Source organism: Larimichthys crocea, chromosome XIV (assembly GCF_000972845.2).
Source record: "Larimichthys crocea isolate SSNF chromosome XIV, L_crocea_2.0, whole genome shotgun sequence".
Lineage (NCBI taxonomy): Eukaryota > Metazoa > Chordata > Actinopteri > Sciaenidae > Larimichthys > Larimichthys crocea.
In genome coordinates, this window is record NC_040024.1 from 3,329,791 (window position 1) to 3,401,879 (window position 72,089).

Genomic DNA, 72,089 nt, shown 5'->3' on the forward strand with positions numbered 1-72,089 from the left:
TCCAGGCAGCATAGCATCATTCCCAAGTGCTTCAATTCTGTAGTTATTATACTGGATGTGTTTACAGGCCTGTAGCTATCCTTGAGGACACAAAGGTCATATCCTCAGAGTTTTTTTTTTTTTTTTCGAGGAATCTGGGGATTTTTACTGCAAAAAATAACCCTAACACCTTTACTGTTGGTATGACTCCAGTTGGGATTTATATGTGCATATGTGCACAAGCCAATACTGTCTCATTCCAGTATTATATTATACTGTCAAGAAATCTTTCACATTATAACTCACACTTTATTTACAACAGATCAAATTCAAGATTTAAAATATTTACAAATGACTACTTTCAGGCTAAAAAATAAAACCTGAAAATGAATATGTGGCTCTTATTCTCAGTTCAGTTGAATTTAATTTATATGTATCTCATGACACTGTCCATATAGAGCAGGTCTAGAATGGTGGTAATATTACCAACATGAGCAAGCACTTGGCGACAATGGCGAGGAAAATGTCCTTTCTTAATATTTCTCCACCTAAATTATATTCCTGCCAGCAGGGAAAGATTTGAAGCCGCTTACAGCAACTTAGTATAAATCTTCATGTTACAGGATAAGATATAGAATAAATAGCACAATTAACAAATGCCCCCTTTTCTGTGCTGGATATCGGGGAGAGGTGGCACACTGGGGGACTTGGACCTCAGTATTCCTAAAATCCTGTTTATAGGCCTGATTGTTTGCTGTTTGTTGCAATTTAGCACTTTCTTTGGCATTATATGGCATCACATGGGGTAAAGGAAAAGATTTGTTTCTTTCACATTTAGTACTGTTGGCACCAAACCATAGCAACATGCATCTACATGGACTGACACCTGGATACGGTTCAAAGCCTCTTGGGAACCACAGCCAGTCACAGAGACAGAGGAACAGATAACAATACACAGTGCAGTCTATTCAGAACTATAGACTGCAAAATGCTGGCTGCATGCAGATTCAACTCAGATAAAGGAAAAACACAAAATAAAGTGCTGACCACAGGTGTGAACAAAGCACCATTTTCAAAAACATTTACAAATGGGGGACTCTGCGGATCTTTGGGGAACTTTTTGAAGATCTTACCCCTTCCCATCTACAAAACCCAAGATAAATGGGATCTGTTATCAGTTTAGATGTTGTATAATTGTACAACTGAAGTCCTAACATCAATGCGGGTTTAGACTCTAAGAACTGCAACCTTAAGTTCACAGGCTTCAGGGAATTTATCTGATCATGACGCTCTGAATAGCAAACACATCTTATCATTACCATCGTTCACATTTTGGTTAAGATCCTCTTCATGAAGCTTTAGAGAGTGTGAGAAAGTACTCCACCAATTTTGAAGTTGAAAATATGTTTACAAACTCTATAAAGCTTCGATAAAGGGTATTTTTGTTATCATGATGTGGACCCAGGATTGTTCAGTCAAAATCAGTACATACTTATGAGTAAACCTATGTTATTTAGTATAAATCTAGCAAGGTGAATCAATCAACAGTCATGCGTTGACAAGAATCTTCAGTGTTTAACAGGAAGGATTAAGCCATGAGGCATTTAACAGTCATCAGTGTTTCCTTTCAAACAATTCCTGCTATGCATTCGAGCTTTGTGTTCCAACAATAAAACAGGTTACGTCTTTATTTAAACTGGAACATGATTCCCCTTTAGTCAGTTTTTTGTCGAACTGAAAGTACAAGATCACTTGAGTGGCTAAAATGCTTTTATGGATCATTAACCATGAGTACATGCTGGGTTTCAAGTGAATGGATTTACTGATATTAACAATATTGTACAATAAAGTGTCATCTGCAAACAATGGAACATTCAGCCCATAAACCATGGACTAAACCAATCAAATGAGATTAAAAAGAGATGTAATGATGCCCATATCATTTTTTCTTGTGGCAGTGGTAGACCAGCTACTCTTCTGTTCTGAGCAATATAGTGGCTGTTTCTTGTTAAACAAAGAAAGGTCTACCTTTATAGAGATCCTTTCCATGAATCTAACTATGAGCCTGAAAACAAGAACTTTAGTAGACATACTTTGTTGCTGTACAGTTGCTCCAAAAAATGTTGTCCTCATTAGTCACTTGGAAGCAAAAACACAGGAAAATTGGGTCCAAGTTGAAAAGTACCAAAGTTACCCTTTAACCAAAATGACGTAGTAGTCTAAATTTAATCACAGGCAGGGCACAGGACATGAAACCTGTTTTTAGGTGTTGAAATTTGGCCCTTTGTACATCCATCATCTACCCCAACCTCCTCCCCATGGCTTAATTCCAGGAACAAAAACCATCGCCAGTGATCGTAATCCATTTAATTATCATATTGGAATTATTACATTACATGCAATTACATTTCCTCTGTTTGACAAGCCATCTATTCGTATATAAACTGTTACCAGAACATGCCTTTTCCTCTGCAAGACAAACGGGGTCACAGCATGGTCAGATGTGGTGTTTGGAGGGCTTCTAATTTTGAGATCAGCGCTTAATGAGAGGACGAGAAAACAACCTGCTGGTGAGAACAAGGGGGGGCGGCCCAAGAGACGAGGCGGACGAGAAAAGGATACAAAGGACAGCTTAGAGGACCTCTGATGTCGCCCCAGCACCAGCAGAGTGGCTCACTGAAACTAAAGAGCCTCCGCTGTGTTGCTTTTGTCTGATTCTTGTCAGGCCTGTCCCTCTCCTATAATAATGAGTCCTTTGACAAGTGATTAACTTCATAGTCGCTCTTATTTATTTATTTTTTCTTTTCCACAAGTGTTTGTTTTAATGGCAGGCATCGGTTTATCACCTTTTGAGTAGCTTTTTTAAAAAATTAACAATTAATTTAAAGAAACATTGTGAAAACATGACCACGTGAGTGCTAAAATGCATTCTTTGACGCAGAAGAAACAAGACTAAACTCAATGTCCTATCTTTAATTGGAGAACTTTCAACCAAATCTCACAGAAATATGGAAGATTTGAATGAAACACTACCCTATCTAATACCTCTAATACCACTGGAAGATTTATTGTAATTTGCCATTAGTCTATTAAGATAATAAGCTAACACATGTTTCCGCTTTTCCCTCTCAATGGGAGGATTTAGCTTTTCATCCTGAAATTTGACAAATTTGTCTCCCTTTCTTTTAAGACCTGGCTTTGATCCTCTCAGGTAGGCAGGGGGTACAGTCGTCCCTGAAGGGATGACCGCCCCCTGATGGGAGAATTGTTTTTACCCCAGCTGTGATTTACTTGTACTGCGACATCTAATTCCAAATACTGTTTTGTCAAATCAATGCCTGGACTTTGTCTTATTAAGACCAGCCTGGTTTCCTATACCAAGCAGGGTGCTTTAACCCCCCGATGAGGTAGGCAGGCTAAGGCTGCCCCTCACAACAAAACAACACTCCACTCCACAGCAGCATGACACTTCCTCGACCAGCAAATGAGATGAAAGCTTTAAACCACGAAAATAGTGGTTTGAAAAGCTTCTGAAGCCCTGCTACCCTGCTAGCGTGGAATAAAGATGGGCTGTCCACCCGCAACAAAAGCAGGACACAACAGGGAAAGACATCAAAGTGTGATTTCGTAAAGGAAAAAATACCTCTTTGGTAACGGGTGCACACTGAGAAAAACGCAGGTGAATTTTCAAGTAATAGCATATTGTGGTTAAGTGCAACAGTTTGTTTACGTTTCTAACTTTTCCAAACTGTGATACCCTTTCATTAGAGTGTTAAACAGACTTTCACCTCTTGCAATGATTCACTGCTTCATATCTGCTTGCAGCAACATCGCCACACATGAAAATCTTAGATTAGATCTTAAAATGAGTTCTGATAAATGTAATGGAATTAAATGATATATTGAATAGCTGTATAGTGATTTTGTATATTTTCTGATGACTGATTTCTGCACACTACAGTATAAGGTAAACTAAAGCTGGAAAGGACTGAAACAATATTAAATTAGACTTTTAAAAAAAGCAAAAAATTTTGATTTTGACATCTACAAAGCAAGCCAAAGTGAACCCGCCTCAAATGTGTTGCTAAGAATAAGGCCATCCTGACAACAGCAGAGTTTTTGTTCTCTGTCCACAGGTGGATTTACCTGACTGTGTGCAATATGATCGCTCTTTGATCCAAGTAGAACTACTAAGGAAAGAGGCTTAGGTGAATAAGGTGTGAAATCCTTTAAACAAGGACCTTTTTGTGGTACTTTGAGTATACAGCGTTCCCGAAAGAAACTTTCATTGCATCAGTGAAAGTCAGGACAGAAGAGAGAAAACTCAAGGTCAATCAAATAACAATATATGCATAAATGCATGAATGTATTTAGGCCAATGGCTGAACATTAAAATGATTGAAGTGATCGCATTTCAGCAGAACATAATGTAATATAGTACGTGCACAAACTATTAAGATGTTCAGGTAAGCAACAAAGACATATAATCAAATTAAATATATAGATAGATATTCCAGCATGTATATAAAAAGTGGACCAAAACAAGAGGGAACCTTTAATAATTTGCCATTAAGAGCATGCTAATAAGAGGCCATCACATATGATAATGTTGTGTAAGGAACATTTACTTGTAGTTTATGAAAAAGTCAAACATGACTGAAAGGCATGCAACATACAACATGATCAAATTTGCATTTGGGGAGCGAAGTACCAACATCAGATTATATTAAATCCATTGCTATTTTAATGCTGGATATCAAAGTGAGGAATTTAAACATGCCATGATCTCACTGTGAAAATCTAAAGGTTTAGGATTAAACTGCCTGATGTAATCAGATGGTGCCATGCACATGGATGTTTATTGAATGAGCTGCAGTGAAGTGTGGGAGCACATTCCCCCGGTGTATAGGAGTGTTAGATAACAACAATAAAACAATGCTAATCTTTAATGGGAATCTTTTACTTCAGCATTACTTAACATGCCGCATGGTCGCAGTTTGTTGTATTTCAAGGCAACATTTACATAAGCATACATGTCACCAGTGGTCTCGATCATCTTCTGAATAAATTCCGTCGAACACTGATGAACAGTAATTGCCATCTGTCTCAATATGTGCAATGTCATGACTCGGCCATGAGCATACAAAATGTGATTTTGAGTTTGCAGGCAACACATGCTCAAGAGATTCCAAGTCTCATGAATAATTCACGGACGTGACAATAATGACGGCGGATAAAACTTTGTGTGAGTAATTGCGTAAGTAGACTCATCAGCATTAGAGTGTGTGTGTGTGTGTTTGTGTGTGTGTGTTGAGTAAATCTCAGCATTTTCAACATCAAATGTGGCAAAATTATGCTGATGCACAACGAGAATACTAACAAGCAAATCACTCACAAACACTCCTTTTTTTCTTTCTTTTTTTTTAAGCGCCTGCATATCCAAGCAACAATTGACTCATGGCAGTTTGACACGTATTGTGAGCAGATCTAAAGACGTGAGAAAAGTTGTTCCACATTTATTATCCGTCGGCGAGTTTTAATTCACATTCTCAACTCCCAGCATGCCTGTATTCCTTCCACCTGACTGTGCTCTTTGGTCAGCCCTCTGTGCCTTAAGTGACCATATATTGGGCATCCATTCAGAGGATCTGTTTTCTAGGTGATTGACTCTGAAAAACTTAAGGTCGCAATCCCCAAATGTTTCCCCTGTGTTTGAGTAAGGGTCAGCATTGTTGAGACCCTGGGAGTCCTGCCCGGTTGTATGCCTGTCACGCTGGGATTAAGAGTAGTGGGTGGAGCAGGATTTTAACAGGTGGAGAGATACCTCAGGAGCAGGGTGGACTAGATCTGCCAGAGCTGAGCCAGCCTCCTGTCAGTCTCTAAAACCAAGGACACATAGTTCCCTCAGTGGATTTATACGTTTGCTCAGATATCAAAAAAATAAATATTAGGGCAATACTTAAGTTGGTTAACACTGAAACATAAAGGATTAGCTACGTTAACACCTCTGTGAGGTGATGTTTAGTATGTTCATCATCATGCTAATTAGTACTAAACACAATGTAGCTGAAGCTGATGGGACATTTGTCATTAGTTTCACTTTATAATACAGTCTACAATTTACCATGTTACTTCCTTATATAACTCAGGTACCAATGAAATACTTTTACCAGTTGCTATGGGTACTTAGAGAGACTATAGACACAAAGAAATAACAAGTGTCAGGGTCCTTTATAAAATGTGGTTTTGTCAGATTGACAACTGTTGGAGCAATCTTACCTAATAATAATAATAAGCATTTAGTTTTATTAATCCATGACTATATGGGGTATCAACTACACTATAATCAGGACAAAGAATAAGATGGTAAGCTTTATCTCTTCTGCAGTATGTAAACATTTTAACTGTTCAGTCCTATACGCTGGTGTATTCTATAAATGATTCACAAGTCCATTTTTATTTTAAGATTTGTACCTTTTCTTTGGGCTTCATACCCCCCAAAACTGCATTGCTGTATCCCAGAATGGGTGAGTAGCCTATACTGCAGAACAGATTGAATATATATCTAATATGGTATTCAGTAACCTCTCCATTTGAGTTTCGAGACATATTCTGAAAAGTGACTTTTTTTTACCTTATTGTGTCCCAGCAGTTTTGGTACCACAATACATCATCATTTTCATTTATTTCTGTTTTTTTTCCAATTACTTTTATTTCCCAGAAATAAAATGTGTAAAGTCTAATTAATTTTCCCTTTCCTCTAAAATGGCCAGTTGTTAATACCTTTTCCCCTTAGTCTTGTTTTCACCCACTTAAGTTGCAAAAGGTGCTGATAAGTATTCCAGTGGTACCTGGTTCATACAACAAAATGATTGTGTGAAATGTTACCCTATTTGGCCAGAAACAAAAGTACCTGAAATTAAAATGTTAACCTCATTGTGGCCTCTAGAAAAACAGTTAAGGGATCATCAAAGTTATTTTAAATGTATCCTAATGGGCATATGAATATGGACTTTCATGGCGGTCCATCCAACAGTTGGGCGATAGAAACATTTCACTGAAATCCACACATCTCAAACAGTGGTGTTAGCTGAAAAGTCGGTGGGACACCAAAGTCCAACCATGTCGTACAAACATTTTGTGTCAATCCATTCGCTGTTAAGATATTTCAATCTGACTCAAACACATAGACCATCCCACAGCACAACAAGTCAAAACATGGAAGCCTTTCCCCTTCATCCCCATGATGAACTATCTCTTTAAGTCAGCACTTGCCAGTCAAAATGAATCAGACAACAGATTTACAGACTATTACTCACCTTTACTTGTGTTCTTTAGTGAAGGATGAATGCTACACTGTTACTAACAAGACAAGCCAATTTGTCAGTCAGCATCTTAGTTCATCTTTGGGGTCAGTGACTGGCCAACTTATCAAGTCAGGCCTGGGTAGTTTGCAATGAAAATCATGTTTAACTCGTTTTCTTGGTAGCATTCAATGTAATAAAAGGTAGAATGACATTCATGAATGTATTATTTGTCATGAAATAAAGACAAGATGAGCTTTTACCCTCTCCGGAGGGTAAATTCTGATGCTGCAGCATCACATGGTTGGAAATAAGTCAAAAAAGAAGTCTATAAAATCAAAATAGAAACTGTATAAGAGCAATTAAACTCAAAATTTCAAGGAGAGCAGTATATACGCAGCGTCCATGACCAGTGTTGTACTCCCTAAAGTCAAGCAGCAGAAGGTAGGTGACAATATGCAAATACTACTGGCCCATTTTTGGGTGAGCTATATGCAAGAGTAGCCTTATGTGTCACTGTTTATAACACAAGGCGTTTATCCTTTTCTGGACGGGCTGATTTAAAGAAAGATTTGGGGCATAAATTAAGAGTATAAGCATTTCTCCAGGCAACATGACACCACCGTTAGTGAGCGAGCTGCTGAAGTTTAATCAACAGCAGATAAAGATTATTCAGCGCAACCCATCCAAATGAATTCATGGCCTTAATGAGCTCCCTTCTTCATATTTGAGAAGAAATGAGCAACGCCATGAGCAATGGCAGCGATTCCTTCATGCCTCAATGCGATTGGCTGCAGATAAGGACCACCACCCACATTAGCACGCAGGTAATTATTTGGATTTCTGCGAGCAGGTGGTGATGGAAGCAGGAGTGTCCGTGATCAGACTCCAGAGTATCTCCAGATAAACATCGGGGGCTTTGAGACACACAGACACCAGCCCCTGCAGCACTCACCGGGAGCCCCCATATCTCTACCCCAACCATGCAGCTATTACGCACAGCATGTTGTAAAAAAAAAAAAAATGTGGGATGGCAATATAGGCCAAGGGGCTGGTGAGAATACTTTACTCTGCTCTGGGTTATGCCTTGTACCAGCATGGGAATAAAAGTGGTTCCTGTCAAATGTGACCAACAGCATTGATGGGAGGAAAGGGCAAAATTTAAAGTGTAATATAGGCGGCCTCATTTCTATAGACAGCCGAAATAGGACATGTTAAAACTGGGTTCAGAACTGAAAGCACAGATATATTTGAATGCAGGAGTGACAATAGAGTTTTATTTTTGGACAGAGCATTGATTGTTATTTCCCCATTTGTTGATGCAGGGTGGTAAACAGCCTACAGTGTGTTTTTTCACCCATTCATGGATGGGTAGAGCGATGAAAGTGAATAAAAACAGTGTTGCTGTGGGCAGGAAAATTAGCTAAATGATGCAAAAAATGCCCCCTAAGAGGAGCTACAGAAGCTGGGTGGTAATTCTTGAAACCAAGAGTGACAAACGCGTCCAAACTATTGTAGAAAATATGATCTGTACAGCCTCAAATTTGAGATATTTTGGTCATGTTTAGGATTAATTGTTTAGCCTAGGGTGAGGCTAAAATTACTGGCACAATTTCTCTTTTTTAGTTTATTATAAAAATGTCAAAGTCTACATTTGAATCATGCATGTATGATAAGAAGAGCAGGCTTTGCTTTCGGATACAATTTTTAGTTCCGGGATACTAAAGTATTATGCTGCAATGTGTTTTCGTTAAAATTTCTATAGAGAATTTTGTCGGATCTGTAATTTTTCTCAAGTTTAGACAAAGCCAAAATTAAAAAATAAATAAAAATACAATACTAGGATACAGATAAGCGATATAACTTGCACATAAATTAAACTTGATAACAGCTTGTGATCAGCCTGGCCATTTGAAGAGCTGAAAAAATTGTTGCTGCGACTTGTTGGCAGATGTTGGCAGATGTTGTACATACGTGCCATATCCATCTCCACCTTAATCATCTCATCTCCTCTCTCACTCCCCGTCTCTCTCTCTCTCTCGCTCTCTCTCTGTTGCTGCCTTTGTATGGAGGTTTCAAGTCATCGCAGATAAGGAACGTTTTCACACTGTTAATCAGATCGTCAGGACGATCTGCTCCCCTGCAACATGCATAGTTTGGCATGGTGTTTTCCTATGAGACATTCACCTCAGATCTAATCCCCCCTTAAGCTCTCCACTCCACTGGACTAATGGGATGTGGCAGGCAGCTGTGGATGAGTTACTATGGAAAGATTATGACTATATGATGCAATGTTGGAGAAAGGGAGCTTACTGGCAAAAAACATCCAAAAGAAACATCTCGCTGTTTTACACAAGTCGTATCGCAGCATTATATTCCTGCAGCTGATTTCCATTTTCCATTTCCATTTAAACCTGATTAATCCAAGGAAAGTTTGCTTGTTTGCTTTTTTTTCTCTTCGTCTTTGTCTAAGCGCAGCCTGCTTCATATTCATGCATTTAGGCGAAGTCAAAGAATCAGCGCTTTGCTCAAAGGCACGACTCAACTACAAGGACGCGACGCCGCATAAAATCAATAGACCCTTTGCTGACATCATAAAATTAAGTGCGGAATTATGCGATAATACCTGCGTATTATTGACAGAATGTCGATCAAAAGTTTTGAAACAACAATAAGAACAAAAACTACAGAATATGAGAATAGTTTTATCTTGGTAGCAAAAAAAGGAGAGCTTCAATTACCCAGGGATGTATGAAAATGGCTCCTTCAGGGCACCAGTCCTCCATCTTGCCTGCAGTCATTAATTAGATCTAATCAACACCGCAGGGAAAAGTTACTGTCAAGACTAATTAGCCAAAATGGAGCTTCTGTAATGGGAAACAAATGAACAACAACAGTTAACTGTAGCAGTCTGCTCCATGCTTTATGACTCATTCAGTCTCAGCGGGAGAGATTTTTTGGAGCAGCACCGTTCAGAATTATATTAGCACTTGATTACTGTTTTGAGGGGATGTCTGAATATTAGGCACGGTAGTAGGTTTCGAATGCGAAAATCATGTCGAATAGGCGACGTGTTCTCAGGTTTGTCACTGTGCTGTAGTTAAAAAGCATTTTTTTGTGTTGCATTCTCCGACCCTTTTGCTTGTGCGCTGCACAAACACACAAACACACACACACACTTCTGCCAGGTTGCCTATTGTGAGCACCACGCAAGTTTCCCTCCAACCCCAGGCCTCAGAGGTCATGAGAAATGTTGACTTAATCCTTTTTTTTTTCGTCCCCACACTACTTCTAAGAGTCAAGGCAGGGAGTAAGAAAAAAAAAAAGGAACCTTTGTTTCTCCCACAGCGCCGCGAACAAAAGGGGTTGGGATTGGGAAAAGCGTACACACACACCACCTGCAATTAAGAGCTTAGAGTTCGTCCTCTCAGCACAAAACACTCAGCGAGCAAGGAGAGGAGAGGAAACGTCAAGATTAGGTGGGAAGTACTACGAGGGTATTAGAAAAACTTGTGAGAATGAAGACGTTTGTCACAGAATATTAATTACAGGATGCTGGAGGACAGTCACCTTATACCCCGTGGAAGAGTATTTGATAACTAGTGGCTATTGATGACAATTAAGCACTTTAACGACTTGGGTTGGAGGTTTGCACCACGGTCACACACATCATGAATAAGCCTCTGTTTGTTTGCCCATATGTTGGATTGAGTAATTAACACGTGGACATCTGCTGAGCAAGAGAAGGTGTTAAGTTGTCATGAGAAGCACACAAACACTGATGACATTCAGCCCATTTAATATACAGTCAAATGTCTCGTGCAGAATTGGAAGTGTCGGCCTTTCGCGATGTGTGCCAGAAAGTTGTCTCCGCTGAAACATTTCAGTCACATGAACTTTACAGAAAATGCCAACTTCATTAAAACAAAATTGGGTCAAATGCACTGAGTGCAAATTAAAATCAGCAAAGGGAGATGAGATGATTGTAATTAACATCTCTTCAATCAAGCTGGAGAGTTGGGAATTACAGCTTCATGTTTTACATTTATTGCTCAACTCCAGGGACCTTCTTAGGTGGTACAATAGGGCGCACAGTATCAGCAGACATCCTTATATCATATCAAAAATACATGCTATATGAAAATATATGTATGCAAACGTACAGTATGTAAGGATTGCGGTATACACATATATCCCAGATATCATGTCACCAAATATAATGACCACCAACTATCAAATTCTTTTATATTCAGATATATTATAGATACTGTATATATGTAAAATATATGGTCATACATTTTAAAATATATATGAAAATTGGTCAGTTTTGCAATATTTGAAAGATGTTAGTGGATGTACTAGTCAAACAGGATATCTCAAATTCTTTTTTTTTACATATTTACATATACATATTGATTTTTGAATCATAGTTGGCCACATACTAAATGATTAATTTGGTACAGATCTAGATTCAGCTGCAGATCACTGGCTGTATAAAGAATGGACAGCTTATGCATGATGTCAGTCGCAGGTTTCTAAAGAGCCAGAATATGTGGCACTGGCCATTCACCATGTTGGTAATCCTGCCTCTTTGTGCCTTCCGGCTAATGAAAAAATCGGCAAAGATGTGGATAATCAGTGGACCTGAGTCAGGCCAAATGGGTGCTTAAACAAACCATCTGTAATGGCATCTGGCAAGCACCATCACTGTTAATTCTGCATAACTTCGAATCTTAATTGAATTTGAATAGGTTGAGAGTTTTTTTTTGTACCAGGCTGTAAACATGTTTATTTCTGCTTTGAAGTTGGACATTTTGACATTGCGGCTTATGGAAACTGACTCGTTCTGTAACCAGCCTCAAGTGGACGTTTGAGGAACTGCAGTTTTTTGTGCTATTTTTTAAAAAAATGAACTACCTTACCAACCTGTATGGAGGAAAATACAACACATGCTTGTCATGTTATCACTTTGAATGAAGATCAAAATGTTGAGCATCATTTTTTATATAGTTTCTAGTGATATAATAGCACATTTAGATTAGTAAGTAGCCAGTAGCTCAATGAAAACCTTGTTTAAAGCATCATGCAATGAAGTCTTTCTAACCTCCAACAAAGCTTTTTGTTTAGATAAAGATGCAGCATCTAGCTGAGCTGCTGCTGAAGCAGTGGTGGTTTATGTGGACGGCAGTACTGCCTCCACATTCCTCTACTCCACACCTATAGATTCACTCGGCTTCATTACTGGAGATAATTACAAAACTCAGCACTGCGTCTTATTTGATGAGGTCAGTTGGTTTCCAGCTGAGAGACGTAATAACCACCAGTCTTTACTGTATTTATCTACAAAGCTCATGTTGGGAAATAGTCTTATTTTATTTTGCTGCTCTGTAACTCTGGTCCATTGTGAACTGTGATAATTAGCTGATGCTTCAGGAACAGGGTATCAAAAAATAGATAAGAATGATTTTTCCTGTTAGTGCCCTGCTTTTTGTTTTCTTGTCACATTGTTTTATTCATTTTTTTCAGTATCACATTTTTTCGGTGCTCCACTGGCCTCTCCTCTAGCACCACCAACAGGCCAAAATATGGCCAATTAAACATCAAAATTGAAGTCATATTCCCCAAAGGATGAACCTGCTCTTAATGATTTTATAGTGACTTTCATATCAGTGCAACATGGCTCACAAACACATCTGACAAGATCAACAAACACTGTGTTTTTTAACAAGTTGTGGTGTAACGCTGTCAGTCATTTCTTTCTCTGAGTACATGCACATAAGTTTGTTTCAGTGGTCTGCTCCGGGTGTGCCAGTACATGGCGCCTTGTCCCGGATCATTAATAAACCTACACCTGAGCCATGCTGGTAGCCCTGGAGGAACTGAGGTCTTGTGGTGGGTGGCAGCGCCAGTCCCAGCAGAGTCTCTAGGATGTAGACTAAGTCAGGCGTGTAATCCTTCTCTCAGAGCTGGAACGCACCGTCGATGCAGGAAAATAAATATGGAAGGGTGAACCGCTGAAGGAGGGAGATAGGGGAGAAGCTATTACCAAGAAGAGAGCCAACAATTAAGATGAGGATTTGTTTTAAATTATTTCACAATTTTGTGGATTTTTTTCTTTTTAAAAACATGGAATGGAAGGAGTTATTTTTTTATTTTTAAAAAAGGCTGTAAAACATTCTAATCATCAAACTCTGCTTCACTCCGGCTTCATTGCGATGCTCCTCCAAAAGCCAAAGCTCTCTACCAAATGGACCCGCACAAATTCCTTCATTTGACTGCATAAATCATCGTATTCATACATGCAGGATTTTAAGTTCCTACTTCAATTTGAGAAGATGTATTAACACCACTCACATTCTGCCTTGCACTCGCTGGCACTCGCAAAGTGCTTTAGGTCACTCTTTCCTAATTCGAATCAATTATCTCATTTCCTCTCTCTGAAACAGTGTTTCTCATTCAGCATAATGTACCAGCTATTTGTCAACTCGCTGTGTCATGCACTCGCCTCTTCGCTATTCGCGTCCACTCTTGTCAGGGTGACTGAATGCTAGCTTTCTCTACTGTCTGAGGCTCATTTGAAATTCAAATATTGCCTCATTGCTGAGCCTCAATAATATTGACTTTCACTTACTCTCCAGAGGCACCGGGGATATATTTAGGGCAGGACTGTGTCTTTTTCTTACAGTATGTCTTACAGCATCTGGGGCTTTTTCAGGACTGCAATCAGTTGCTGCAGGTCATGCTAAGTTTTGTCTGGCTTGACGGCAGTGGAAATCTCCATCAAACTCCATCCGAACCTGATAGAAATCTAAGATTAAATCGTTGTTTTTAAATCAGCAAAACTTAAATCTGAAAGTCTAAAAGTCTATAAAGTTTGTCCCAAAACCCCCTTAAAGGTTTAACCCAAATCTCAACTCTTATTTTTTTACAGTATGAACATTAGGAAAGTGATACGCACACTGCAGCTACGTCCGTGGTCCACTAGATGGAGTACTACATCACTGAAAAGGTCTGATATGAACTCTTGTTGGTTCTATTTTTTTCCTTATCTGACTTTCATATAATAATAATTTATAACTGTGTGGCAACGATGTATTCATGGAAAGGCTGTTCATTCACCAAATTTAAACTGCAGTAACAAATATATGTGCCGGAAATGTCACTGTCACTCTTAAATAATCTGCTAATTATTATCCAGATTAGCTGTTTAAATGTTTGTCCTACAAAATAGAGAGAAATGCACTATTTCCCAGAGGCCCTAGGGGATTTCTGTAAATCACTTTTATTGTCTGAGTGACAGAGAAGTTGAAACTATCAAATGTGTTGTGTTTTTACATGAAGAATGACTTTAAGGCTCTGAAAATCTATTTTCTCAATCAGTTTCTTATTATGAGCAAAAACATGAAAACAACATATTCTGCAAAAACTATTTTGGTCATTGCTCGTGAGAGATTTATGTGAATTCATTTGTCACACTGGGTGCGGCTCAACTGTCATGAACTTCAGTGCACCGGTCAAAGTTTAGTGACATTTGACTGAAAATGTGATGACACTTGTAAATAAGCAGTGTTGTGCATTATGCAGAGCTCTTAAGTGTTTCATTCTTGATAACCTAAGAGTTTTTTTTTCCAAACTTTAACTTTAACTGTGGCTTATTTTGTTATAATATTCAGTTTCATAGAAAAATACAAGGCTTTCACAGGCTTTAAAGGACCAGTGTGTAGGATTTAGTGGCATTCACCTCACCCTATCATTTCTTGAGTAAAGGGCAATATTCACAATTCTGAAATTGATACTTTTGTTACTTTAGGTATATTTATGTGCTAATATTTTTGTACTGTTACTTTAGTTAGGTTTTGAATGCAGTACTTTTTATTGTAGCAGAGTATTTCTGTACTGTGGCAGCAGTAACTGATTTGTGCACTTCTTCCATCACTGCCGGCAGCTGAGCTTTTCTTGTTATGAGGTACGAACACAGGATCACAGTCTCTTTTCACACCTGTGTGTGATGCAGTTTAACATATTCATCAAGGTGATGATAAATAAAGAACACTCTGCAAAGAACACAATGATAATTATCAATTAAAGCAGTGATTAGACTCCTGGTCTATATATATGGTTTCCCACAGGGTTTTTTACCTGATATAAATGTCTACATGTGACACTTGTACACTGGAAGAGTGCCAGATGTGGTGTTAACGTTAATAAGTGTAATTGGGACCACTGGGACAACGTAATATGGGGAAAGAAAAGGATCAATGGACTAATTATATGTTTAAAAACAGAGTCATTAGTTAGATTATGTACAGTGTGACATCAAAGTGTAACATCACAACCCCAGAGACACAGAAAGAGTAACCTGCAGACTGCAACATCGTCACAAGCGACACGGTGAAAGTGGCTGAGGATCGGCGTACATGGGTGTGTTTATTTCTGTTGATAAAAAGCTGATATATAAACCCATAATTACTCTTTATTTGATTACGATATAGTCTGTAAGTAAGATAAACCTTATCAGGTGGTGAGCTCGCGAAGAGTCAAAGTGCAAACTGTCTTTATTGACAGCAGTAAAAGGGATTATAGTACGGGAGACACAGATATAATTAGACATAATATCATCATATCACCTTTTAACGACAAATTACAAAACATCCCATTTATGTTATGTAACTGTAGGTCAATGCTAGATTCTGATAAGGGCCTCTAAGAATACAAAAATCACATGTTAATTTTAAGATGAAGAATATTTATTAATTTTACAGAAGATACTTCACGACACTTTCTATACAGAGCCGCTCATTTATTATTATATTATTTACAGAGACTTAACAATTCCCACCATGAGCAAGCACTTGGTGACAGCGGCAAGGAAAAATATCTGTTATTCTACACTAAGGAGTGTGCATGCTGCGGCTTTAATGATTCAACTTATTTATACCATCCAGCTTCCATAACCACTTGTCCTGACCAGAGAGCTGGAGCTGATCACAGCTGGCACTGCTACATCCTGGAGAAGTCACCAGCTCTTTCCATTTAAAACAGTGCAGTTTCTATCAGTTGGCATTCCCATACTTGTAGTCGAATTCAAACTAAAGCCTGTGTTTACCATCTATATTGCTGGAAACATCACAGTTAATGTTTCTTTGTCTATGTTCCTGAACACCGAGAGCTCATTAATCAGATAAACTGAGCACAGTAATCGGGCTTCCCCCATAGACTTATCCTTCAACCATCTTTAATGGTACATTTTTCAAAGTGCAGTACACTCATCTCATACATCTCATATCTACACTCACCCGTGAATCCTAGTTTCACAATTCCACATGTGTAGCAGCGGTGTAAACTCTAAAATCTATGGCGCTAAAACGTGATGTATGTGTTTCTTTATCTTTCTATAACTTATTAGATTTACCTGTCACATTCCCAACCTGCTCCTCTGCTAATGCTGTTCTATCAAATGTGGAGTGGAAGTGGTTGAGTGTGAACAATGTGTTCAGTATTCTCTCAGCGTCCATAATACTAGTTTTCCCCTCAAGAATGCAGCTACAGTGGCCATGTTGTTTAAGGACACAAGCTGAATGACAAATACTTGTGTTTTAAAGGACAATGCCAATTTTTTTTTCACACGCCTGATACCCTGCAGTACATTTTTCAAACAATACTACAATTCAAGGGATCCATCTGTTTCCATTCATTCATCTATGAAATAAAGATATGAGTGCGTGAAAGTTAGAAAAGTTAAGCCTTGAGCTTGAAAACAGTAATTTGACAAAAACTTTCCCAACTCACTGTCCTCTTACTTTTCCCATACTTTCAACTGTTTCACATGATCTTCAATGGCATCAGGTCAGGAATGTGCTTCCAACCGTAAAGGAATTTTGGGAAATGCTCTCATTCAATTGTTGCGCATTAGATGAGACGATTGACGCCGCTCTCACGTTTGTACAAAAGGACAAAACCTCTTTATCGTCGAGGACCGTGTGATATGGTTAAAAGCTTCATAAAAATGTAAAAGGTTGGCATGGTTTTGTCCGAATTAAAATTGATTTGTGCTCAAACTACTTCACCGTGCAGCGAAGAAGTAACACTGACAAAAAATAACGTAGGTTTGAGGCTTGTGCGCCACACATAATCAAGTTTCAAGACACTGCAAATTGATTTTCTTACTCGTACAGACATGGATGAAAATCACTGGCTGTCTAGAATAGAAATAGTACATCAGCAAAACTGTATACCCGATCAAAATCTGTCAAATATTTTATATACAGTAAGTACTACATGATTTAGGGTGCTACAACTTTGCAACACGTTGCTATGGTCAGTAAACTCTGGAAAGTTTCCAGTCTTAGTACTTTTTTCTTTGTAAGCATTCCAGCTCAAGTTGTCACCGTCAACTAGTCCTTTACAACTTGGTTTTCATGCCAGGCACAAACAGGGCGACAGAGAAGAGATTGAGGAACAGAAAGGGGCTCAGTTGAGTGACTGCCATGGGTAGCCACACAAACAACCCACTCTTTTTTTTCTCTCTCTCTCTCTCATGCAGAACAATGCGACACTGTTCAAACTGTGCCAGATTCACAGAGAGAAGTTGCCCTCCGGTTATTTATGAGTGTGTCCTCGAGGTCGTGCAGCAATCGCCCTACATTTGACACAGTCTTTAAATGGCCACATCAGCAGACAGATAATCAGTGAGATAAAGCAGAGCATCTCCCATGCCAACTCAGGGAGGGTGGCGTGGTGTGAGTGTGTGAGAGTGTGTGTGTGTGTGTGTTGGGGTGGAGGTGGGGGGGCGTTGATAGGGAGAAGGGAGGGGTGTATATAAATGGAGGCCAATGGGCATTCACAATCCCACGGTCTGCTAGTGCTTCATCACCAGCTGCCTTCAACCCAGCAAGCCTGCAGTCATGGCGTTCAACGGAACCTGGAAGGTCGACCGCAACGACAACTATGACAAATTCATGGAGAAAATGGGTGAGTGTGTTAGAGCCGCTATGTGTAGATCATACTGAGTGGGTTACTAAAGTCATGCTGTGCTCCAGCCAATTTTTCCTGCTATGTCTGGCCTTCTAATCTAGTTTATTAGGGCAATGTGTGCAACTGTGTCATGTGTTTTCATACAGTTTGACATTGTGTTACACAGTGCAGTGAGGTGTTGATAGTTTGAAGTGTTTATGGGTCTACCTTTAATAATAGCAGCAGCAGCAGCAGCTAAATTAAGATCTTTTTGTAGACTTGAAAAGCAGGCTACATCACAGCAACAATCCAATCCACGTTTCTGTTTTTGCCTGTTCGACAATTAAGGCATTAATGTCATGAAGCGCAAGCTGGCAGAGCATGACAACCTAAAGGTCACCATCGAACAGACGGGCGACAAGTTTCACATCAAAGAGTCCAGCACCTTCCGGACTAAGGACATTGACTTCACCCTGGGCGTCCAGTTCGATTACACCATGGCTGATGGCACTGAACTCTCAGTGAGTGCCCTCTAAAGTGTTTCGTACATTAATAAACCAACAGCAGCTGGTCCAGGTGCAACAAGAAATGGTTTGCTCTAGGAAAATATGGTTTCTTTTTTAAGATTGATGGATTCATCGCTAATGGGGGAAAGTGTAAACCAAGCCAACGAAAGCTGGAAGCAATGGAAAAGTTCTCCAGTGAATAATTACTCTAGCTGCTGGAATAAGAGTTAACTGAATATGGAAAAAACAAACACATACCGCCAATGATCACAATCACTAACTGTATATTTGTAACCAGGGTATGTGGGAGCTGGAGGGTGACCTGCTGAAAGGCAAATTCACCAGGAAAGACAACAACAAGGTCCTGACCACCACTAGAGCTCTGGTGGGAGGAGAGCTCGTACAGGTCAGTAGGTCCAGGCGCATTTCATCGATAATATGCAATAAGTGCATTTGTTTTGTTTCAATAAATGTTTCCATAACGTAACACGCCTCTCTCTTTAACCCCGTAGAGTTACAACTACGAGGGAGTGGATGCTAAGAGGATTTTCAAGAAGCAGTAACCTGGAGTCTGAAGTTCATGTTTTATTTTTACATAGATGACATGATAGATTTGTGTGTGTTTTTTCTAACAATAAGGCAAGGCAAGTAAAATGTATTCTTATGGGATTCTACTTCATATACCTCAAAAATGTTGATGTTTCCCAGAGTTTTATAAGTGGAATAGTTGCTCAGAGCATTGCACTATAATTACATATGTCAAAATGTCCAGAAAACTAAATATGTACCCAGAAACTAGTGACATAAACACGTTAAGTGGGTTCAGACGAAGATGCTATACTTGAATTTTGCTATACAGGCAGGTAGGTGAATAAAATCAACAAAAAAAAGTACAGTATAAAAGGAAGCTTAGCAAACTGAGGGAGAACATATGTCACCATGTCAATCTAATGTGCCTTAGAAAGAATTTTAACAAGCAGTATCCAAGAAATCACCGATAGATAGTTTAGGTTTTTCTTAGATTTTTGCTCTGACTTTGAGATATTTGCCACCCTGATACAAAAAGAGGATGATTGAATTTGATTTGTGCTTCTCCCTGCATTGAAAAGAAACAAAAGCCATTTAAAATGTTCAACTGCAGCTCATCTCTCCAGAAACAATGTCCCAGTTACCCACGATAACCCACAGAACAAGCTGTCAACAGTTTTCAGAGGGCCTACTTCATTAGTACAACGTGGTTCCAGTGAAAACTGTCCACTTGTTTGTGGATTATCCAAGGTAACGGGTGCATTGTTTCCAGAAATATGTGCTACTGTTGAATTTCTCAAATGGCATTCTCAATGCAACACCTCTATTGTTTTGGGGTGGAGGCAAAAAAATCTCAAATATCTCAAAACTTACTCTTCAGAGATGGACCACGGCTCACCTAAACTTGACTTCAAGTTACTGTTAACTGCCTGAAAACAGCAGCGTTTACTAGACCTCATCATTGTGATGAAAAGCAGCACAACAACGACACCACATGAACACATGGATATTGTAGATGACGTCTTTAGACATGAGTTGATTTGCACTAATGGTTCTTATATCTAGTCTGTAACAATAAAGCTTTTTTTGCGTGTGTGTCACTTGAGTCTAACACTGGTGTTGTTCTTAACACATTTAAAGCACAAAGATCATTTGTGCATCGTATTAAATGCAAGTGACGTTTGATAAATGAGTTATGAAAGTCTCACAAAACTTGCGAGTCATGTCGCCTCCAGGTCTGTGAGTCAAACGCTATCAAGTCATCATGACCGAGCTCAAAGATCACGTCGCCTTGATTACATTTTATGAGTTTCGTAAACTTAGAATCGCTGTCTGGATGAAGGGAAGGATATTGAGTAAATGTCACATTACTGCAGCATTTTAGACTTGAGGCTGCATGGCATGACTGCAGTGTGATCACATGAGGACAGCAGGGTCTTGTGCTGTCATGTGGCTTGGCCTCTAGCTGAGATCTGAACAGCAAGACAGAAAAAACATGCAGGGGAAATGAGATTTTCTCACATGATGGGGTTGTTGAACTGTCGGATAATGACATTCAATGAGTGTAAAAAATGAAAAGGAAGGAAATGTGGTTGCATTGAGCCTCTCTGACCACAAGATGGCAGCCTGTGCCAACTAAAGAGCCTTCAATGGTCGCTTGGTTAAATCTTGGACTATCTAAATGTCCTAATGGGTCCTCGCTGAGTGCTTGATCATCAGTTTGACAATTGAATTAGCTACTGTTCATGATGGGGCTGTAGGCTATATTTAGTACTTATAAAAAGAAGTACTTATACACAGTACTTCTGTGCTATGAAGAGGGCCAGTGCCAGAGCTGGAGCAGAGTACATCATCAAGATACGGGAAGAGTTCACCAGAGATCATTTTTCATGCTATGTATTAGGGTGGATCAATAGTATGGAAGCCCATCTCTGCCAGGAGGGGAAAGAAAATAGATGAAAAGTCTGTTTTAAAATCAAATAACTCATGGTACATCAATATTTTTGACTTATTAAAATTCATTTATGAGATAAAGTCACACTTTTAGCATATTATTATAAGATTTTCACATGTTCTCTTCTTTTTCCTGGCAGAAATATGCTGCCATGAAATGGGTTTGAAATCAATATCACAAGATGTATAACAATATTTTCCATTATCAGTATATACTACAAAATAGAGAACTGGTTTGAGTGCATCACAATGTGATTCCAGTATAACCTCAGAAGATGAATGCCAGTATTGAACTTCTGCCTAGCCATACAGTGGATACAGTCGGATTAACCAGAAAAGCCATTACAAAATTTAAAATCAGACGGAAAATCTCATCCAAGCACAACTGATAATAATAAAAAGTAGAGGTATTACATCCATCTAAACCTGGACACCCTCAGTTGATGTCTAGCATCAATCGATTGCAGCCCCCCACTGAGCCCTGAGTGGCACCTTCTTTCATGGAGGTATAAACCCACTGCTCACAAGGCTAATCTCACAGAGGCAGGGATGCTTTGAACACTGGTTTGCCCCTGAACCCACCATGGGGAGTGAAGTCCTCTGAGACCCCTCAGATGCTGCAAGGCTCGAGGCCTGTGAGCCTGCAGATTTTAGTGCAAAAAAAATAAATAAAAAATGGGTTGGTGGGTGTTGTTTCTCTCTTTTCATCTCCAAAGTTACTTTCTTGCTTTCCATTTGAAATGAGCAAAACTACAACTGTAATCCTGCAGTTAGTACAAATGTGTGTTCAGCCAACATCTTTTTCCTCCTCATTAGTGTGTAGAAATACCCTAATGCTGTCTACACCCAGAGTATAATAATTATAACCAAAATCAGGATGCTAAGCCTTAAAATGAGCCAAACGTCACATTTAAGATTACTTTTCTTCTAAATTAGACCCAAAAAAACCATCTTGTAGAAAATTACTTTACAGATTAGATAAGTATTACCTTCTAGTACTACAAATATTACATATTCCACTACATTTCAGAAGGAAATATTGAACTTTTTACTAATTACTAAAAAAGTTATTATTCATTTCACAATTGTAGTTCCTGTTTACTTCGCACCAAACATTTTCTCAAATACTGAGTACAATTTTGAGCTACTTGTACTTGAGTATTTCCATTTTATGCAGCTTTACACGTTCAGCTTTATACGTACAAAAGATCTGTTTATAGAATATGACACCTTATTATAGATGTAAAGTGCCCAAATGCATATGTAATAGTTCAAATCAGCTCCACCTTGACTTAACCACTGAGTATTGCTTACACCAATGATAACAATCCAATAATATAATAATATAGTACAATAGTGTACTTTTACTTTAACTTCTGATACTGGTTTAATTTTGGTACTGTAGATGAATTCTGTAATGTATTTTCATAACCTTTAGGTAGCGCTGTGGAGCTCCTTATTTTCTTTTCCTTGCTCTCTATGATGTCATCCTCAGTCAAGTTATCATATGACACACACCCTCTTTGTACAGACAGACACATACACACCTCCATAATTATTGGAGCTCAACTCAAATTATTAAAACAACGTTTCTGGAATCAGAAGAGTCGACTGTAGCTACATGGAATCAGTGAGAAACAGGAAAGTAGTGGGAGAGTTAGCCCTCAGTGTTTTGATTGCTGTGAGACTGAGGGAGCAGGGGCCCACCCAAGGGAGATGGGAGCTGGTGGATGAGAGAGGAGGAGGAGGAAAAATAGTGAGAGGTGGACAGAGAAAAGACTGAGAGTGAGGACAGCGCAGGAAAAAAAAAGAAACAATCCTCGCCCTCATCTTCCCCCCCAGCTGTGAAATCAAATTCACTGACTCACTCTGAAGTCGTCAGCTTATCTCGAAGAGTAACGATCACAAAAGACACCAACGGCGCGGTGGGGAGTGTCAGGGCTTTTTTGGTTGGGCAATCTTTCTAAGAAGACACAACCCCCTTTTGGCCAATCACTGTTTAGACAATGACTGTGCAGACCTTTTCAGAGACATACGCAGGCTGTTGAATGATGAGTCACCAGTTAGTCAGTGGTAAAGACTGTATCTGAGCTTTCCCTGAGATGCATGTCACTGCACAGTATTACTGGCCTTCTGAAGTTAGCAGTTTCATTATTGGCAAAAGTATTTCGCTTCACAAATACACAAACCAGATTATTCATCCAAGCTCACTTTCACTTTGGCAACATTAAAGACGTAAGCTACAACAATGATTGGATAATAAAAACTTCCCATTTAAACACAGCCAACCTGGAGTGAGGACCCGGTGGTCACAAGATGATAGTATAGGGTTTTATGGTCTTTTTTATAGTCCAGCCTTGATTAGAAACTGACAGGAAATGTAAGGAGATCATATAAAAAACATCTGGTAATCAGGAGATACCAACATATTTTTGCTGCATAAAATCGTGCTTAGTTTTAGCAATTAATCTAATTATTGGATGGATTGGCATGAAATTTGTGCAGATATTTGTGGTCACCAGAGGATACATCCCAATGATCCCATGACTTGTCAACTAGCACCACTAGCAGGCCAAAGGTTACTTTACTTCACTACACATTTACAGGATGGATTGGTACAAACTTTGGAGCAGACTTTACTAGTTCCTATCCAAAGATAGGAACTAGTAAAGTCTGCTCCAAAGTTTGATCACCTGTCTCTTGTGTCCCCAATACAAGACGGTGGAATTTGTTGTCTCCAACAATATTGGAAAATCTGGTGGAAACATGTAGGTTCTCTACACAATGAATCACAATCAATCAATCAATCAATCAATCAATCAATCAATCAATGCTAACCCACTAAACCAAGATGTTTAGCATGCTAAAAATATCTCCTACACATCAGCATGTTCGCATTAGCTTAAAGTATCCTTGGGTACAGCCTCGAAAGAAACTATATTGGCTTGCAGACTGTTCTCTGGGTTATCTAGAAGACTTTTAACCCATCGAGTCTCCAAAAAAAATATCAAATAAAGCAACAAAAATGGGAAATCATTGGTTTAACTACTCACAATTCCTTAAACTATTACAAAAACCGCTCCTAAAGGGTAACAAGTAGGCATTACTTCATTTTAATGGGGCAAAAGTCAAAGGCTTTGAAAACTAGAGCATTCAATTGACAGACTGAATCCACAGACTGTAACACTGGTGTACAGTATGATAGCATACCACGGTTGCCTATTACAATACGCAGTGGTCAATGTTATACTGCTGTGAGCCAAGCAACACAGTTGACAGGGAAGTGAAAATAAAAAAACGGATGATCTGATGTTCTTGTGATGGTTAAATCAAAAGCAGAGAAGTTTAAGATCTTTCATTTCAATGTTTTTGACCGTTCAGTGCAGAGGAAATCAGGGATCTTTGCCTGGCATGCGGCAGCTGGACGAGGATGAGTGAAAGGCGACTGAAACACCTCTTTAATGGACTTGTCAAAGGGAGTAACACCATTACAAAGTGTTTCCAGTTGGGCGTATGCATGCATGCATCCAGATGATTATGTCTCCATGCCCCCATGCAGGCACATTCAAGTACTTGTATCCCCTACTTTAGTCTGCTCTAACACCCTGTGTAACCCCCTCCAGGCATGGACAAGTGTGTGTCATGTGAGAAGCTGGTGCTTGCCACCTGGTGTGACTGAGCAGACAGAAGAGAGTGGAGACAGCAAAGAGAGAAACTAAATTGGCTGTGGCCTCTGTCTCGGGAGTAACCAGCCCCTGAGTTAGGTGGGCTATTCTTATAGAGGGCAGGAAGAGGTCTTCAGCTCCCATGGTACACAAACCACTTTATAGGATCCCACATCATGTTTTGATGGCCTCCTGGGAGTGTGGGGGAGGTGTTATCCAGTGACAAGTGTGAAAGAGGGAGAGAGCTTTATGCATGTGGATTTCTTTATGGGTAAAAGGCAACCGCAACAAAGTGCCCCAAAACTGACAAAAGGTACCAATTAATAGGTAAAAGAAGAAATGTCCTTTTTTCTCATGCTTATATGATAATGAGATGGGAGTGTCCATGAACGTCCTGTACTAGTATTGGTGTGTATTTGTGTTCAACATTTGTGCGTAGGAGTGTGCATGGGGTCATCTTTGGGAGTATCAAGTGGCTAATTAGTTTCAGTAAAAAACACTGGTGGCAAAACACATCTGAGTACAATCCTTTTCGACTAGAACAACAAAATATCTCCATGATTTTTTGGCACTGTTGACAAATGTTAACTGCAGATGGCTTGGAACAGTGGTTCTTAATCCGGGGATCGGGACAACCGAGAAAATTTCCAGGCACCACCAAATGTTTGTGGAGAAGGAAAGGAAATAATGTGGGAAGCACAGCTCAGTGATGCCTTTAATGACATTCAACACAGTGGACAAGAACTCAACATTACCATAGACTATATACATATGACTGGAGATTGATTGATTGATTATTATTGTTGTTTTAGGCCGAAAGCAGTCACGTGGACTGTTAGCTGTTAAGCTGCTATTATTTCAATCAATATAAAAACACTAATTAGTTGTTGTTCTGTCTGTAGGCAAAGCAAAGATCAGCTTTCATGTGTCATGTGTTATATGACAGTGATCCTTGTCTCAGGCAGACAGCCAGTCGAGAACATTAACCTGATTCATTTGGAGGGGAGGGGGAGTGAGGCTAGTGTTCAATATGTTTAGTTTTAAGCTGTTGTACTCTCCACTTTGAGGCTATTTTAGGTAATACGTGAACTTAAAGCATGCTTCAAGAATCATTACCACAATAACACAAAAAAACGAGAGCCATGACAGCAGGGATGATGTCAATCTTTAATGGCAGATGGCCCGAAATGTCTTCATTTAACAAACCTCTGCAATTCACTGAAATACAGTTTCTCCTTACAGCGGCTACATACATAAAGTACATAAATATCAACAGTACTGTATGCATTAGGAAAAAGGAAGGGGAAAAAAAGAACACACACACACACACACACACACACACACACATGCCATGAACATGCACAGAACACACAAGTACGCACATGGTATACTGAAACGAGATAGGAATCGTTTTCTCATTGACAAAAGGAGGGATCATCATATTCATTTCCAGGAAACTTCTGTACCGTACTGCTGTCAAAAAAAAAAAAAAACACACAAAAAAGATTCATTCATTCAAAGAGCGTTTTTTTTTTTTTCTCTGAATTTCACAGTGAATTATGTAGGTAAAACAGTATTCATATATCAGATACAAACACAAAAAGAAGCTCTAGAAAATTACCAAATGAATATACAATTAAACTTACAATAATACTTACAATGAATTATATGACGGGCATCTTCTAACTTTAAAAACATAATACCCATAAAACACACACGCACGCACACACACACACCTTATAAATACTTGTTCTAATAAATTTGGTGCCACACTTGGCTTAAAAAAATGTCTGTAAAAGCAAAAACTGCTTCAGAAAATCAGTTGATATTATGTGCATATTATTATTATTACTCATTACAAACACTGACTATATGATTCAACCACTCCAATATGATTGTACACACCTGGGCTAAACATGACAGAGATTTGTTTTTCTTAACAGCATTTTAGGTTTTTTGTGTTTTTTCGATTGTCACATCACTGTCAAATGTGACTTAGCCTCATCAGAAAAGGACAAGAATCACGGTTTGTTTTTTTTGTAAGAACGCGACATGAATGAGAATTTTGGGCGTCAAAATGTCACAGAAAACATGATCACTCGATGATATGTCAAACAGCGAGAAGGCGTTATTGCAGGCCCAGAATACACAAGATTACAAAAGATTGTTGTTGTTTTTTTTCTCTCTTTTTTTCTTTTCTTTTACACTCCAATGATTAATAATATGTAAATTCAAAATTTACAAAAGCAGGTTGAATCACGTTGGCTCCCTAAAAATAGACAAAAAGAGACAAATCGCTGAATGTCCTTTCAGATGCTGAGGCTCTTTGGACTGACACCAAAAGAGACATGCAGCAAAAATAATGTCATACTTCATAAGAAATCAGATTGAGGACTACAAAGCAGTCAAAAATGGAATAATTCCACTAGCCTAGATAGCTCTCCAGTGTAAAAAAAAATGCCTTTGGTCTTTTGTTTCTCTATACTGTGCTGCTGTCCTGCTACACAACGGAGTGAATTCCTTATTATAGCTGGTCTCAGTTTGCCATGTTTTGCAGTCTCCCGGGTCACTTTACCTTCAACCGGTGATGGCTTTTTCCTGTCAATGCCTCTCATTGAAGTACCTCAAACTGCAAAATTATGAGCTGGATTCAAGTGTGTTTTTGTCTCGTTCACACTCACTTGCTTAGTTGAAGCTGAAGCGCATCAGACAAAGGACTAATGTGATCTCAGCTTCGTCGGGTGAAGACGCCACACAAAAGACGCACATGAGCAAACCTAAATCCACACAGCATGTAGAAAAGACAAGAGCAAACCGACGAGGACTGCTTTGGTATAGCAGGACGACTTCGCCATTTGACAATGGCACAAAACAGAAAGGGCAAAAAATAGAGAAAAAATAAAATGTATGAAAGTTCCTCACACACTTTAGCACAACATGAACCAATCAAAGAGAACCATTTCAAACATTGTCTTGATTACAAAAATACTTTTTTGTATTTCTTTAAAATATCTAAAAATGTACAGCATTGTTTTTTTTTTCCTTTTCTTTTTTGCAAAGTCATGCTTCAACATGTATTTAATAATCATAATAACATTAATATGAATGATATACAGAATAGTAATAATTATAGTCATATAATAACAATACCCGGCAGCGCTTTAGCCACGCTTCCATACGTCTTGGCCTTGCAAAGATCCTGCATAAAATTGTGTTTGCGCTCCTTTCTGGCGGGCTGTCTTTACACTTGCATATACAGAATGCACAGCAAGAGACTGGCTAACGTTCGACGGGGCGATGCAGTCAACTGGTAAACAAAGGGTGCGCGTGTATGCGTCTTTGTCGTGCACGCCCGGGTACCTTTCATGGAGGTGTCGGAAGGAGGGTGTAGCCAAAGCGCTGCCGGTAAATCTCGAGTGTGTAACAGTATAAAAAAAGAAGAGTTGGAGGGACTTTGGGGAGGGTGAGGGTGCTCGATGTGTGATGGAGGCTGGGGTCTAGTATGTCCTGAGGCCCATGAGGCTGCTGCTGCCTAAGAGAGAGAGAGAGAGAGAGAGGGAGAGAGAAAGAGGGATGCAAAAAAAATAAATAAATAAAAAAGGGGTGAGGTTGCTATGGTCACCGCACACGAACCTTGTACACTAATGAAAACACAGGGGAACGTGTGGAACTGTTGTATGGCACAAACACATTCACAGACCCATAAAATAACACACACACACACATAAAGGTTGATGACGCACACTCAAAATATGTTTCTTGTTTTCTTTCACTTGTCTTTGCGATGCCAAGACCACACATACTCCGATACCACAAATTGATTGTCAAAACATTTTCTGTTGAGCAAAAGTTGAAATATACACAGGTCACTGTGGTTTGATGTGGCTATGTTCGTTTCAGCAGATGTCTTTGGCAGCCTCCAACCAAAAAAAAACAAAAAAAAAACAAACACTGTCACAGCTTTTTATTACAGATCTACACTTTAGACGCTGTGCCAGAAGGGAGAGGAGTACCGCTTTTGGTCGGCGAAGGTGAGATTTACATCTTTTGTCCTCGCCTGTTGGGATCAATGGTCGCGAAGCCCCGCGCCATAAACTCACCGACGGTAACGCTGCTCCGAGTGCTGGAGCCGGGGTCAGTCCTCCTGGTTTCTAATTGGACACTAGAGGCAATCAGCAACGCCCGTCACAGCCGGCCACGGCCACCATCACACATCAGGAACCTGAGGATGCAAAAGGAAAGAAGAGTTTTACCGACGAGCACAAACAGCAATATCATGATTTTTTTGGATCCTACACTTCCCACAATGCAACTCTATCTCCTATTATATGCTCTGTGTCTGGTTAACGCCCACGCTTTTTAAACTTTACAACATCAGTTTGTAACGCAGGCTTTCTGTTAACTGTGTTCTCTCCGAGCCCACGCCAAGATGACTCAGTGATGTTTCTAAAGTATTTTTCTCAGACTCAAATTATACGAGCGTTTTCTTAGGAAGCACAGCTCACACTCTGACTAGTAAACTGATTATGACACGTAAAAGCTGAAGCTGACTACCCGTTTTCACATCTTTGCTACATGTCTCAAGCTCAAAGTCCAGCTGTGACAAACAGGATGTCAACTGACAATAGATTTAAACGCTCATGCCTAACAACCATATCTCCCATGATCCCTCTCCACTCCACTACCCCCAGCAGACTGAAGAGAAAGGTCAACCCCTCAGACCCCTTCACCCTACCCCAGATGTAGCACCAAAAATAGACATCTCTTGGAGACCGTGGTAACTCGGGTTTAGGAGGAGATGGGGGGGGGCAGAATCTCTTTGGAACAATAAACAATTAGCAAACCAAACATGACCTTAAGAGGAAGGAAGGGAGAGACGGACTGTTGCAGGCAAAGAAGGGAGACGGGTTGGGAACTGTTCCCCCGTTCTGAGAACAGTGCGTTTTCTGAAGGGGCACGGGTGGCCTAGCTAATGCCCTGTTGCGCGTTCAATCAAGGATGAGGGAATCGATGCGTTGTACAGCCGCTTGGCTAAGCTGATGCGACGCATACTTCCAGACCACCCTATTTGTTCTGGCTGAGACACCAAGGTTAAAGATTGGGTTGATCATTGAACATGTCTGCGCGGATTAGGAAAAGGTTTAATGATTTGCGGGGCTTAATGTGCTACATCCAGGCACACAATGTGAGATAGGTAAACAAGTGCTGTTTGAGAATGTGGGAGGTGACTCGATTTCTCATGAATGTGTGCATTGTTTCCTTTTTTCTTTCTTTTTTTCCCTTCAGCTAGGCATCATGTAGGAAATGTTCCTGTCTGCGTTATCAGTGATCATTGATCTCTGCAAATGAAGAGTAAGAAGAGACTTATACCCAACATTTGACAGTGCTTTGCTTTAGTTCTCCACCATTTCGCCTCAGTCCATGTTTAACCTTGTTCAATAATCACTAATATTTGATATAAACCATGCTGCCTTATTTTGGAAGGTTTGATGCATTTTCTGTCCATTTAAAAAAGGTCCAGTTTGTAACATTTAAGGAAATCTATTAGCAGAAATGGAATATAATGAGGATCACTATGTTTTTAGTAGTGAAAATAAGAATTGAATTTATGTTTTATATCTACAGGGGGAGCGGTTCCTCACGATGTTGAACCGCCATGTGTCTACAAACTATAGATTAGTTATAAGCCATCATAGCATTGTTATATTGTGAAAAACCCCTTTGGTAGGTGTTTTGCTTTGTAATGATGCTGTTATAAAGTAGTTATATGGTCCAAACAATCAAAGGATCTTGCAAAAAAGGCAATTTATAAATCGCATGTACCTGATTAGAAAGTGCTACATCCTGTTTTTGTTCTTGTTTTTTTAAAAGCTAGCTTCTCATATTTGCTGGTTTTCTGAGACATCTACGTGACAGTAATCAGAATATTTTTTATGGACCGTTCTTCCGGGTTTTGGAAGATCGTGACGTATTTTGAGGTAGCTTTCATTATTCTGACATTTAACAGAATAAAAAGTGAAAGTGGAAAGACTAACTGAAAGTGAAAATAGTTCATTGCAGCCCTTCACACGGTAAATAAAACACATCTCAAATATTGGCCTCAGAAATTTAGTATCAGTTTGTTACATTAGTGATGCAGTACGGTCATGGGTAGCTTCCCAAATCAAATCAAGCTGCACTTAAACTGCATTGCCACGCAATGATAACGGACAGTTGACAAAAATCAATGCAGACTTGTTCATGGAGATGGATTACACAACATAAGTGTGTTTCTAGAGACTGAGAGAACTGATTTTCATGTCATAAGGAAAATAATGTAAAGCAAGAACTGCCTGTAGGAGCAATACAATGAAGAATGTACAGCTTTGTAGCCCAAGTTCAAACACAGTCATTAAAAATGTAACGTATGCTCCATTTATATATTAAAAATGCTCATATGCTCCTTTAAGATTTCTACCTGTGCAGCTTGGCCATGAAAAAGAGCCCCATCTGAAGCCCCTTTAATCCGGAGAAAAGCCTTTAGGCTCTGGCTGTGTTTCTCACATACCAGCAATAGCTGCCAGAGCTGGGTGGTGATGAACACAGCTGCTGACATGTATCTAGCTCCTGAGACCCGGTGCAGAGACGAGGCCACAGTGTAGCTATACTGTATGTGTGTGTGTGTGTATGTGTGTGTGATGTGTCAGTAGGGGGTGAAGGAATAAAGTCCCACTTCCTTATTAGAAGGGGCCCCAGCTGGCCCCCTAGCTCTCCGGTGGGAGTTAGTCCAACATTGCACAGGAACCATTGGTTTTTGTTGGGCTATTGGCCAAAAAAGTCCTCAGGGCAGGCGGCCAGACTACACACACACACACACACACTCACACACAAGCATGTCTTCTCAGATGGAAAATCCGGATTACCTTTCCCTCCAGTTCACTAGGCATTAATGTCCACTATTAGGTTGTCTTTGGATGTAGCTCTGTGGCCAGAGCATGAACGTCAAATATAATTCAGCTTCACAAACATTCAGAAGAATGACCAGCCTTGAGCCTCCAGGGGTATGAAAATAACAAAGAAAACTTAGAATGCAGTGTGTTTTTAAGAAGTCAACAGTGGGTAACTCCCTGCTTCAACGTACACGAAGTGGCAGCGCTGTAAATAAAGTTTTTAAAATGCCACTACCCTTGGCAGACAGGATTGCCAGGTGATTACCAATCCATTCATGACTAAGGACCCCTGAACACTACCTCACTATCAGCTGTTCACACACACACACACACACACATTAAAGTCTCCCACGGTTACACTTCCTGATACACATACTCTAACAGTGAGTGGTCCGTGTCCGTCAGATGCCGAGACAACCACCGATCAGCCGCAAGCCCCTCAGGACTGTGAGGCTGTAAGCTTCTTTGGATTCCCATTGTCAAGGTTTGCTCACCAGACGCCTTCAGCATGAGTAACACTTCATAAACACCGCTTCTTTTTTTTTCTTTTTCGAATGCACATGACCCATCGATAGCAGACGGATTGTACAATAGTGGTGCAACACAGTTCAGCTTCGTCTTCTCTCTTGTAACCACAGTTCAAGTTTATTCTTGTAGTCTTGCAGCTAAAAGTGTTTCATAAGCGCTGTGCTCGGTGGATTACATTGCACAAATAAGTGACCCCCCCCCTTCCTTGCAGTCCACCTCAAGTCTTCTTGGATACTAGAGTGTGTCCATTGAATGGACAAGAGAGGACAAAAAGCTCTGGTACATCTGAAATGTTTGTTTGCAAAGCTGCACAGTCAGGGACAAACAAAGCAGCAAGGCTAACTCCAAACTGACAGTTCACTGTGGGAAGTGACCCACGTTTTTTTTTTTTTTATTATAGTCACAATACAGATACAGTCAGTCATGGGTATCATTAGATTTTTACTATGTAAACATACTTACTTAGGGAAAATGTTTTACAGTGTGATTAAGCTCAATCAAGCAATACACTGCAGACTTTTACATACTGCTCTTGTGCTCGTGTAATTTACACAAAATGTGGAAATGAAACCATAAATTACAGAGTCATCTTGACTTTTAAGGGTCAGTCCACCTAAATTACCCCAAAAAACTTGCTTTTACTGAGTCATATTAGCACGTGGTCTGTGTTTTGGAAAGTGGTGCACATATCCAAATATTCTAAGTGGGAATATTCCTAGTTTCCTGCTTGGCCTACTTCTGAAGGACGGTGAAGAAGAGTGTATCTTACAAGTCTGACAGCAGCAAAAGAAAACAACCGCTTGCTGCCCTCATACTGTACATTATCCCAAAGACAGTGGTTACTTCCATGGCTGGATATTATTTATTTAGAACAGGAGGCAGCCAGAAGAAATTTAGCAAAAAAGGAAAATGTTGAAATTCGAAATGGCAGAACATTTGTGTGGATATGTGCCGTATGTATCTTCTGTCCTAATGTGCATTGCCGGTGTTTTGATAGAAAATAGTTTTTTGGCGATATCTAGTTCTGAATGAATTTGTCTCTCTCTCTCCCCCACAATTCAGTGGAGATGAATGGAATTAGTTAGTGGTGATAAAACAACAGTAACATCTCTTTCCAGAAACAGTGTTCCTGTTATTCTGGGTAATCAGCAGACGTCACAGTGCAGCAGTTTTCATCGGGACGATATCTTTGGGATAAGTGCTGCACACAGTGAAAGTCTGTTGTTTTCAAGGGTTACAAGGTCGCTGCTTCTGGAAAGAGTTTCTGAAAATGTGTTTCTCCATAGAAATCACACAGTTGGACAACTAAAACAAAGAAACTATAAGCATGAAAACATACTAGGGGAAATTTGGATGAACTGAACCTTTTTGTTTGTGTGTGCTTGCCTGTGCGTGGCCTTATAATTGGGCTGCACACTACATAATTGGAGTGTGTTGCATATGTGTGTATCGGCTCCAGTGCCCTATAATTATCACAATATTCTGACTGGATATCTCAGCTTCACTTCAACCTCCACTGTGAGCCGGATGTGGGGCCTGTTGTTGTTTCACCGAGGGGCTAATATCCACTGGGGCAGCCTGACCGGCCAAATGACTTCCTCCTGTTTTGATAGAGGAGTAATTATTTCCCTCAAGCCCCTCCCTCCTCCACTCCCTTCCTCCTTTTACCCCCCAGACAGCGACGAAATCCCCCAAAACATCAAATTACTCCAACAGCTTTTTTAACTCATGCGGTATGTTTCAGTCTCTGGAAAAACGAGTCGACTATGATGCAAGGTTACAAAGAAAAAAAGACAGTACGAGACTAGCACCAATCGACAGCTTGATGAATGTAAGCCTCCATGCTACCATCACCACCCACCCACTCTCCACTGACTCCCCAAGGGGGACGGGAGAACATGTTTCTTCCTGTCCCGAGACATTGAAGGGAGGGTACTGGTGACAGTGTGACTGGCGCCGAGTGCGCACGCACACACACACACACACAAACACACACACATATATGCACAGACACAGTCGGCCAACACAGATATACAGACTAGCAGGGGATTTGTTGTGCTTTGTGGTTTTGTTTTTCTGCAAGCACAACAGCGTTTAGTTTGTCTGAATCACAGAGCGTACCGAGCACATGTGCTGTGCAGCTCACGCACGGTTATAGTTGACCCATGTACTTATCAAAGCACTTATTAGAAGCCACTGTGCACTGTCTGCAGCTCCACTAAAATTCATTCATCTGTTATTTATTATTTTTTAAAAAGCCCCTTGCCAATCATTTTTTAATAAAGATTCATAAAAACGGCCCTTCCGGCAGTACCCAGGTACCTCAGCAGCTCATGGTGCATATTCCACATTTACGACCTTCTGGAGCATCACATCCTCCGTCTCTCTCTGTCCTGTCTTCTTTATAATTCTCCACTGTGTACTTTGTCATAATGCGGAAATGCCAAAAAACTTCTTCTATATTAAAAGCTGTATTTCATCCTGCCAGAGTTCGACAAAATGACAAACACCAACACTATTATGGGACAATATTTGGTGTTTATTATGTTATTAAGTTAAAGCACGTGCACGGTGATAAACTTAGCCCTCACATACAAGTACAATAAATATCAGGCGTCCTTCCAGTAGGCAGATCTGTGGAAGCAGCGAGTTCCCTCTGACGCTCCAAGAAAACTAATGTGCAACTTGAAGGGTGACTGAAATTACAATGTTTTGGTTTTTATGGGCCTGCAAATTTAAAGTGGTTTCCATACAAGCAGCCATTTTCATCCAAAACGCTCTGATAAACCGCCTATAACGCCAAATAGCACTAAGTTATGTCAACTTTGTGGCATAAGTGGCATATTTATTAAAGGTGTAAGTTAAAGTAGATGCATAAAAATGACTTTCACCATTGGCTATGATAATATTATCAAAAGCGTCTATATTAGCATTTTAGTCATATTTGCTGGAATCTACCCTGTCAGGTTTATTAAGACGTTAGCATCGGGACTCGTTGGTTATTCTGTTTGACTCTCTGTCTTTGATGCCGGAGATCAAGCGTCACATCAATGGGAAAAGTCGACCCTCTGTATCCTGTGACCTCGAGTGGTGGAAAAATAACAGCGTTCCCCTTTAAATCGCATCTTTCATCTCTTATGATGATGTGCGAGGAGTGGCTGACCCGCTCAGGGTTTTACACTGCCACGTTTACTTCCCCGAGGTCAATTTATTTTGTGTTAGCGAGTTGTGTGTTCTCATTTGAAGTCAACTAGCAGAAACATGACTAATTAGTTGGTTCGTTTGGCAGCTGGCTGGATGGACGTTCTCCTCACTTGCCACATAGATGGCGTAACACCCGGTGATGCTCCTGACATATGTTTAGGAATATCTCCGCGCTTGTTTAAACAAAGTGTCATAACATTTACCAAAGTATTTTCACGTCCGAGCCCAGCATACACTTCGTTGTAGATCAGTGTGTGTATGCGAGTGTGTGTATGTGTGTTGTTACTCACACATACTTCAGCAGAACTGTCTGGACTTCCATCCCTGAGGAGTTCCATCTGCAGGTGGGAGCCAGCGAATCTAAACACAGATAATCACGACATACGTCAACATGCTCGCACAAATGCATACAGAAAAATATATGACTATATACAATTTATGTTCATACAAAATGTCTGTAATAATCAATGCATTGAATAGCATATATTTGGTAAAAGCCTGTTACCTCGTTACCTGATTTTATTCATGCTCTCACATTTACTTTATTTTTGATCATTTGTCTTTAAAAAGACTTTAGAACTTTACTTTCAAAAGTTTACTATCTCTAATTGTCACACAGTTTTTATATTTCCACATAACTTGCACAATAGTCCTCTTAAATGAAATTAACACGTCACATAACAGAGAGAGGCGTACTATTTTTCTAAGATCTATTGCTTTTTCCCCGTTGATAATATTTACTTGCAATCCAATAACATGACTAGATGATAGCAGCTGTTTAACCAGGAAGCCAGAAAGCTGAGCTCATGTTATCATAAATTTGATTAGATCACTTCGTCTTGTGTGTGTGTGCCATATTTATGCATATTTTTATGTCTCACTTTACTCTCTCGGTGAGAAGAGGCTGTGAAATGATAAATGTAACCCACAACCCACGACTGAAATCACAAAGCAAGATTGTCTTTGTGTGTTCAGCGTACGCTCACATATCCGACACATATGGAAAAATGCCAGCTAGGCAGATTCAACTTGCACTTATTTCAAATTCTGACATCATCCGAGCTTCAGCTTTAGTGTCTTAGCTCAGGGCCTTTATACTTAAATAACCTTCATATCTGCATTACATATGGAAATATACTCTATACGGTCTCTAGCAGAGATAAAAGAAAATTTTGAGCTTAAAATAGAGCAAAGTACTGAGAAATTGTTGGTTCTGAACAAAAATTCAGAAAAGAGCACATCTAACACTGTAATCTTATCTGGGTCAGGCAGCACCAAACGGGCTCCATGAGAAGAATTTCAAGAGATCAATAATAAACTCTTATGTGAACTCACAGTGGAGCTGTGCAGATTAGAGAACCTCAATAAACTGGATCACGGTTGGTTGGAAAAAAAGGGGGGGTTAATTAATGGAGTAGGTGATGGTCAAATGATGATGCAAACCTTTCAAACCACTCACGCTTTCAGCTGTACGGAAGATGCCGCTAAGTAAGATAAATAAAGTGGCATGAGATGAGAGGAAAAAATGCAAACAGATGTGATGTTAAGCCCTGAAAGATATATCCCCATTTTTATAGTTTTCCTTGAATTCTTTAAGTAAAATACGAATAAATATGTTCTGAGTTTGTCAGAACAAAGAAGAAAGTGTTATTAATCTCTATCTTTCAGCTAGTGCAGGGGTTTGCTCAGGGCGGCCTCAGCGTGTCATCGAGTCTCCCTTTAAGGACCGCCCACAAAATCCTGGACTGAAAACTGGTGAAAAACTGTTTTAAGCTCTAACTCCACATTTCAGTAATATATCGTTCAAAGTCTTTTCACATGTTTTCAGCAACTATTTTATAACATATTTAATGTATTTTGAAATAAATGTCAGAATTGCCTTTACGGGGTCTTTAATATGCGCATCGTCTCAGTCAACACAGAAACTTTTTAAAGTTAAGTTTGTTATGTTGATTATTTATCTCTAACCCTATATACTTCAAATAATTAAAAAAAAAAAAAATCCCCCAGAGTCTAAAACGTAGCGAGTAGATACAAAAAGCATTAATTTAATCATGTAGCTATTTGAATTGAGGGAAATAGCTCTTTTATCAGCAAACATGACTATTTTTCAAACCTGTTTCCTGTGTCTCTGCATACAGTTTAAGGGTATGGTGAGCAGCGAGATTAGTTTAGTTCAATTCCTGGATGTTAATGGGATCAGGTAGCAGTTCCTCTCAAGAGAAGGGTAAAACAGCATTACAAGTCAGCAGGAATGGACTGCACCCTGTGAATTAAATATTTATAAAGTCACTAATTTCACCGTCAATAAACAAATTCTGATCCACATCCTGCTTTTATGGAGCACATTCATAGCAGATGAATATGACTATTGGGATTTCACAAAGGGCAGTTTAAGCTATAATGTGATAGTACTTTTTGTAAGAGCTGCTACCTGATCCTGGAGACGAGGCCAAAAGCTTACATGTGTTTGTAAAAAAAAACATTTTCAAATTCTGAAATCCAAACTAGCCCTTTGACTTGAAAACAACCCATTCAACCAGAAGCTAATCAGTATATCTGAAAATCTGCAAATGACAGAGACTGGGTGGTGTGTGCTCTGAGGTGCATCTGTCGGATGGAGCAGAGAGTGATTTCAGGGCTGACAGCAGCAGCTGTTTGTGCGGTGGACTCGGGGAAAAAGGTGACAGGCAGTGGTTGAGGTGGTGGTGATGAGGAGGAGGAGAGAACGGAGGTTGGGGATGGGTTTGCAGGTTACCTGAGCGTGGAGCGAGGAGGGGTAGGTGAAAGCGGGTGGGAGGGCCGGCGACAGCTCCGCCGGGTACAGCGGGTATGACGCCCACACGTCTGGGCTGCTTGGATATAGAGCAGGCACTGTGAGCTCATCTGTGGAAAGAAGAAGAGGAGGAGTGGAGTGAGGAGAGTGGCCAGTGGATAAGTGAGTGGCTAGAGAGACAGGGTGGAGGTGGCGGTTGTATGGGTGGTCGTGGAGGTGCACTATAGGTGAGCATCAGTTATCTGAAGCGGCTTCCTCTCATTTAACTTCTTTGAACCAACTGTTCGCAAACACCCACCCCTCAAACAATCATTGCTTAGCAACCGTAACTAGGCAGGGCAGGCCTGGAAAGTCTTGGATTTCTCAACATGCCAAAGCGGTATGCATTGGGATGCAGTAAGAAGAAGAATACTTGGCAGTTAATTATCAGTTTTGGAGGATGGTGTGGGATTCCAAGGCCAAAACTATAAAAGGTAGCCTACAACCATTAACATGTCCATCTACCATCTTACAGTACAAACCGAGCTGGGTTTCTGCTGTCTGACATGTAAACACACACTGACTTCTCTGCCCCTGTTATCATAAACTGCACGAAGAGAAAGGTTAACAGGCGTAGCAACACTCACTGAGGGGCAGGGCTTAGCAAAGAAATCAAATGTGCCTCCTGAAATCAGGATAAAATGAGAGGAAAACATCTCAGATGTGATGATGTGCTCACTGAGTCGAGTAGAAAGTGAAAAAAAAAAAAGAGCACAGTGCATGAGTGAAGAGACGGGTGAGGATGGTACAGAGGAAAAACAGCAGCTGGATTGAGAACCATTGGATATCCATACAATTTTAAAAAGCAGTGTTTTCCCTGTGCTCCCTGTGTCTCGTGGTTATCATAGCATGATCAGACAAATGGCTGATTCAAGAGTCTCTTATCAGGAAATGACAGCAATTTCTCTCTCCGTGATTACGTCATGGTTTCATTAATCGTTTCCTTCCATTTTCTACCACAGCCCCTAAGTACACACCCATTTTCTAGTGGAAAAAAAAGAAAAAGATCCAAGATAAGAGCAGTTTGGTCATTTAGGAAAAATGTACAACCACAGCTGGCCTATGTTGAACCATCAGTGGCTGAATCCTTAACTCCTTAGAAAAATATTTAACCAAAGAAGGAGGGGTTGGGGTAGAGTACAGAGCTGAATTAGCAAATTCCAACGACGCCTGGAACTCAAAGGTCTTAATTCCAAATAATTACAGCAACGTCTGACAGTGAACATGCACTGTTTATGAATCATTAATCTCACAGGAGCTAGGTGTCATTTAGTGGGAGAAATCTAATGAAGCGAGCCCATGACAGAGGTGCAGAGAATCTGATTTCAAAGAAACACTTTGCACGAATGCTTGGAAAGGATCCATTTTTGGTTACTAAGAGAAATAAATTGAGCCTGTTTTCACTGACTGACAATCAATGATGAACAAAGGCAACACCATTTAAAAAAACCTTTTTAGTGATTAGCAAGCCAAGTCAATCTCACATTTTTCATATAGTATATAAATAACAGCTGAAGCACAACCACTCCTCTAACTAATGACAACAAATCCTAAATGGAAACAGCTGTCCAGTCAGCTCAAACAAGAGAAACAAACAGCCACAGGAAGCAGCAGCACATGCGATAAAAGTAAGACGAGCTCAGGGACTGACCGACGAATGATCACAGTACTCACATGGGTCTCTGCCAATGAACTGTGGCCCGGGGCTCTGCTGGGATGGAGGGGGGTTGGGGGTGCCAACCAGCTTGTTCTTGGCCATCTTGGTGTTGGCCTTGGCGAACTCCAGCCGCAGGGTCTGGGGGATTTCTGGATCAAACCGGACCCCCTGAGATAAAACAAGAAGATGTGTCAGCAAAAATGTTGTTTCCTAGACAGCTTTTATACAGCTATATAATAGTTGGACTAACTGATCAAGAAGCTTGCAGTTGACTATCATTATTATTATTTTGACTAAAGGTTGAAAGGTGTTTTAGTTTTTAAAATGGAATTAAAGTCTTGGTTGTAAAAATGTGTGTCATCATTCAAGAATCGAAGTCTCTATACTCTTTTGACAGTTGTGATACATGGACATTTATAGCACCTCTGAAAAGTTTAAGAAGTATTTTTTGCTTCACCAGTTTAAATTTTCTAGTTTTCTTGTGATTATATTCTCAATGTTTCAACACTGAAGCATGCGTCTCCTGGATAATTTAAGTTTCTTATAGGTAATTATTTCAGCCTTGTTTCTGACATGTCTTGTTTTCAATCAGTTTGGTATGATCATAGTTGCTATGATGAACAGTCACAGGGTTATTCAGAGTTAGGCATTATCTTTAGTTTTCAATCGCTAACTGTGCAAGTTATAAATGCTTCTCGGGAGTTGTAGGTAGCTGAGTTTTATGTACACAGACTTGTACTTTCATGGTTTATTATTAAACCAGGAGAATTCCAATGCTCATTCAGGCCTTGGAAGGGGTCCAAGCGCAAGTACCCTCACATTGTGTGCAGAAACTGAATGTTTCCAGAACCCTACACGCCTGAAATAACTTCTCCCTGATTACAGGACTATAAAAGCGGTCAACAAAACAGTGTGGTAAACACTTATTCAAAATGTCTGCTGATCCTTCCTTAATTTAGCATGTAACTTCTTCATTAGTGCACATTAGTGTAGAGTTTTCACTCAAGTCGACTCCTTAGGAGGCACCACATGTTGACTCCTAACGATGTTACACATTATAACAGCAATACTTTGCTTTAGCAACCATGCCTGAAACAACCTGACACACTTAATTATTTAGTTCACTGCTGAAGCGTTGACGTTATAAATATAAAGAGCTTTGAAACAGTGATGAAGCGGACTAATTTAGATCGCTGATGCATGTCTTCCACTTTCGCATTCTCAGCCGTGTTGTGTGTTGTTCAGATGTCCAATGGGACCTGGCTGAGCTCCGGAATTGTCACTTCATATACTTTTCATCTTTCAGCATTTTACGACTGAATTTATTACTGAATTCTTGGCGGTGAGAGGACGAATTCAGTTGCTTAATCTTTGCAGCCTGCTGTAAACAGCTCACTGTGGATTGTTTTACTGGTACGACTCACGTGATGACGGGTGACACCCACAACTGAAAATCAGAACCTGATGACACAAACTTGGCAAGCACATGATGTCATTTACACCAGAGGCAGAAAAGCCACAAGGCCTTTGCTTTGCTCCCTACTGAACCCTGTAACTGTAATTTAATATCATGACATCAAATCCGCCATTCGCCATGACAAACTGCAAGCATCACCGCTTAAAGCGAGCCAAAAATTCTGGCAAATTCTTGAGATACCAATGCCAAAAGCCTTCTGACATACCGGCGCTCATGAAACGCCAAGTGAAAGGTTGTTTTTCTCTCCTACAGTTTGATCTACATCAAAAACCTCCACGTGTGCAGTAGTCCAAATCATTTTTTCTCCTCAATTACTTTTGCCTGAGGAAAAATAAGGAATGTGACATAAACAAAGGTCTTCTTCATCTAAAAACAAAGCGGCTATTTGTTTGCCTGCTGCGGACGCAACAAGGCCAGGAAGAATTTCGCCGGCAACTATAAGCACCCTCAAATCAACCTCATTTGATTGTTTGTATAAGAGACGTGGGGAAAAACACGGAAGGTCAGATCAATGGAGGAGAAAAGCAGTCAAGAGTAAAGTTCTCTGGAGCAAAGGAGTGAGAAGCTGCGTGGATGGTTTTCCTCGGCTCGTCCCTGCAGGCTCGGGCAAAGCTGAGCTGAAACAAGTGAGGGATGACTCTTCTCATGAAGGGGAGGGAATTAACTAGGATTGCCTTGGCTCAGTGCACTCGCAGCTTCTGCCAGTCGAGGCTGCAGAGGTATAATAAGGTACATAGATATAATGAGGCCTGAGCACATCTGAGTTTGAACCGTGTTGAATCTCTACCTTCAAAAGTTTTTCATCTTCTTTGCACTTGCGCATGCATTGTTTTGCTGCCGACTGTAATTGTCTGCTCAGAGTTTAGTGGAAATACAACAGAGCTAACACAGGAAACAAATCCCCTCCTTCCCTCGTCTTTCCCACATTTCAATATGCAGATAGATGTTTGCAAAAATGTTGGCTTATTTCCATATGACCCGCGGGACGTAGCTTTCCGCTGTAAAAACACAAGAGCGCTGTTCAGTTCTCAGCCCCACCGAGTGATTCTATGGAAACAGTCTGAATATTGTTGCCTCGTAATAAGATGATAATTTTTTATCCTTTCTTCAACTCTCTGCTCTGCCTTTGATGCGCACCAATATCTCAGCATCTGAAAGTCGACAAGACTCTGTGCACACATTGTCACGGTCCCACTTTAGCGGGATGATATAACTGATCTCTTTCTGTGACAAACGGATAAACAACAACTTAAGAAGAAATAGAAAAAGGTGGTGTATATGTAGACAGGTTAAAAAAAACAATGGCAAACTAAAGCTGTGTGAGAGCTGGTGTTCATTACGGTCTATCTATACTTTGTTTCAAGAGAGCTGAATGAAACCCTGTGAGGATGGGCTCTGTTTCATATTTGAGTCTGCCTCATCAAGGCTTCCTACTGAGCTACGTTCTGAAATAAGTAAGATTAAAATTAAACCCTAGATCAGTATCTTCTATTTATATGTGGAAAAAGAGTTAATTTTCCTCCTGACCTTGCAGGAGTGAAGCTTTAAGAGAAAGACTTTATTTACTCGAACAAAAACATTCAGACAGACGGCATTTAGAGCAGCCATGATATGTTTGTCTTTACTACACTTCACTTTTGGCTTTTTGTTCCCCCCCCTCCCGTGTGTGATAGAGAACGCAGGAATGTCTGGATTTCCCCCGATATGAAATCTGCATTCGCACAGAAGGCAGAAGAGATGCGATTCAGAGTCATCACAAGATATACAAGCGCTGAGCTGGTTTGCTGGAGAGGTGCACGGAGAGGGCATGACACTTACGTTCAAGGCATTCTTAGCAGCCTCCGCCTCTGATCGACTGTCAAAGCTGACAAACCCCACTGGCTGGGGAGACAAGAAGACAGAACAAAAGAAAAAGAAAAACATGGTTTAAGGCAGAATACTGAGTCGGCATTTCTGTCTGAGTGACACAGACATGTTGTTCTTTTTTTATTATTATTTTATTTATTTTTTTATATCATGCATGAACCCCCCCACACCACCTTCCCCTTCCTCTCCTTCGTTCTCTCTCTCTCTCTCTCTCTCTGTTTATAAAACTGTGGCGACAGAGAGATTGAGAGGAGAGAGAGAGAGAAGCTGGACGCTTACATTGTACAAGGAGAGTTCATCATTCGGCTCCCCTATGCCCAAATACGGGCAATGTGAGAGCGAGAAAGTGCATGTAAGAGTGAGTGCGAGAGGAGGCAGCTGAAAAAGGAGAAGAGATAGAGAAAGGGAGGTCTTGGGAATGAGTATTTAAGGTTAAAGGTGAGAGGGAAAATGAAAGAAAGTGGGATGGGAGGGAGGTAGAAATACTTTTCAAGACCTCCGTGAACAGACCCGTCAGTGGAAAAACAGAAAAATATGCATTATATTCCTTGTTCACATCTATTACACTGGTGCTTGTTTTATATTCTGGTAACGTCACCGTAGAACCTGTGCCCGCAATAGCAAAAGGTGAGAGGGGAAAAGCAAGAAAAGAAAGAAAAAAAAACACAGGGATGCAGGTTTGGTTGTCAGATTTCTAGCTACTGCCGCACATATGAACAAAGAGCACACATTTCTGAAGAGTATTTGGATGGGGATGTTGGGAGGAGGTGTGGGAGGGTGGTGGTGAGAAGAAAACGAAAAAAGCTCTAAACATGTTGCTCCCATGGGGTTGCACTGCTGCGTGTGATCTGGAAAAGCAGTGTAGGGTTATGGGAATTTTGAACAAGAAGAGAGAAAGGAGGGAGGAGGGAGGAGGGAGGGGAAGAAACATGCAAAAAAAAAAAAAAAAAGAGGGACTAAGTGAAGACGTCAGGAGGAGGAAGCGTAACAGGAATATAAATAGAAAAGGTCTGAGATCTGGCTCTTGCTATATATGGAGATGGCTGTGTTCTCGGACTGGGAGGGGAGAGGGAGATCGATTGATTTACATCACCGTTGTCATTAGTCGAGTGGAGCGACGCTCAAAACAAAGACAAGTCTGGGGAATGTTGCGTAGCACTTTGCGAGACCTGTACATCGGTTGACATTTCCCCCACTCCTCCCCGAGTAAGATGGTAATTATTAAAGTATGAGCAAGGTGGAGAAGTGCAGAGAGAGGCCAAAGTGCACAAAGAGTTTGCTGAGTGTTTCACTTATTTATTAAACACAGCAGAACAAAAAGAGCAAAAACCTGCACAAACCACATTCTCCAGATTATGAAATTTAGACTCCTGCAGGTGAAGTGGAGGCCAACGTAGCCTTTGGCTGAACTATAAAGCACGAGTCACAATTTTTTCAATTTGTCGATAAATCTGTTACATGTCAGTGATGGAAAAAGGTCCTAGATTACATCTGTACGTCACTACAGCTAGGCAAGAAGAGACACCGTGGGGTTTCTAACTCCTCCGACGCGAGGATCACATGTCAAATATTTGTTTTATATCACTGTTAACTGAATGTTTTGGGGTTTTGGACAAAACAAGACATCTAATGATGATCATGGACACATTTCATTGCTTTGGTCCAGACCTTTGAATCCACCCACTCCACAGAAACTACTCGACTGCTAAAAACAGTGATCCAATGAGTGCTGCGTGGGGGACTAACAATTAGCCAATCAACATCATCGGTGGGACTAACACAGTTTTTAAACTGTGCACTGGAACTAAGGAGGAATAATTACAACAATGGCAAGACGCAGCTGTGGGGGCCGTTCTAAATTGATCAAGGTACCAATTACTTTGAAACCCAAACAGTTGGTTCGCACTCCACTCTTAAAACCAGAATGCTGGCACGGCTACGCATCAGTGCAGATTTAAAATGACATGAGATTCAGGCATACCTTGGTGTCTAGTGATTGGTTAGAGAAAAGTGAATCACCCTCCCCCCCTCGGAAATCGGTTAGAGCAGAGGCAATGTCAGAGCGAAGATGGAAATGGAGGGTAACAAGTTGACAGTTTTCTCTGATATCAGGCAACATGTTTCGCCATTTCCTGACATCTGACATTTTATCGACAAATACAGGAAAAGAATTGGCATGTTCATCGATAAGAATACTCGCTGACTGCAGTCCGAGACAACTCAGTGAAGTGCAAGATATTAAAATCTAAAAAGTAAATTACAATAGTTGCTAATTGCCTTTTCGACAGTATGAAACCTCAATGAGGGAAAATCCCAACGATGTACTTGGATTTTACTTGTTCTGAGGAAATCTGACCACCAAAAAAAAAACCTTTCCTTTGTTCTTAGTTTTAGAAGTATTACACTTAGCACATTCAGCCTAAATCGTCCTAAACCCTTCTAATGAGCATGTCACGTCTTTATGGGAAACAGTGTAATGTGGTAATAAGTAGACTGACATGAAGCTAAATTGCTTAACTCTGGATGTGGACACCTGCCAGCTGAGCTCATTTTCAGTCCTGCGGCCCTGGAGGCAAAACTCAACCGTCACTACTGCTCTTGTCAAAACGCTGGCTTTGACACCTTAAAAATTCTTTTCCCGTCTCCTTTCCCATCCCCGCACATCCCACCGGAGTTGACTGTCTGTGACTACAAGCAGACTATCCGACTGCCAAAGGCAAGTTGGTGCAACACTTTCTCCCTCCCCCAGTTTTTTTCCTTTCAGGTACTTCCTTGCTAATCCTTCATAGTCAACAAGCCGATAAGACCACAAAGAGGGGGAAAAAAAGACAAAGGACAGACAAAGAAATTAAAGGTGTTGATGAGCAAGATCTTGGATAATGCAAACAGTGACAATGTGGTGAGAGACTGACACACAGTGTGTCTTGGAGCATACCTGTTTGGAGGTGAGTTTTATCAAGGACCCTTCATAGCCCTAAAAGAAAGAAAGAAACTGTTAGAACAAGACATTTAGGGGTTCTAGTGAGACAAATCTCGCATAATAACACTTGCTTTTAGTAAAAAGCTCTACTGCAAGGTCACCAATGACTAAGCTTGGTTGTTCCATGAGTGAAGGCCATATGGGCTGATTGTGTCTTACCTGATTAATCAAGATTTGCTGCTTTTTCAACACATGACATTTACTCAGAGTACATACCATGGGAATTATCTAAAGGAGAGATTAGATGCATAGCAATTGTCCCATTATTCACTTTAACTGCGTTGCTGTTGCTGCTGCCGCACAGTTAAAGTGCATTATTCTAGGGCGACGGTCCAAAAAAGCTCGCTACATCTGCACGCATTCACCTGACTTAAACTCTAGGACTCTTTGTGCCTGTGACAAAGCGAAGTTTCTGAGGTGAAGCAAATAGCTTTGTTTTTGTATCGCAGGCAGCGTGCCATTTTTCCATGAGACACACACACACACACACACACACACACACATAAGCTTCCCATGGATCAAGATGTGATTGAACCTCAGCTTTAGGAACACAGACACTTGAACCTCGCGGGAGAGTTTCCATTGCCGTTTATTTCATCACCATTAATGGAGGTCCCATTGACTGCTGGAAAGAAAAAGCTGCTAAGAATAGCAGCAGCCCATCCATTTAAAACATACAAACATACCTTAAATGGTCTGAACAGGAGATAGAGCTCCCGTGGCTTGATATCCAGTGGAAGCCCACTGACAAATAGCGTTCGGACCTGAGGAAGACAAGAAAGAGATCATGTATTTTTCATTAACCTCCGCTGGTTATAAATAGCTACCTTGCATACCTGACATTAACAGATGAGGTTATGAGGAAAAGGACACTGAACATGAGTTAAACAGTTCTTCGGGTTGGCTTGACACTCAAAGATAGACTTTTCAAACACTGATAGTGTCTTTCAGCTCTGCAAACACACTCGCACACCCTATCACACGCACCTTCCTACAGTACGTGCATTGTGCTCTCCTGTGTAATCTACGGCCTGCTTGTGTTTTATGGCAATCCTCCCTCGCAGCTCCAGCCTCTGTTTTACATTTGAACTTTTCAACTTCTCGCAAACATTGCTAGGGAATCACAACGTATGTGACAACCAAAGCAACAGTGACTACAGCAAAAAGTATTTGTTGTGGTCCGTGGTGAGTAAGAGAAGGTGGAAAACCACAGGGAGTGTAACATAAGAGTTACTCAAAATGTGCTTTCAGGCAAAGTTGTTGTTGACAGAGAGAGGAAAATGAATGCCGTGTGATCACTCTGCATGCACCGCACTTAAAAGTTAGGTTAGTCGAAAGGTAATTTCAGGCTGGAGCGCCTATATTTTGGTGAGCAAATCTCAATTTACTCCTATTTTGAAGACACTATCTAAAGCCAACATTTTTAACTACATGTGTTGTCTACAAACCTCGGTGTCAACTCTGAGAGATGAAAAGGCACGGAGATTAAAAAAAAAAGGTAGACGACAAGTGAGAGAGAGAGCTGATAGTGGGTGGTTGAGGATGAACTCATCTGATGAACTCTTTATGTGCTGAGAAAAGGGGATACACTTGAAATATATTGCTTTGGAAACCATGGGGAGAATGTACAACAGCTTTACTGTGCAGTAAAATGTGAAGTGTAGTGCAGTTGAGCAACATATTTCCTAAGGCCTGCCACTCAAATGTCGAACAAACTGTCTAATTAGAAGAGCAGATGTGCAAATACAGAATAAAATATCGTACGAGCTAAGAAAAAAAATGTCAGCCGGGTATTAGAATAGAGACTCTGCTGCCCCGGAAGGTTATTCTAAAAGGAAAAAGTAAATAAAACATGTTCATTCAAGTATAAAGCTGGAGCAAACAGCTCATCTGGCCCTGTCAGAGGGCGACACCTAGCAGCACCCCTAGAGCTCACTCATTAACACGTCACCTTGTTTGTTTAATTTGTACAAAAGCAGAGGTGTAAAAATGACACGTTGCAGTGTCAGCTAGCACTATGTGTGTGTGTGCTATCAATCTTCTCGCCGACCTCTCAGCAAATAAATTAAGAGGGGCATTTCCTCAAATTCATGTTCCTATTCCAAGTGGCACCCTGGTTCAGTGCTTAAAATGGCTCAGAGTTTGGGGTTACAGTGCTGTGGGTACTGTGACGGAACACAAGGCACACGCTTGGCAAAGTAAATTGGCCAAGGCTGTCAGCCCTTTTCATTTTTGCATACTCCCAGTGTCACCGCTTAAATAGGACCAACGGCAAACCTTTGCTGCCGTGTCTAAAAAGGCTTGTGTGAACAGCAGTAGTTCCTTTCGACTGATGCAGACACATTAGTGCAACACAAACATAGACATAGCAGAGCTTCAAGACACAGGTGCCGAGACGTCTTGTCACAGCTCATGAATGCAGATCTGGTTACATTTTGGAGATGATAAAACAGGGAAATTTTATTTGTTACATGTAATTGTGGATGCGTCCGTCCTTAATAGATGGTTAAGCACAGGAAAAAGTTGTTAACACTGGCATTTCTTACTATAAACCACAACATGTGTCTTCTACTAACAAAACAGCTTGTTTTCTTAGCATCTAACCTCACTTAAGCTTGGGAAAATCCTCACTTTTTCCAATGAGGTGGTACTAAGATAACTGAGGTGGACATGAAATGATGGATTATATAGATATCTTTTGGACAATTATATTACCTAAACACAGACACTAATCACACGTGGAATTATCACCTAATTAAAGTGGGCTTGGTACAAGAAAATAATTGCTTTAGTGCACAAGAGACATCAAAATCAAACAAGCGCATCAAAGCGACTTCACCGAACACACCCACGTCAATACTGTGATAGAGGATTTGGAGGTGTGATTTAATTATTTATTCAATATTCAGATTCCATTTAAGGCTGAACGTAGAACAAAACTGTAGGTATGCAGTTACACGGAGCACATTCAACGCTCCCAGATTCATTAGATAGTAGATTCACAACTCGGGGGACAAAGGAACTGCTGAACTAACACTACACCTCATTCCCACATGTAACCTGATACGCACTGCTGATGCCAAAGGCAGAGCAACACACAAACAAAGGAGCTTAGCAACTAGAGGGGGGGGGGCAATAGCTGGAGTGGAGTGCCAAACCGGCCATCCAGCCAACAAATCTCACCTCTGCGACTTTCTCACCTTCGTTCTTATCTTATCTTATTTTATCTGAGCTGAACCCTTGCAGGGCCGTCACTGGGTCCCGTCCCTGGCAATTCTGTTTAAACAAACTCTTTCCGAGGGGTCTCCTTGTTTGGAGTTACATGGGAACAAAGAGTCAGAACAGGATGGTATCAATCAGACTTGAGCAAGGGCTAGTCACAGACAGCTGTTGAGGCTGATAAAACTAATAGTGCAGTGGTAAAAAAATAAATAAAAAAAAGCGCAGTGAATGTGCTGAAGCTAAAAAAATCCAAAATGGTGTTGCTGAGGTGAACGGCGAGGAATAGACAACAAAGACTGGCGTCAAGACTGTGGGTTTGAAACGTCTACGCGGGGACTAGTTTCTTTCTACTTTCTTTGACGCTTTCACAGTTTCAATGAACATCTTGTTAAAGCTGCACATGACCACAAAACGACGCCAAGAAAACATCAGAGTCAAAAGATCTAACGTTGGACAGCGCACTCACCCCTTCTGTTCAGATGACAGATTTATATTTCACTTTTAAGTCTCTCTCTTTTACTTTACGTGGATTAAAGTCAAAACTAGACATCAGAATCACTATACAGAAACTTACCGACTATCCAAATAAGGTTATTTTTAACACTACTATCATGCAGACTGCAGCCTTTTATCAAAGTGTACGTGTTGGCGCACATCTGAAGAAGATCCCATCTTTGATTTAACTCCTTTCTTCAGTCATGGGGGTAATAGACACTTGAGAGCTGCATATGCTGCACAAGTTAAGACAAACAACAACGATCCGAACAATGGGACATTCTTGGCCGTGTGTCGAACCTCATTCCTGAGACTTCCTGACGTCAGCTGTTGTGATATATGATCGGATCGCCGTGTGTCCGGTGTGGAGCTGACTGCACGCGCTGGATACGGGATGATTCACAGGCAAATGTGTCAACAGCTTTCTCCTGCAGACATCTGCTGTTGATTACAGTATCAGTCTTCATTTATGCTGCTTCGAGACTAGCTCGGAAAAAAAAAGGCAGGGAAAGTTGTAAACGTGCTGCCACCGGGTACAGTGAAGCATCAAAGTTTCATGATGCAGTAAATTCAACCATAGGTCAACTCAAGGGGTTGAGCAGATTCCGCAGATCAGTAAAAAAACTAAACGAAGATAAACCCTCTGACACTGCTTTATTGGGTTTTGGGAGCATTGTTTTATTGGTTCTTTGGGAGTCACATACCTACATTTCCATAGTGCTGAGTGGCCCGGTATAGGCCTTTGAATCATTGACCATTTATGGCGTGCTCACACACACAAGCAGGCAGGCTTCGATCAAAAACAGCAGTCCCTACCTACCATAAGCCAGCTGAGTACTTCACAGCCGGCTACCAGTGTAGTTCCCTGGCAACGCCTTAGCGGAGCACAGCAGAGTGTGGAGCCCCAGGCCAAAAACATCAGATCTTATTAAGGCCACTTCTGCAGCAAGTCCCAGGGGATCAATGTACCTCTAATCAGAGATCCTTGACTCCACAAGCCCCGGATGAGGTCATCACCTATTGATACTCTATCATTGCACCTCGAAGGTTTGCTGGTGCCACCCTAAGGCTAGAAAAGGAGGAGTGAAAGGGGGTTTGTGCTCATAACGACAGTCAACAACTTGAGTGAGGTATTATTTTGAAAGGATAATTTTGGTACTTTCTTATTTTGAGAGTGTCTAGTTTCTATCTGTTGTGATTCAAGTGCATAAATGAAAGTAATTTCAGGGATCTGGAAACTAAGGCTGCCAACATCACGAAGGCGGTAGTCATGTTATCTCTAAACCACTTCATTTGAAAGTGAAACTGAAAGTTAGCACACAAAGAATGTCCAATAATTTCCCAACTACCTACAGCAAGTCTGTTCCAGTAAGTTAGTCTGCATGTTTACAGCAGAAATACTTTTACTGCTCTGAGAAATCATTAACCGTGTGAGTACAATACTATTAACAGAAATGATAAGTTATAATAAACCCCTAAATGAGCCAGATGAGTGACAAAAAGGATGATGAATTTCGCATTGAGCTAAAAACATCTGGTGCTAAAAATATCAGCTACAGTTTTTTTTTCTGGCTTCACTAATGAAATGTCACGTAAAGGAAAACGTTTAGTTAGGCCCAGCAACCAAGAGACCAACCTTCCACTGAACAGCCTTCCCATTATCAAATGTCGTGATGCTTTAATTAACAAAGCCAAAACTGACAGCGCAAACTGCTCGATAGCCGGAACAATAACTGACCTCCATTCAAAACCCTTGCGTTGAAGCAATTTGAAAATTTTTCTCCGGCGCAGAGCGCAATTTGTCAGCCATAATAAAAAAGCCGCTTGATTTGTCTAATTAAATGACCTAGCAACTTATTAATGTGTCATTTCTATTCAGCTTGCACTGTGGATTTAGAAAATGTGTTACACCTATTGCCTGAAATGCCTCATTATACTCTGTGTGACTTTCTCTGATATTTTCTCTGACTTTAATTGAGTGCTTTTTTGACCGTTCATTCTGGCTGAAATGAGGGACACGACCTTGGTGCGATGTGAGATGATTACTATGTGTTTCTTTCTCCCTCCCCTCCTTATGTGTGCGTGTGTGCACTTATTTGACAGCAGAGTTAATAGATAGAGGTCCTTCGAGCCAGATGTAGCGGGACGCAGCTCTAACCTTGAAGCCTTGAAAGGGACGGTACAGTAGCCTATTGTAGCACGTGCGCGCGCATGCAACAACACTGTGATTACCTGCATGTGAAATAAAAAAAAAGCTTTCATCGCACTCCCACACTTGTGTGTTGCTTTCAAAATGCGCGCACACAAGTCTTAGTTCACTGTGACCGAGCCGAAATCAAAGTCTGCCCATAAGCCCATGTGAGCTCAGGGCAAGTTGAGTTTTCTTGCATCAGTTGAGCGCTGCGTTATTAAAAACAGTCAGACTGACAGACTCCCACACTCCTTTGCTATCGGAGTTGTCACTGCTCTGTGTTGGCATCGCTCTCCATCATCATCACAAGGTTTTTTTTTCCCCCTCTCTTTCTTCATCTTCCGTGTCGGAGAATGTGAAGAGTGAGAGACTGCAGGCCCTTGGAGGTGTCAAACGACCATAAATGGATGACTCCGTTTGTCTGTTAATCGACAGGGTTCAACGGGTCAGGTTTCACATACGGGGTCAGAGGTCACAGGTTAGGCACGGGTTATTGTGTGGGTTAGGGGTCAACTGTGAGGTTTAGCACACTCCAAATCGACACGGCCGAGCTCCGAGAGGAGAGTTTCTTTGTTTTCTTATTCTTTCACAAGTGCTTTCGACCAACAATTACAGCTCAGTGAGGGTCTGTAAATGTTCCAACAGGTTAACCTTTAAAAAGACATTTAAAACAAATGACCTAGGAAAACCAAGGACTTCACTGTGTTTTTCCTCCTCTTGCCATTTTCTTCCTCTCTCCGTAACAGGTTCCTTTGTTTTAAATTGAACATGGAAAAGAATACGCTAGAGTCTTAATGACAGTCATGTGCTCGTTCTTTCTTGCGAACCATTTTCGACCTCAATAAAAAATAAAAAATAAAAAGGCCTGAAGGTGTCGTGTGGATGACGTGTAGAAGAGAAGGCCGACTCATTCGCAGATTGTCAGCTGCACATCAGTTTGACTCCTCGGCTGTCAGCTTAGAGTTCATCAAAATCTTTCATACTAGTTTGCTCTCTTCTTCCTCCTATCTGATGAGACCGTGGATGTACTTAACATTCCAAAGCGCTCATTAACGCGAACTAATCGGCCAAGTCCTCTTTGGACTCCCTTTGTTGCCGCCTGCCCGAGTGGACAAACTTAAACTGTTTGGCTTTGAGGTCGGGTGGGCAGAGGGTTAGAGTTTCTGGTGCGAGTGTAGACAAAAACAACAGCAGATAATCAGTCATCCTCTACGACTCCGTGAAGAAATCCAAGCCTACTGCTAATACGCTTCCTTTATGTGATAGTGCAGATGTTCCTTTGTGCGTTTAAGGCTGCAAATAATGATTATTTTGATAGTCAAGAGTGGAAAATAATGCCCTCCTTCAGTCTAAGATGATATTTTCAAAGGGCTGCCCAAATGTTGTCAATTCACAATAATGTAAAACAGAGAAAATCAGCAAATATATGATGAAATTACAAGTTTATACCCGTTGATCGACTTATTAATCACTTGGCTGACTTTTAGCGCTAAGTATAGTTCTTCGGGATCTGTTTTTTTTACTTAAAGCAAGACTATGTCACTTTTAAAGGGTGAATAACTCAACCTGCGTCAATACACAGGAGCTTTGCAGCTACAGCCTTAAATGGTCTGGTATGACCAGTAGCTTGTAGCAGCTAATGTCAGCTAGCAAGTGTCAACTGACTTTTATCCAGTAATTACCACTCATGACAACAGTGACTGCCGTTTCACAAGCGTTACATAGTCCTGTGTTTAACTAAATGACTTGAAGGCGTCTCATTTGTATGAATTTCAGCTTTATTTTTGGACTGAGTTAATCAAATTATATCTTTAATTGAAAGTGGACTGACAAAAGAGAAAGTTAATCTTCTCGCGAGTCTTCTTCTTCTCCCTCGTGTCTTTAAGGCTTTTTTCCATGACCATAAACGGCCCTTCTGTTCAGAGACCTCGGAGGGGTCACGCTTTCAACGTATAGGGCCGATAAGGGGATAAGGAGTTTGTCTACTGGGACTAAAATGGGCAAGAGCAGGAAGAAAGAGAGCAGGATGAAAAAAAGAAGGGAGTGGTAGGTAAGAGGAGAAGAAAAGTGGCAAATTATAAACAGTACCAGGGCGGAGGGAGGGAGGGAGGAAACAGCGAGAGAACAAGATAAAGAGAGGGAAGAAAAAGGGTGGGACAGAGGAAAGGAAGGAGGGAAGGAAACGGAGGGGAAGGGAGATAAAAGTGTAGACAGAGAAGGGGGGGAGGAAGGATGGACGGGGCGTTAGAGAAAAGAAATGAGATGAATGAAAGAATTATTTAAGTTTATTAAAAAGGGGAGCGGGAAGGAGGGTTCAGAGAGGAGATACTGTACGGTGGATAATTATAGCTTGTGAGTAAGCAATATTAAGCAGAGGTGACAGAACAAGCACATAAATACAGTATGACAAAGCAAGACAAGATGGCTGACGCTGTCTCGCACGAGCTCGCACTTCCTTCACTTGTGTCATTAATTACGAAGCAAACTGAAAGTTGACAGCTAAGGCCTTTTAAGGAAAGAAGCGGCCATATAAGAGACTTTTAATAGTTTATATAAGCTGTGTATGAGTATATATATAGTACATCTGACTTTTTTTCTTCCTTTTCTTCTCACATCAGTCGAGCAGGATCCTTTGCCAGCCGTTCCTGACGCTAAGCCTTGTTGTTGTCTTTTCAAATACCTCTTGTCGCACAGCTGACAAATGGCTAAGATAAGATGACAATTCCCGCCGCGCTTTTATAAATAAACTCCTACCTATCAGTCGGGTAGATGGAGCAGGGTTTTACTGTGTGTGTGAGAGCTTGTATGGAGCGTTTATATATGTTTTTTATGTGATACTTTATAGTCTTAATCTACAGTATATCATATATTGTCTTCAACAATCTCTGAGATTCTTTGGATGTTTTCCTTTTTGCCTTATCATGGCCACTTTACCCTCCAAGCCCCCCCTCTGATAACGTTTCATGTCACAGAGTGTTAATATATCTGGGTGCCCTTTTCATAGATACATGCACAAGTACGAAACCACTGTGCCCACCACCAGTGTGCTGCAGACTGGACTGTGGCGTTCCCCTCCGCTTCACCGTGCTTCTCCAGCAGCACAGCCTCCCCACCTACATCTCTTCATGGAAAAGGTCACGCTTGGACACATGACCTGCTATTTGAAGAGGACCTGGTGGATACCCAAAGCAGGCCAAGCACAATCCAATTACACCCCAGGGAGATACGCCACATTTGCTGAACTCTGCTTGAGTGATATTCTGTTTCTCTTTGGGCGCTTGTAAAGATCCACTTACATGTTCATGGACAGCCAGGAACAAAAATCAACAGATGTTTTACAAGGTTCAAACTCCTGCTGCGTTCGACTGTTACGTCCCGTTTTTACTACGAATATGATTATTATGAGTATGATTCAAGTAAAACATGTTTCACTCTGCAGAGGAAACAATAAGAGTGTACTTTGTGTCTGCTCATTTGTCAAAAATCAGGTGCGGTTTGAGGTCGGACCTCCAAGGTTGAGGAGACTGGGCAGGTCTCAACTTAAATAAACAGGAGTTAGCTGGAGGGAAAATGACAGCGAGGAGGTTAAAAGTCAAGCATAGTCTGGCGACTTGATTAGCTGAGGATGCATTCCATGTACTCACAACCTGTACAGCATGTTCTCGCTTTCTCACTCGACCATCAATCCCTTTCTTCGCTGATCCATTAACAAAAGGCCTAATCTGACATAAATAAATGATTATTTTCATTACAGATTAAACCAGCTCTGTCTTCCCTGTCAATTAAGCGAACTGTTTGGTCTATAAATACTAAGAAAATAGTGACAAATTGGCCTTCTCGATTTCCTAGAGCCAAGGTGACTTCTTGTTGCTTGTTCTGTCTGACCCTTCAGACCAAAACACAACGATATTTCATTAATAATGAGATAAAACAGAGAAAAACTGGCGCTCTTTGCTTGATAGATGACTTAAATGATTAATTGATCATTAACATTTGGGCAGCAACTAATGAATACTGTCATTGTAGATTAATCTATAAAAGAGATAACTCTATAAAATAAATTCCTACATTTATTATTGCAGAGAGCACATGGTGATGTCTTTGCATAGTTTTTCCAAACACTAATTCATAAACCAAATATTTTCAATTCATATCACATGAAAGAGAACCAATTTATCTATTATCTAAATAGTTGTTGCCTAAGTTGTCTCAATTGGCTAACCGGTTAATCATCTTATCATTTTGCTGCTAAAATAAGTCAATTAAATCTTGTCTCTCTTCACTTTCTTCATATTTAGGAGTAAACAAAAGATTCACTCAAACAAAACCATCATCAGTTCACATCTTAGACAACCGACTCGCTTGAACCCCGCAGGTCGCGAGTCCTTACAAGGCGTGGAAACCACAGCTGGTTTCCGAAATGTATCTCTGACAGCGTGTCGGGCTCGACTTCATCAGTGGCTGCTGAGTGCCACAGCATGTGAAAGCATCCAGAACACCTGATAATAAAATCTTATCAAACCAGCTCACAAGATTAGATGCTGCCGTGGGGCCCGTAACCTGCATACCTCGTCTGCAACAACACCATGTTTGGTTGGAGCGTCCGTCCTGCAGAAGATAAACAAGCTTTTGCCGTACGGCGATGATGCCGTGTGAGGTTGAGCAGTGAAGCAAGGCACGAGAAACCCAGCTCGCTACGGCGCTTTACTGGTGCGAATCAGTGATCCATTGAGTCGCATACTACAGTGCGCATGAGGAAGAAGGGGGGGGATGCCACTGTTGTGCACCATGTGAGAGTCATACCAGCAAGGCTGTTAAACTTTGGCTCTCATAAGGTCATAGTTTATGGTTAATTTAGTGCTGTTAAGCGCAAAAGCTGTTTGTGTGATCTTTGTGAACGTTTCCGCGCGGGAGATCCGGAATGCAAAAAGTGATAAAAGGGAGCATATAAAGGAGTTTGTCTTGTACTTATGTTCATCTCTACAAGGGAATAAACTCTAACGTCCATTTATCATGTGGAAAAAGTCAGACTCGGGAATTAGTCACATTATTCTCAGTGTGTTGGACACCTGGCTGCAAATGTGTGCGTCTTTGAGTCTGGTACGGTCTCCCTAAAACGTGCTGCTCCCCTGCATACAACACACATCATTACACCAAAGACAAAGTGGTGCTGTCTAACCTTACGTTAATTCACCCGAGTAAATTTAAGTCTGGACGGCTTCCAAACATTCCCAACAACCATTAGATTCCTCTGGCCATTACTCTCTCTGTCTCTCCGTCTGCCTTTTTACACAATGCAAAGAGACGACTCGTCCTCCTGCTCTGTGGACGTCACAGAATTTTAAACTTGTTTTAGTGGGATGCTAGTGCAGAGATTTATTCAAGCAAAGCACGACTGGATTAATGTTCATAAAGGGATGACACCATCACATTACTTATTTTGTCCACCAGGGAAGAAATGTTCGATTTAGAATAATAGAAAACAAGTTAAATATCTGATTTTTATTGGAACTAGGTGCCTTCCAATGTTTGGCATCTCTGCTAATGATAAATAGTTGATCAAATAATCACAATCGAATTGGTTTCGGATCTAAAACAAAGCTGCCGGATGCCATTATGAGTCACGTATGAGCGAATAATTGGGAATTAATCAAGCTATTTTCTTGTCCTCTTTGGTTTAAAATGATGAGATGATACGTCCGCCGGCTGAAACAAAGATATCGAGCTGTGAACTCTCAACAACTATTGCAAGAAAAAGCCAAAAACAAAATCTAGCTTCTGAGGAGTTTCTGACTTCTAACTGAACATCTCGGCACTTTGAGCTGGGTAAAACACTTGAAGATTATTTGTTAATGACAGAAATCATTAGATGTCAAATACTGGTACATACAGCTCCGGAAATACTGCAGTACTGTACTGCGAGTACACAAGGTCACGAGGTGACCAAAGCTCTAAATGGAAACTTTCCATCGGGTTTCCAAGAAGTCGGTTTCCTCGCGCTTTACCTCATCTCTGTCGTGCATCCACAGTAAACCTCAACAGTGGACCAAATATGGTGATACATCAAGGCTGCGCATGTTTGGCTATTCAGTTACAAAGTGACGAACAGTACACTGAGCCTTAATCAGATTGCTCCAAGAGAAATATCGGATATAATCTGATATACCTGTCTTACATCACTTGGCCGTGGCTGTGTGTGTGGGGGGGGAAGCTCTGCAATAACAAATCTGTTGTTTGAAAAAGAGACGCTTCCGTGCCAAAGAAAATCACTCCACGCAAAAAAAAAAAAAAAGAGCACCACTACAAACTTATTTACCAAGGAGGAGACATTATGGATCCGGATTGTGCAATGTTTATAGAGAGGGAAGAAACCTGGGACCATTACGGAACATGTTTAGACAGAAAATACATTTTCAACAGAAACTAAACGAATTACCTCACATTTTTCAGATATACGGCATCAGTCCGGCGCGTTAGGATGCAATTAAGTCATACTAGTAAACAGGCAACTCTTGCTTAAACTGTAATGCAAGCAGGTCTGCGTTACAAAGAGTTATTGCCTACATGTTGCAGCAGCAGTTGAAAACTAATTCGCCCCCCCTGGCTCACTACTACCACTCCTGCTCTTCTGATGTGGGAAGTCTTTGGCTTTATGATACAGTAAGCCAGAACTAACAACACTTTAGCCTGTTGTCAGGTAAACTTATTATTAGTGCTGGCTTTCGGGAACTACTTATTAGTGATTCATCAATTCAGTCCTGCCTTGTTCCTCATTTTTCTCCCCTCCTCCTCCTTCTCTTTCAGTATTTGTTGAACCATACTGTAACAAAAAAAAAAAAATAGCAGGCATTAGGCTTTGGATACAGTAGGAGAGGAAGGAGAGATATATCTAGGTTGTAAAATAGGTAACAGGTGCACTGTTTAGTTGAAAGAATGATATGCTGCCTTTATGGAAAGCAGATGATAAATGTTGTGCGGTGAAGTCTAATAATATAACAGCAAGGCTTGCAACTTTTTTTTTTTTCCCAAGGTGAAATAGCACAGAAAGCGACAAGAGAGTGAGAGTGTTTTACAGGTTACACAGCTGCAGCGGGGATATAATAAGAATATCACAGTGCTGATATATAAAAACATGGAGGTTTATTAAGATATTAAAGATTATGGGTCACGGAGCGACCTAAAAAATTAAAAACAAACCCGGCTGAGCAGGTAGGTCGGTCGGTAAGGTACGTACCTCCTCTTCGTGGTTGGTGAATTCACTCTGCTCGTTGTCTTTCTCGGTTTTGTTGTTATTCATTCTGAGCCGCACTCTTTTGTCGCGTTCACTCGGACTGTCTTCTTCTCCCTCGTCTTCTTTGGTCGTCTTTCGTTTCTGTTTCGCTCCGCTCCTCTCCTCCAGGACTAAATTGGATTTGTTTTTTCAAAAAATTAAAAAGAAAGAAATAAACAAAACAAAAACAAAAACAAAAAAAAAGGCACCCAACCCCGTCCGCGTGCAACCGGCTGTCCCTACTGACCGGAGCTTCCCAAAAACACTACTTTGGCGACATGAATGATAATTTAATTATTTTAATTTTTTATTTTCTAAAAGGAGGAACAAAAGTGCGTTTTTTTCTTTTCTTTTTTCTGTGCAGTCAGATATTCCTCAGCATTCCCTGGAAAGCTTCTCCGGAGGCTCTCTCTCTCTCTTGTTGCTGTTCCCCAAATGAAATACAGTAAGTGTCCAATGGTTTGCGCCGCAGGCAAACTTCTCTCCTCATCTCCGAGGGAGGGAGGGAGCGAGGGATGGAGGGAGGGGTTTAAGGGTGGGGTAAAAGGGTGGGATGCACCGTCCGTCTTTAACAAGTTTTATCAAGTGCTGCTGCTGCTGAGAGCCACAGTGGAAAATCAGTGTCGATCACCCATTTAAGACAAGATGGGTGTTATTTTGGTCAATGCAACATTCCTGTTATAGGTTTGTGTTTTTAATCTCCCATGCAGTTATTTGGCTGCTTTAATATGTACACAATCAAGACTCCAATCCTTATCTCTATTATATGGATTTTTATGTTTTATTTACTCAACTATAGAATCCTGTTTTATGAATTCATGTTTACATGTTGTCAGGACTATCATTTTAGTGGACATTTATTCAAAAACTCAAACATATTGAGTGCACAAATTTCTCTGCTTCTGGTCACGACCAACTTTAAACGATAATAAATACAAATATAGTGCATGAGTAATGCAGTTTTTTAATGTTTTATGCACCTGTGTGTCAGATTTACATTAGACGACAGCATTTTTTAGTGTTTTAGTTTAGTTTTGTTAAATACTGTATATGCATTATCCTCATCGGGGTCACGGTGGGGCTGGAGCCTATCCCAGCTGACTTTGGTACACCCTGGACAAATCGCTTATCACAGGACACATAGAGACAAATACTGTATATATTAAATCAAAAAGAATATTTAAAAAGCTTACAAGACTGCAAAATCAGTACAGTACATGACCTTAGTGTCTCATGTTCCATATGTTTGAACATTTTTGCTGTGATGGGTGTAAAACATGTTGTGGCGTGTGTGATTTGTTGTGTTTTGTGCTGGTTGTAGACTGTGTGCCTCCTCCATTTGCCTGGCAGAACAGATACACAGTTTATTGAACACACCATGAGATAAATACACTGCCTTCCATAAATAATTAGTCTAAATTATACCTAGATTGCATTCATCTGAGCCTGGTAGGGTGATAAATTAGTCAAATTAGAAGAAATTACAGTTTGCCCTGATATGTGTGACTCATATCGTAGAGGGGTTTTGTAGTTATTAATTTTTGATTGTTTGTGTTTTACCAGGTAATCTGTCACTCGCTTTTACTTCACTTATTTTTCTATATGTTAAACCCGACGGTTTAACTTTTAACCAGGTCGCGTCACGTTTCATCATAAATCTGGCATCACAAGATGTCTTGTCAGGAGTATTTTCTTTCTTCCCTCTGTCTCGGCCTCATGAAATGTAAGCACTCAGCACAATCCATCATGTGTAAAGACGCACAAAGCAGTAGACACAGACAATTATCAACCTGACTGTTTAATAAATTTCATATGCTTCTTGGCTTATCATTTCAAGGCCCTGGAGAAGTTTTGTGGTCTCAGGCAAATATTTCTACCTCAGACATCATTGCATACACCCTATTTCCGTGTATTTACAATAAACATGGTGAGGTGTGCATGTAACACTGTTCTGGGGGGAACACCTGTAAATTACTCAAGATTATGAATATGATAACAAGTAAGCTGACTTAAGACTATTTGATTTATGAGGGGGGAAACAGCCAAACCCTGGAGCTATGGAAGTGATGTCTCAACAGCAGAAGAGATGAGCAAACACTAAAGGGTTTACTGGCACACCTATTATTGTCTACGGTGCAGGGTGCAAAACAGCCATAAAAGCAGCGTTCAGGTGACAAGGCAGCCTTGAACGCTCCCCCCCCCCACCCCATCTCAAAACATTTATTTTGAGCAACTGCCTCACTTTGTATTTTTCACGTTGGAAAAGTTCAAGAGCTGACAGTAGCTCCGCACGGTGGAGACTTTGACTATATGTTGCGTGACATTTATTGCACGGGACAGAAGCTGGCTTTTTTTTTTTATGACAGCCATTGCAGAAAACAGAGCGAGAGAGTCGTGTTTTTTTTTTTTGCTGAACCCGCACCTCAAAAGCAACAAAGGAAGGTAAAACAGTCATCGCGGATCGGTCTCAGAGATTTCTGCTCTTTCCCCCTCCCAGACTGTGTCTATATCAATTACACTGCATCTGAAGCATGCACAATGAAGAAAGGAAATGGCAGATTCTTTTTTTTTTATGCTGATGAGGAGCTGTTAGGGATGAGGAGCGAAGGGGAGGAGGGCCCTGGAAGTCTTTCGAAGCAGATAAAAATGGAAATGTTCCCCTTGCTGCTCGACACTCCTGTATCAAAGCTTCCTGCTGGAGTCTGGGGAGCAAGGAGGGGGAGGAGAGGTAGGAAAGGAGGAGGAGGAGGAGGAGGAGAGGAGGAGGACTGGTGGAGGTGGAGAGGGAGGGGAGGGGAGATGTCCCAGCTGTGTTTGACAGGTCTCAGGGCTGAGCTGTGTGGTCTGATGCCCCCCCTCCTTCACAAAACACACACACACACACACACACACTAGAGGGGTGGGGATGAGGAGCCGCTAGGAGACAGTCTGGTCACGGTGTCCTGGGTAACATGTCAGCAAGCTTTGACATGGTCCAGCCTTACATGAAGATATCTTTGTGTTATCAAGAGACTGCTGGTCTAAGAAAATGCTGCAATGTTGGCTAAACTGGTCGAGGAAGACTTGTTATTTTAGTTCGAGTTGACAGGGAGACACACACACATGGCATGGCAGGAATAGTTTGAGGCGTTTTTGAGAAGATGCCTCTGTGTGCTAAATATAATGTTATGTTAGCTTAGCATACAATAAGATTGCCTGTGTTAAAATGTGTTATATAACCGTATTAAAATAAAGAATGACCCCAATGACAGTAGAAAGAATGGACAGAGCTTGAGCGACGTCACCCGTAGGTTTCCGAAGTGCTGTTTTGAAGCCAAAAATATGCAACGCTGGCTGCCGCCATGATCGATGTACTGCTTCTTCTGCCTACCGGGCAAATCTAAACATCAACAAAGACGTACATCATTGGCGGACCTAAGGCAAGCCGAACGACACCTGGTTGCTCAAATAAGTCATCTGTGATGGCACCTACCTGTCAATCAAGCGGCCACGCTGTTAATTATGTGCAACTGTGGAGCCTTCTCATGACAGTTCACTATAGAGAAAACTGTAAACATCAACGTTTATTCCTGCTGAGAAACTGTCCATTTTAACACTTCCGCACTGGCTTCATTTCCCAGCACCGGAGGTTGCCGCTTGGATGACCCCCATCTTTTCAAACAGCTGATTTTGGAAGCGAGTAAACATTTTTAGACTAGAACGTTTCAGAAACTCACAGTCTGAACTGGATAACCCTAAATCCTTGGGCTTTTTCTCTCTATGAAAGTGACACATTTAATATTTGAAAATGAATTTGAACGTCAATCCAGACTTTGTGAAGCTTGTCCATTTGTTTTATAATCAGACTCCCCTGTCAGATTTTTGGACGTGGTCAGATTTATCTGGCAGTAGCATTCGGAAGACAATTTTTTAACTGATTTTTGAAATTGTTTCCTCTGAAACGCATTCAACAAGCCATCGGAAATTTTGAGAGCTGACTAACAGATTATAAATAGGATTTAAAGAACTAGCTGGTCTAGCCTAGCAAGATTAAGGCTTTGACAATAATCGACACTCTCTGATGGTAGGTGGATTTTGTTTATGGACTGACCCATGCAAGGTGTTTAAAGTTTAAAGTCTTTATGATACATCTCACCAAAAAAAAAAAGCACATTTCTAACAATCAAACTATTGCTTTAAGATCTTTTGTTACCCTCGTTTGTCGTTAACAACTATTTTTGCTGAAACAAAGGAAGGATTGAAGATTGAGACACAAATCAGATTATTCAATATTGTCTTCTGGATCATTGACTCATGGGTAAAAGGCCAGCATGATATGAGGACCAAAACAACAATTCATCATGACATAATGCCGATGTATTGACCAGTGGCGGATCCCTGAGGGAGGATCCCTGTTGTTCTTACAATCCGCTCAGTCAGATGACTCAAAGATGATGTGTTGTGTTATCTCTTCCCCCCTTTTCACCCTTGCTTTACATTCTTGCACGTCGGCATCAAAGCAAACTCACCGTCACTGTTCTCCACGGTTACTAACTTTCTCCAAAACAATCACAAGAAGAAAAAAAAAGAGAGAGGAAGAACAATGTTGCAATCTATCTTGAGGTCATCTGTAAGAACAAACGTGCCTGTAGACGTGACAGCAGCTCTGGATTTGGCAGAGCAACACACTTCACTCTTGTGAGTGATGTGGGGTAAGTGGCTCTCATTGGGCTTCGAGCCAGACCATTCCATTCCTTTGACTTACTGATACACAGTGTTCCTCCCTTATGTTTAGTGCCTCTTGATCTTCTTCTAAGATCACCAATGACCAATTTGTGGTCAGACTGACCCGCTCTAATTGGCCATGGGAGTCCTCGTGCTCTCTTTAAGTTTGCACAAGCTTTCTTTGTAGCTTCTCCACAACCCAAGCTCTGTTTACTCAAGCTCTCCGCAACATAAAAACCACGTTAAATGACAATATTTAATTGTCTTTTCTCTCCTTTGCATCCTCTCATGTGTTATCTGCGGCGTTTTCTGCCCTCCGGGATACCGTTTGCTGCAATGAAGTCTTCTACATTTTCACAAGACTAAGTCTAAGTCAAAGTCATTTTCACTAAGTCTCTACGGCTGTGTTAACATTCTTGCTATGTCAGTGTTGGCATGATGCTGATGGTTTACACCACTCTCAAAATAATAATTATAATGTAATACATCGCTTAAATGGATGTTTATCTTGTTATGCCCCGCTCTTTATTACCTTGCCCAACATAAAAACATGAGCAATGCGCCACACATTTGAACTAAACACTGATTTGTCCGTAAGTGTGTCAATCAATCAGCGCATTGTCAAAGCTGTTGCTAGCTTATGAGTCATAGGCTACAATGCTCGTGGCTATTTCTGACAGAACCTGTCAGTACGCTAACGGTTAGCTGTCATGCCAAAAAGGAAGTCTGTCTTTTCTAAAGCGCTCCAGGAGGCTTGTTACTTTGTAAAGTACCCCGTGGTTAAAAATAAATCAATAAAAAATGCTGCGTTTGTGGCTTCCATTAATCAAAAACACCTTTGACGTGTGCGTAAGCAGGTAGATGTGCACATGCTTAAATGTGCAAACCATAGTTTGAAAATATGGTAACCCTATTTTTAGTTTACAGTATTAGCTCATTAGCATCCACTGCAAACAGAAAGTACAGCTGAGGCCAATGGGAATCTCATTAGTTTCACAGGTGTACCTTTGGACAAGTACTACATAGAAAATATCACCAGAGTTGGCAATCAATCAACAGTTTTTGGGACATTGTCAACCTCATGGTGGCGCTGGAAGAAAAATCAATAGGGAGCCATGAATATCTGTACAAAATTTCATGGCAATAGGTGTTGAGATATTTTAATAAAAGCAAAAATGACAACCTTGTGGTGGCTACAGAGAATAATTCTGGGGATCATACTTCATCCTCTGGAGACCAGCATTGTCATAATCATTATCAGGACAATACTGGACCAACGGATGGACATAGCTGCTGTCCCGAGAGTCATGCCTTGCATGGCTAAACACTTCAGCTAAAACAATCCAGGAGTCTTAATTTAGTTCAGTCCAAAAAGTTTCCCTGGTTTATCACTAAGACACTGTGCCGGAGTTGAGTGTGCACACACTATGTTATGCTCTGCTTACTGTCAATCACCAGACACCCACAGGAAGAAATGCAAGCCACTGCCAGGAAATAATCCCTCAAGAACGTGTCGCTTTACAAACTTTTGTCGTCTTTTTGTTTGGGGTGTCTTTTGTTAGCCAGAAAAATGAGAAAGCAAAAATAAAAAAGATTAGGTTAATATTTCAAGAAGGCTAAAATTTACAAATTGATGAGGCGGATGTCTGGAATAATTGGTGGTTTAAGTAAAATCGTCTTTGTTATGAGTTGCTGCTGTTCTACATCATATTTCCTGTGTTGGACTGGCTCATAGGAAGAGAATGCAAGAGCTCTTGTGATTAACTAGGCTGCATTACTGAGTAGTGAGGTAGAACGTACATTTATCCTCAAGGGCACGCCAGGGTCGTCAGGTGCAGCCGTGTGTTAAATCTGACAAGCCACGAGAAGGAAATCTGCTCTGAACAAAAAGACTCATGCAACTACCTTTCTGTCTTCTCATGTATTGGAAAGACATGCGGTTGCATCAAGGAACAGAAACACAAGGACAAGGGACAAGTCTGTGTCGCTACACTGTACTATAAGCTGTCACGGTTCAGTGGTCAGTGGAAGGCTCGAGTAGAGAGAGCAGACACCACACTAAGTATGTCTCCTAGGCTTGAATTCCCAAATGTTGACACAGATCTTTGTAATGGACTATAATGTTCCCTTTGAATGCTGTTGAGTGGTCCTAAAACGTCTTAAAGCAGGTCAAAGGGAAGTACGTAAAGTTATATCTTCTCTTTTGTTATGCAGTGGAACCAATAAAAGGTTAAACTAAAACCCGGCCCCTGAGGTCTTTGTCTTTCCCACTGCCTTTAATCTTTATTGAACAATGAGTGTATAAAAAAAAAAAAAAGAAGTTGATTTGCTTTCTGCAGCTTACTTTGAGCCGCAGAGCTCTGTGCATTGACCTTTACTTACAGGGAATTTAAATCTTCTACTGTCAGTTTGATACTGATTTGTAACTTTTCTGTTTGCTTCATCTTGTAATATTCTTTGTCGAGTAAATGTGAAGCCACCATTTTATGTTATCTTGTTATGCAATAAAGGAAAACAAGATTATTACAAATAGCATAGCTGACATACAGTAAATCTACATGCACATGCATACTGTATCCATTCTTGCCATGCCTGTATTGTATATGTTGTGTACTAAACTGCATATGATTTTACTACAGTCACCACATAGATAAAATAGCACAAATGCAGGAAATGTAAGAGTTTACAGTCATGCTAACTGCTAGTACAGTAGAGTAGAGTATCCGATTGGTTTTCTCGGCAAGACCCGCCCTGTGTACGACCTGACGTGCCTCTGATTGGCTAGTAGTCATTGTTGGGTTGATGAATCACCACAAACTTATGTAACACTTGCATGCTAACATGCTCACAATGGCAATGCTAAAATACTAATGTTTAGCAGGAATACTGTTAACAAGTAAACAATGATGGGAAGGTCATTAGTTTCTCAGGTGTTTGGCCATAAACTTATAATGTTTACCTGATGATGGTTCTAGAGAATTATCAAAGTTACTGTAATTATTCCAAAATGGGGGTTTGAATGTTTGTGCCAAACTTCATTCAATAGTTGTTGAGCTATTTCACTCAAAACCATAAATGTCAACCTCATGGTGGCACTAAAGGAAATGTCAGAGGATCACCAAAGTCGTTAAGATTAATCCTCTGGGGATTATATGTAGATATAAGTACCAATTTTCACAGTAATCCATTCAACAGTCTGGACCAAAATGGTGGACCAAACGATCGGCACTACCATCCACGGAAACCACGCCACTAGCATGGCTAAAAAGGCACGACATCCAGTGTTTCAGAGTCCCCGTTGTGATTAAATTAATTATTTCTGTGGGATTGCAATGGAAATCACTGCGGCCTATAGGTCACATTTCACTTTTCAAAGGTGGAGTGGACCTGGATGCAAAGGTCAGCTGTCAGAAAGCCTTTATCCTCTCAAACCAACTGGTGGCCTTTCTGACCATGACTGACTGCAGTGGACTATACCAACACTTGAACTGTATGTGCTGCTGTAAACACAGACCACAACAGTGCATGGAAGGGTATGAGCTGAAAATAAAGTCACAGTTTGATATGTTTCTAAATGGTGGAGAAATGTGAGCTTATTTGTGTTTCGTTCACATTTTCACAGCCACCTCCTCGCTATCCACTTTTGTATTACAAACTAAAATCTCATGCTTCCTTTCTTTGTTTTTGATAAGATATTATTGATTCTTCAGAGAATGCTGCATATTGTAGCAAAGGCCAAATATTGACTTGAGATAATGCTGTGAAAAGGAGAAGCACACAGCACCGAGATGAACAAAAGCCTGCTCTAACAAACGAGTTGAAGCTGGATAATTTGGTTTCACAACGGTACAGTAAGAGAGAGGTATAAATAACTGCTTCCAAATATAGAACAACATTTGAACTTCCTTTCAAATTCCTCCCATGAGTTGCTATCATCATAGCCATTTTGCTTCTCTTAAAACCCACCGCAGATATAAAGGCCACAGTTGCTCCCCCTCCTCCACGAGCTCCTTGTCACTCTGCACATCCGTGCAACTGTGCCCAGCATCTGTCTTCCTTGTCATATTAAAGTAAACTGACGCTTTGGCAACACCCCAAAATAAAAAATGATGGGGGTGAAAAAAACAGAAGAAGTGAGAACAGAAAAGTGCCTAGACGTGGCCCCGGCTGCACTCCACTGCTGAAATAATTAGCCCCTGGTTGATATGGACTCCTTGTGGGACTCCACAGTGACATGTTCAAATGAGTATTGGCAGTGTGCGACACCAGCTGTGTGCCTCCTACAGGGAGCTGCTGTACTGTACAGCGCCTTGCCCACCGAGCCTTTAAAATCTCAAGACGAGCGAGAGCGGCGGCCTTGAGCTTGTTTTACAGCTGCAAGACTTTGAAGGAAACAACTGTTAAATGTGACATCTGAACTTTGGGTCAGGTGTTTCAGTCGGTGAAGTGCTCCTCCACCACCCACGCATGCACACACACACACACACACATCGATCCACACCCATATCCGTAAGGCCGTGGCACAGATGGGAGCACCACCCAAGGGGGTCTGTCTGAAGAAGGGGGAGGCACAAGGGATTATACCGGCTCATGCAGCAGGAGAAATGCAAGTTGTAGCCACACCCGTGTCAATTACAATAAACCGGGCATTGTGTGGAATTCCCAGAGTACCCAGGGAACCAATTTGGCAACCCCTGGTGGGAGGGCACAGGACTGGCAACACACTGAATCCAAGATGGGGACTACCACGCCCCAAAGTTTTTTTCTTTTTAGGCATGGCTTTTGCACAATTACAGTTTTTAAATGGCTCAACTTACAGTGACAGTCACTAACGTCATCTGTGGGGACTATTTTTAACCACATACGCTTGATTTACGATTATTTTTGTCACAAAAACATGCTAATATCGATATTTTTAGTTGTATTATTAATAAACACTAGTTTAATTGGATACTTTATATCACCTGATGGAACAAAGCCTTCAGAGCAGACAGTACAGAGGGGTGTACAGACAGTCGCTCAACAGTCCCTCCTAGTGGTCAAAAAACATAGAAGCAATACAAGCTTCGATGTAATCTTCATTAGTCTTTATTGCAATATGTTTGTGTCTTTACTTAAACAATTATAAATATATATGAGTGTAATTGATCAACATCAAAATCAAATTTGCAATTTGAGCTTCAAAATATATCACAAATAAATAGTCGATCTGAAAGCAAAAGTGTAAAACCACGTTGAAGAATGATGGATTTCCTCGTATGCAGACTGCGTGATGGTCTTTCTCAGTGCCAGAGGTATTATACTAGACTCACGAGATAACACTAACGTGCAAGACAAGTGCAAGTTGAGGGAAGATGAGTTGGATCCAGGTGCATCTTTAGTTTCTGACAGGTGTGCTGTTTCCTTTGACCGTCTTCTTCAGGTGGTGATAGTTGGGCAGAATCTTCATGAGGAAGTCGAGCTGCAGAGTCTGAGGCTACAAGATAAAAATAATGATAATAATGATAACAAAAACAACGAAACTTCATGACTCACAGGCAAAGACGAGCGTCGGCGGGGGGTACTGACCTGTGGCTTTTCGCTCTGCACACGCCTGATGCAGTTTGAGCCGTACACCACCGTGTTCTCCGGCACGGCTTCACACGTGTTGACCTGGCAGCACGCACCGATGATGCATCCACTGGTCAGGATCACGTTTCTCCCAAGATCAGCTGAGATTGAATTATTATAAATGTTTTTTTTTACACTATTGGAATATGAAAACTGGTCAACTCTGAGATACTGTTTCTACTGTCCCTTTAATATCTGTGTCTATTTTCATATCATTTTGCTTCATCAATGTGATGATGTGCCTTCATTATTCGGGTATTAAATTAACCAATAACAACCATTCCTGACAGATTATTTCATCAATAAACTTCTCAGTTTGAGATATCTAAAATTGTACACATGTTGCACACTCCTAATATGAATACAGTGAGTGATCACAGCACTTACCTTTAGACTCAATCACATTGTTGTCTCCAATTTTCAAAGCTTGAGAGACTGTGACGGAATCGTTGAGGATTTAAACCTTTGAATTAGCATTTTAAAAGAGTTAAACAGTCACCACAAACTATAAATGACTGATATATCGGCTGATATTCATTTTTTTATGAACGCAATATCCGCACATGGATATTTTACAACTGAAATAAACTTATCAGTGCTCTCTGGTGGACACATATTGGCAAAATGTTTTTTTTCCAAATGACCTCAAACACATCTTCTTGTTCTTGTTGTATTTGCGACAAGCTGTCAGTTTATCAGTCTAGCACGAAGTTATTTATTTGCAAAAGGATACCACATCCAACCTCGAACACATTATTGGTCCCAATTGTCATGGTTTTTGGCTCAACTCCCTCGGTGTCTGGCATGATATTCTCTGGATAACTTACAGAAAAGAGACACCACAGATAAGATGAAGTAAAAGTGTAATGATCAAATTGGGAAATTAAGTTATAATAACACACACTCTACCTGTTAATAATAAGTGCCTGCTCTTCTATTAGATTGCCCTCTCCTATGATAATAGGCCCTGCCTCTGCTATGATCCGTGCTTTAGGGTGGACAACTGTCCTGGCACCTGTAGAAATAAAACAAAATATAAATATTGATGCAGACAACATCTGTATGGAAAACAGAACATATGAAATATCGCTGATAATAAGGTTATTTCTCACCAATGGTCACATCTCCTCTTATTTCACTCTCAACACACACAACAGCTCCAGCTGCAATCTTAGCACTGCAAGAACAACACAGATCATCTTTACACGTTCAGATCAATGACACGCTGCAGCCATGAAGCAATTAAAGCATCTCTACCTTTTCTGTGCCATGATTTGCTTTGCGTCCGACATCCCTGCGGTGATGGATTTCGACGATCGGTGATCGATTGTTGATCCTAGTTCAGAGTTTGAGCTCAGGGATTGATTATATCTGTCTTAGCCTGTCTCAGCCTGACTCTGCTGTCCTCTAGTGTATTTTTAAAAATACTACATATATATATAGATATTAATATAGTAATTACTTATGATGCCACTTTATACTTCTACTCCATTTCTGAAGGAATTATTGTATTTTCACTTAATTACATTTATCTGTCAGTTTTATTAACTTGAAACTTTCTAAGACAACATGTGAACTCTATGAATAGATAGATAGATAGATAGATAGATAGATAGATAGATAGATAGATAGATAGATAGATAGATAGATAGATAGATAGATAGATAGATTTTATTTATCCCAAGCTGGGAAATTATAGTGCAGCAGCAGCATTACACAAAGTGACAAGTGACAACAAAGAATAAAAATATACTATAAAGCAAAATATACATAATAAAATATCAAAAAAGCAATAGTAAATATGATCAACTAAAATATATTGTACTTATTGTTGTATATATTGTACTGTTTATTATATTGTACTTAATATTGTGAAATATGAAATGTTGTTATAAATGTAGTACAGCTGGAACGATTAGCCAATGTTTGAGCAATTATTGCCAAAAATATTTCATCTTTCCAGCCTGACAATATGAGGATTTGCTGCTTTTTAATGATTGATTTGTTCATTATTTATTTAAACAGGCATCTGGGTGATTGTTGGTGGCATCACTCACTATTTTTCAAAATTCTTTACAAACAAAACAATCGATCGATCAGTTGTGAAAAATGATCATTATCTGCAATTTTGTGCAAAACAATTGAAATTGAATCCTGATTTTACATGAATGCATGAGTCAATCATACACAATAATATAATATATTCTGATTGCATTTGCATTCTGTTACTTAAGAAAGAATTTCAACGCAGGA

At 40.6% G+C, this 72,089-nt stretch overlaps 3 protein-coding genes across 6 annotated transcripts; 1 reads left to right on the plus strand and 2 right to left on the minus strand.

Moving 5' to 3' along the window:
• Window positions 1–18,094: 18,094 nt before the first annotated feature.
• LOC104923986 (fatty acid-binding protein, intestinal) lies at window positions 18,095–20,370 on the plus strand. Its single transcript, XM_010737206.3, has 4 exons — window positions 18,095–18,254; window positions 18,585–18,757; window positions 19,041–19,148; window positions 19,255–20,370. Exons 1-4 carry the CDS (start codon window positions 18,188–18,190, stop codon window positions 19,303–19,305), a joined length of 399 nt encoding a protein of 132 aa, XP_010735508.2. The 5' UTR covers window positions 18,095–18,187; the 3' UTR covers window positions 19,306–20,370.
• Window positions 20,371–26,036: 5,666 nt separating this feature from the next.
• Window positions 26,037–60,003, minus strand: LOC104923985 (RNA-binding protein with multiple splicing). 4 transcript variants are annotated; one of them, XM_019256062.2, is made up of 9 exons: window positions 59,487–59,997; window positions 47,031–47,108; window positions 46,300–46,338; window positions 43,317–43,379; window positions 40,039–40,189; window positions 38,308–38,435; window positions 35,846–35,909; window positions 28,989–29,110; window positions 26,037–28,420 (listed from the first exon to the last, which is right to left on the minus strand). In XM_019256062.2, the coding sequence occupies exons 1-7, from the start codon at window positions 59,547–59,549 to the stop codon at window positions 35,847–35,849; spliced, it is 585 nt and encodes a 194-aa protein (XP_019111607.1). In that variant the 5' UTR covers window positions 59,550–59,997; the 3' UTR covers window positions 26,037–28,420; window positions 28,989–29,110; window position 35,846. The 4 variants fall into 4 exon arrangements, with proteins under 4 accessions (XP_019111607.1, XP_019111599.1, XP_019111620.1 ...); XM_019256054.2 differs by having other exon boundaries at window positions 35,840–35,909; window positions 59,487–59,995; XM_019256075.2 differs by lacking the exon at window positions 38,308–38,435 and having other exon boundaries at window positions 59,487–60,003.
• Window positions 60,004–69,312: 9,309 nt separating this feature from the next.
• Window positions 69,313–71,259, minus strand: LOC104923984 (dynactin subunit 6). The gene is made up of 7 exons (XM_010737202.3): window positions 71,094–71,259; window positions 70,949–71,013; window positions 70,746–70,851; window positions 70,570–70,658; window positions 70,224–70,271; window positions 69,795–69,937; window positions 69,313–69,702 (listed from the first exon to the last, which is right to left on the minus strand). The coding sequence occupies exons 1-7, from the start codon at window positions 71,126–71,128 to the stop codon at window positions 69,604–69,606; spliced, it is 585 nt and encodes a 194-aa protein (XP_010735504.1). The 5' UTR covers window positions 71,129–71,259; the 3' UTR covers window positions 69,313–69,603.
• Between the last annotated feature and the right edge of the window lie 830 nt (window positions 71,260–72,089).

Bases quoted from the DNA above. Each gene is read 5' to 3' on its own strand.
- LOC104923986 (XM_010737206.3), top strand. From the start codon at position 18,188: ATGGCGTTCAACGGAACCTGGAAGGTCGACCGCAACGACAACTATGAC. The intron at 18,255-18,584 runs GTGAGTGTGTTA...TCGACAATTAAG, and splicing joins CAAATTCATGGAGAAAATGG to GCATTAATGTCATGAAGCGC. The intron at 19,149-19,254 runs GTCAGTAGGTCC...TTAACCCCGTAG, and splicing joins TGGGAGGAGAGCTCGTACAG to AGTTACAACTACGAGGGAGT.
- LOC104923985 (XM_019256062.2), bottom strand. From the start codon at position 59,549: ATGAATAACAACAAAACCGAGAAAGACAACGAGCAGAGTGAATTCACC. The intron at 47,109-59,486 runs GTACGTACCTTA...TGTCTTCCTCAG, and splicing joins TCACCAACCACGAAGAGGAG to GTCCGAACGCTATTTGTCAG. The intron at 40,190-43,316 runs GTAAGTGTCATG...GTTTTATCTCAG, and splicing joins CTGCTAAGAATGCCTTGAAC to GGGGTCCGGTTTGATCCAGA.
- LOC104923984 (XM_010737202.3), bottom strand. From the start codon at position 71,128: ATGTCGGACGCAAAGCAAATCATGGCACAGAAAAG. The intron at 70,852-70,948 runs GTGAGAAATAAC...TTATTTCTACAG, and splicing joins AAGAGGAGATGTGACCATTG to GTGCCAGGACAGTTGTCCAC. The intron at 69,703-69,794 runs GTCAGTACCCCC...TTTATCTTGTAG, and splicing joins TGCAGAGCGAAAAGCCACAG to CCTCAGACTCTGCAGCTCGA.